General features: G+C 44.0%; 1 protein-coding gene across 1 annotated transcript; it reads right to left on the bottom strand.

Annotated features, from left to right (window-relative positions):
• Positions 1-19,611: 19,611 nt before the first annotated feature.
• On the bottom strand, positions 19,612-31,673 carry b3gat1a (beta-1,3-glucuronyltransferase 1 (glucuronosyltransferase P) a; the record flags this gene model as incomplete). The annotated part of the gene is made up of 4 exons (XM_080542710.1): positions 31,553-31,673; positions 29,600-30,105; positions 21,207-21,503; positions 19,612-19,698 (listed from the first exon to the last, which is right to left on the bottom strand). The coding sequence occupies exons 1-4, from the start codon at positions 31,662-31,664 to the stop codon at positions 19,612-19,614; spliced, it is 1,002 nt and encodes a 333-aa protein (XP_080398836.1). The 5' UTR covers positions 31,665-31,673.
• Between the last annotated feature and the right edge of the window lie 33,119 nt (positions 31,674-64,792).

Here is a 64,792-nt window from a genome sequence, read left to right as displayed (position 1 = left end):
CGCCAACGCTCTGAGGTTTCGGTACGCGAACGCGAACCGGCGTTCGGAACTGCCGGTGTGTAAGCCCTATATGAGATTCAGATAAGGAAACTGTTAAAACGGTGGTGATTGACAATCTGATTTAAGATGGCATCCTTAAGGGATCTGTACCCCTTACGCCTGCGCTAACTCCCGTGGGTAGTACTTTGACATTTGATAAACAAAAGGAGTTGTTGTTGTTGCAGTTTGAGCATGATAAGAATGATGAAGCAGAGAGCTCTCTGAGTGATGTTGACAGCAAGGACTATTCCTTAGTTAAAGCCAAGCTTTAATCCTGTTCACTTGTTATGAGTTGGTCCCGGAAGCTTACGCCAACGTTTTAGAGCTGCAAAACAGGGTGACAAGCGATCCTATATTGATTTTGTCTGTGATTTGACTATCTGTTACCAGCTATGATGAATTGTGTCAGTTGATTGTTTTGGAACAGTTCAGAGAATCTGTTCCTGAGCGCCTCGCAGTATATCTTAGTGAACACAAGGTGCGTACAGTTTCTGAGGCAGCTGTTCTAGCCGATTCATTTGTTGTAACACACAAGGGCAGTTTCGGGGAGCCGCATGCTTGTGACTGGTGCCACAGCGAGAGGCGGAGCTCATCTGGGTTTAGTCCTGTTAACTTTGAGGCAAAGAATGAGACCCTGTTTTTAAAAATCTGCTGGAGGCTCACAAGGAAAGGGAGTCTGTTGCTACTGCCGGGGTGGGGGGGGTCACTGGAAGCATGAGTGTCCTGTCCTTCAGGCTAAAATCTCATTCTAGTCCTGAGGTAAAATCCTTTGCGCTACCAGTTACTGTAAACACTTAGTGTACCCCCAGTTTTTCTTGTGTGCAGCCAGTTGAGAAAAACCTGGTTGATTCAGATTATGCACCGGATGGTTGAGGGTGGGGAAAAAGGTTCCAGTTAGGATATTCCGTGACACTGGTGCGTCCAAGTCTCTTGTCCTGCAGTCTGTCCTGCCATTTTCCTAGTCAGGGGAATTGGACTTAACACTTTGTCGTTCCCATTGCATAAGCTTGACCTCTTTTCAGACCTGGTACAGGGTGAAGTTGTTATGGGGGTGCGGCCTTTGCTGCCTGTTAAGTTTGTGGAAGTTATCTTGAGAAATAATTTAGCCGGTGGACTTGTCTGGCGTTACATATCCACCTTTGGTGGTTTCATCTGTTCAGCAGGGGCTGATTCCAGCAAACGGTGTTTCCCTGAGGTGCTTCCGTCCTGTGCGGTGACACGTGCTATGAGCCGTGCTAAAGTTGCTCCAACACTTGACCCTGTAACTAGGGTCAAGCTAAGTGACCTTTTGTCCAAATTTCCCACTGCAGTTACTCGAAATGACCTGGTGAGGGAGAAGAGAGCTGACCCTGTGTTGAAAGACCTGTTTGAACAACTTCTCTCTGATGATGAGGTGGAGGGTGCTGTTGCTGGGTAGTACCTTCAGGATCAGCTGTTGGTAAGGAAGTGGGTTCCTCAGGGAGATTGTTTTGTTGGTGATCCAATCATTCAGATTGTTGTCCCTCACCCACCGCTGGACTGGCCATACAATCTTTCTGCCCGCTGGCAGATGGGCCGCGCTAGTTTTGGGCCGGTCGGGCCGCGTCCTAACGATTCCCACCGTAGTTGGGGTAGACCACGCCCACACCACGCCCACGCCACGCCAACTTCTGGAATATGTAGGGGTGTTCTCTGTATCTTGTTCTTCACGTAACACGGGGTGCACGATTAGATATAGGTTACCCATCTCTGTATGCAACTCGGCGGCGCTGAGTGTGCCGCGGGCCAACGGTCAATGTTCGCCGCGGGCACGGCCGCAAGCGGCCGGGCGCGGCTCTCATTGCCCTGTGGGCCCTGGAACACGCGCCTATTCTTAGTGTCAGTGATTGTGTTTGTGTTTGAGAAAAAAAAGAAAAAAAAACACCCCTACATATTCCAGAAGTTGGCGTGGTCTACCCCAACTACGGTGGGAATAGTTAGGCCGCCTGACCCCCCCCCCCCCCCCCCCCCCAAAAAAAAAAAAAAAAACACGGCCCAAAATAGCGCGGCATCAACTAGCGCTGAATCAAGCGGCGGCCCCCGTTTATACTAACACATGGGCTGGCCCAATCACATGCTTAGGCCCTGCTGTCCATCGGCCCCCTCCCCCACTCTGATCCCTCGGCCGACAACCCAAGTACAGTGTCATGTCCGTAGATAAGATAGTGAAAGGGGGTGCCCAGAAAATTAGGGAGAAAAAAAGTAAGAAGCTAGCAGAGGATGCCTCAAAATGTCAGAAACTGACAGGTATGTTCTCTGCATCGACTGTGGGGGCTAGGCCAATACAGCTGCGGCTGCCACAGCAAAATCTTTACCGCTAACTAACGTTAGCACTGATGTGCCGTTAGCAATTGAGGAGGAGACAGAGGACACAGCTAGAGAGGTAAGCAATGTTGTTACTTGGTTTTACAAAAGCAAAGTTATGTTAGTTGCTTGCATTGGCCAGATTAAGGGAGCAGCAGCAGAGAATGTCTTATGACTTATGCTAACCCGTACAGGCAGCATGATTGCATTGCGCTTCACCAGGACCTGGCTGGAATTCATGCACACACAGTGATCTCTCTCGTGGTGTAACGTTAGTGCTGCTTGGCTGTGGACTCTATAGCTAACGTTAGATGGGGGTGTTCTGCATTTTGTGACTTTCTATTTTGTTGCTAGCTAGCAAGTTGAGGTATCACTGTCACTGACATAAATGCAATACCAACAATGGGTGTTAATAATATTGTTGCAGCCTCTGAATAATAATCATGCAGCCTCTGTGTACATGTAAATGAGAACTTTGCTGATTTTGACAACCAGTTAGTTTACTTCTCTGTCCATGTCTTGTTGAACCAGGTTGAGCTGCTGCTGCCCTTCCCAGAAAAGCAGAGTGTCACGGAAAGAGAGGAAAAGGAGAGAGAAAAAGATGAAACAGAGGAAACAGAGTGCCACGTTCAGGACTTCAATTACTTTGCCTGTCCTGAGCCTTCCATGCTAGATCACTTTTTAGATTACCACCCTCAGCAGAGAACCAAAAATACAGAGGCACAAAAGTATTTCACATGTGCAGATGGCACCAGTAGGAAGTGGCTCACATACTGCGAAGAACAGCATACATTGTTTTGTTTTGTCTGTATGGCATTTGGCAATAGCACTGACCCCAGAAAATGTATTACTGGAATGACAGGATGGAGACGTGCGCAACAGAATGTGGAGGAGCATGAAAAGAGTGCTACACACCGAAAGTGTGCTGAAGCCTATTTTCTAAGAAGTAGAAAAGGAGATATCCAGAGCAAGTTTGCTGGCAGTCAGATGTCTGCTCATAGGCAGCAAGTAAGAAAGAAACGCCAGGTTTTGGAGTGTGTTGTGGATGTGGTGAAGGTGATAGGCAAGAGGGGCTTGAGCTACAGGCATGTGGAGAACGAGGCAGCATACAAGTGGGACGACAGTACCCTGGATCATTTTTTTTTTTGGAGCTCATCCTTATAATAGGAAAGTGCAATGTTAGCCTCAAAGAGCATCTTGAGGAGTGCATTAAAAAGAGCAAAGAATTGCATGCATCCAGTGGAACAAAAGGTAGAGGGTCCCTCGTCACCTTACTGTCCAAGACCACTGTAAACTCAGTGATAGACAGTATTGGTCATCTCATTCAGGAGACCATCGCAAGTGACATACAAAAAGCTGGAATGTTCACTGTTCAGCTCGACACCACACAGGACATAACCAGCCAGGATCAGTGTGCCGTCGTTATTCGGTACGTGATAGAGGAAGTCCATGAGAGGCTGGTTGCTGTGGTGAAGTGCCATGCATCCACACGGCAATACTTTGTGGAATTGCTCTCTGGGGTCCTGGATGGTCTGAAACTGGACAAGGCCATGTGCATCGGCAACTCAACAGATGGAGCTTCAAATATGCAGGGTCAGTACAGAGGCTTTTCAGCACTTATGGCATCCCAGTCTCCTACTCATGTCCATGTATGGTGCTATGCCCATGTACTGAATTTTTCAAACCCCTGCCCGTGTTCCTGGCAGACACGACTAGAAGTGTTTTGGAAAGTGGATCTCTGTTCAGTCTACTAAACGACGTGGCAGTCTTCATCAAGGACTCATATCAGAGGGTCATACTTGTACCGATAGTGGCCTGTAGGGGCGCTATACCAGCTACTGCATGTTGAATGTACAACGTGACCAATAAAGCAGTTTGATGAATGGCGACCAAGTGTGTGTGTGCACATTGATACATGGTACCAGGAGTGGGGTGACACTAGCCTACAAAGATGAATAACATTCGGTCGCCGGACGAGTTGAAGTTAAGTGGAAATGTCCACGAGAACTGGAAAGCTTTCAAGCAAAGTTTTGAGCTGTACGTGTTGGCAATCGGTCTGGAAGAGGCGAAACATGAACGTCGAAGGGTAGCACTGCTTCTCACAGTGGCAGGCAGAGCCGCGAGGGACGTTTTCAACACGTTTCGGTTTCCTGAGGGCGATGACCAAAAGTATGCAGCAGTGCTAGCAAAGTTTGAGGAATATTGCACACCTAGGAAAAATGAGACGTACGAACGGTATGTTTTTCGCAACAGAGTACAGGCCGAGTCAGAATCCATTGAACAGTTTGTCACGGACTTGCGTCTGAAAAGCCAGTCGTGCAACTTTGGCACATTGTGTGACTCGCTAATAAGGGATCAGGTCGTCATCGGCGTTGTCGACAAGAAGGTGAGAATGCAACTGCTCAGAGAATCCAATTTGAGCCTGGAGAAGGCAGTACAAATCTGCCAGGCGTCAGAGAGCGCCAAGATGCAGCTCAAGTCATTCGAGCCCGAACCAGCATCGGTGGACGCGGTGCATGAGAGAGTGCATGAGAGGGCCGCTAGCAGGTGGAACAGCAAAGGAAAGTCCCGCGCGCCCAGGCCCACAAAGGACACAGACTGTGACAGATGCGGGGGCAGACATGCAGCGAATAACTGCCCGGCTTACGGTGTGGACTGTCGCAAATGCGGTAGGAAGAATCACTACGCCCGATGCTGCCTGTCAAAGAAAGTACAGGTGGTGCAACAAGGCAGCGACACGACCGACACAGACGAGGATGACGAGAAGTGGTTCGTGGGAACTGTGGAGAACGAGGACAATAAGGAGGAGTGGATAGCCAATCTGGAAATCAATGGAACGACAATTCCTCTGAAATTGGACACGGGGGCTCAGGTGAACATACTGACGATGAAAGACTTTAATAAACTGTACAAGAAGCCAAAAGTGCATGTGAAAAAGGTTAATCTGAGAACGTACAATGATGAACCGATTCCTACAAAAGGGGTATGTAGGGTCACACTGTCAAGGAAAGGGCACTCTGTTAATGCTATGTTTGTGTTGGTTGAGGGTGATAGACAGCCCATATTAGGTCTGAAATCCTGTGAGAGATTGGGCCTCATCAAAAGAGTGCATGTAATTGACAGGTCTGTAGTGACACCTAGTGGTGCAGCTGAGGAACAGCATGAGACTGTAGCTGACACAGAAAAAATAAGGAAGCAATATAGAGACGTCTTCGGTGGTATAGGATGCCTACCTGGGCAGTACAGAATCCAGTTAAAAGCAAATGCGGAACCTGTCATCCACCCGGCAAGGAAGGTGCCGGTGACCCTTAAAGCTAGGCTGAAAGCAGAACTACAAGCCCTTATAGAGAAGGGCATAGTGAGGAAAGTAGAGGAACCGACTGAGTGGGTCAGTTCTCTGGTGATAGTTGAGAAAAAGAATGGTGACTTGAGGCTCTGTATAGACCCAAAAGACCTGAATAAGTGGATCAAAAGAGAACACTACAAACTACCAACTAACTCAGACATAACTAATGCTATGGCAGGCGCGCGTTTCTTTTCTAAGTTAGACGCATCATCAGGGTTCTATCAGATCGTTCTAGACGAAGACAGCTCCAAACTGTGTACCTTTAACACACCATTTGGAAGGCATTGCTTTCTCCGCTTACCGTTTGGGATATGCTCAGCTCCAGAGGTGTTCCACAAAACAGTGCAGCAGCTGTTTGATGGTATGGAGGGTGTGGGTGTGTTTATTGACGACATAGTGGTCTGGGGCACAACAAAAGAAGAACACGACGAGAGGCTACGCGGGGTGCTAGAACAAGCACGTAAAGCAGGGCTTAAACTGAACAAGTCGAAATGTGAGTTTGGGGTGACAGAGGTTACTTACCTAGGTGACAAGTTGTCCGCGGAAGGGATACAGCCTGATCCAGAGAAAATAAGGGCAATAGTAGAGATGCCAGCGCCAAAAGATAAAACAGACCTGCAAAGAGCATTAGGGTTAGTCAACTACATGGGGAAGTTCATACCAAATCTGTCTGCAAGCTCAAAGGCCCTCCGTAGTCTACTGGAAAAGCAAAACGAATGGCAGTGGGAACACGAACATGCAAATGAGTGGGAGGTGTTAAAGGCCAACCTGATCAAAGAGCCGGTGTTAAAGTACTATGATGTTGACAAACCGGTCAAAGTCTCTACTGATGCATCCAAAGAGGGTCTCGGAGCGGTGCTGCTCCAACGACACGGCACAGAATGGTTTCCCGTCGCTTACGCATCCCGAACGATGTCATCTGCAGAGCGCAACTATGCGCAAATTGAGAAAGAGACATTAGGCGCGGTTTTCGGATGTGAAAAGTTCCATGAATATATCTACGGCAGGGAAATAATACTAGAGACTGATCACAAGCCGCTTATTGCCATTTCCAGAAAGCCACTTGGAGATGCACCGCCACGCATCCAGCGTCTCATGTTACGGCTACAGAAGTACCACATGACGCTCGAGTTCACTCCAGGAAAGTACTTAATAGTGGCAGACGCTCTCAGCAGAGCGAGTTTGAGTGACACGGGCCCGAGCAGCACCGAGCAGGAGGTGCAAATCCATGTGGACTGTGTGAAGGCCCAGCTGCCTGCATCAAATGAGAAATGGGCCCAGTTCGCGCAGGAAACAGCAAGCGACAGAGAGTTGCAGGAGGTCATAGCGGCCATCCTCTCACCAGGAGATGAGGCCAGGATACTGCCAAGTCCGTATCGTCACACTAGAGATGAACTGACAGTGATCGACGGGGTACTCCTTAAAGGTAACAAAATAGTAGTTCCCGGCTCCATGAGACCAGAGATGGCTAAGTTAGCACATGAGGGCCATTTGGGAATAGAGAAAAGCAAGAGGCGGGCTCGTGAGGTACTGTTTTGGCCATACATGAACAGAGATATTGAGACTGTAGTACAGCGATGTGGGATTTGCCAACAGCATAGATATATGCAGCCTAGAGAGCCGCTTCTGCCTCATAGCAAACCAACCGAGCCATGGGAAAAAGTAGGTGCAGACTTATTTCAGCTGAAAGGGAGAGACTATTTAATCATAGTGGACTACCATTCAAACTATCCAGAGTATGCGCTGTTGTCTGATACCACAGCAAAGCAAGTGATCGCTCATTCTAAGTCTATTTTCGCAAGGCACGGTATTCCAGTGACTTTAGTAAGTGATAATGGGCCGCAGTTTAGCTGCCAGGAGTTCGCAGAGTTCGGAAAACAGTATGGATTCAAGCATGTAACCTCAAGCCCACTGTACCCGCAGTCAAATGGTCTAGCGGAAAAGGGAGTGCAAATCGTGAAACGACTGCTAAGGAAAGCAGCGGAAGCGGGTGAGGACCCGTACCTGGCAGTCCTCAACTACAGAGCATCACCGCTGGAAGGTGGCCTCTCACCAGCAGAGTTGCTGATGAACAGGAGGCTCAAGACAAAGCTGCCGTCAGCAGAGCACCTGCTCCAGCGCGCTGACCACCGCACACAGAGAGAGCACCGGTCCACACAGAGAGAGGACCGGTCCAAACGTGCCTATGACAAAAGAGCACGGCCCTTGGGACCTCTTGAACGAGAGGACCTAGTGAGAGTCAGATGCGAAGGAAGATGGGGACCGGTCGCACAGGTCCTTAAAGAGACTGCTCCAAGATCATACGAGGTACTTACCGAGAATGGCAATACAATCCGCAGGAACCGGAGACACCTGTTGAAGATTCCACGCCCAGAACCACAGCCTGCAGAGAATGGCAATGACAGGGAGACTCCGGGAGAGCAAATAGAAGGGGGGCATACTCAATCAGACACGGACAGCCCTCCTGTCGAGTCACCCTCCCCTGGGGTGGAGCGGGTTCAAAGGCCGAGTAGGTCCATTGTCAAACCTAGGAGACTTGTAGAGGAGTGCTAATAACACGCACAGAAAGGGTGGGTTTATTATTTTTATTTAATTTTTTATTGCGGACTTGGAGTTCTGTTCTCAGGGTCATTACTGTTTGTTTCTGGACTCAGGTTATTTGTGAATTGATGCTGTATGGTTCCATTACAGTTTGTTTTCAATGAAAAAAAAAAAAAAAAGGAAAGAGTTAAGAGAAGTGTAATAATTGTACTGTTTAGAGTACCGTTACATTGTTTATTTGTACAAGCTGGAGAGTACATCTTGAGAATTCTAGTACGTATGCTAAGCTATAGATATAGACTTGTAATATCTGTGAACTGTTATTCTCTGAGATCAACTTCATCTTAATCCTTAGAAAAAGGGAGATGTACCGATAGTGGCCTGTAGGGGCGCTATACCAGCTACTGCATGTTGAATGTACAACGTGACCAATAAAGCAGTTTGATGAATGGCGACCAAGTGTGTGTGTGCACATTGATACAATACTGTGGGACAATGAAGCCCAAGACAAAAGGCACAGACGACTATCTCCAATAGGAGAAACACGGTGGTTGTCCAAGCATGAAGCAGTTGGAAAAGTGTTTGGACACTTTAATAAACCGACAAGCAGCCTCTACCTCGAAACAGTGCTCACACTGACAGCCATAGAACAGCAGGCAAAGGAGAAGCCAACCATCCGTGCCAAAGCAAGAGGATTCAAAGAGGGCCTCCTCAAATACGAAACCGTCTTAACAGCACAGATCTTCCTCAGAATATTTGAGCTGACCACGCCACTCTCCAAGTACCTCCAGACCAGTGGGATGGAAATCCTCTCTGCCCATCGGATGGTGATAGCCACACAAGACAGCCTCAAAAACATCACACGGGATTTCACTACTGTGAAGGCGGCTGCAGACACCTTTGTAAAGTGGGCCAACGAGAACTTGGAAGAGAGAGAGGGAGGAGCAGACATCGAAGTGGAGACTTCACTCCCGAAGAAAAGAATAAGGAAGAGGAAGAACATGCCGGGAGAGAAGGCTCTAGATGAGGTACCTGACAATGCTCTCAGAGCATACGAGGTGAATGTCCACAACCTAATTCTGGACACAGCCAGTGAGGTAATCCAGAGAAGGTTTTTAACAAACGGCACTCTCATTAATGATTTGGCATGCCTGGACCCCAGGAACTTCAACAATTTCAAGACGACGGACCTTCCTCACAATGCTTTCCAGGACCTCAGCAAATGTCTAATCAGATTTGACAGCAGGACTACAGTGGAAAACCTTCAGATGGAAATGAAGAACTTCGCTCTGCAGTGGGACAGGCTTAAGGCATCCCACATGGAGGAATACACTGCCAGAACAGTGGAAGAAGATGGGTCTGCAGGAGAGGATAAGGAGCCAGATATTGTCAGCAAAAGCTGCGCCTCCTGCAGAAACTGCCCACTCTGCTGCTTTCAGGTACTTCGACAGTTCAACATGCTCTCAGATGCCTACCATGTCCTTGGGCTTGCCTACAAGTACCTGCTGACGCTCTCCGTAACCCAGGTGGCCTGCGAGAGAACATTTTCAACACTCAAGTTCATCAAGAACAGGCTGAGGAGCACCCTGTCGGCAGACAAGCTGGAGACGTTCTTGTTGATGGCGACCGAAAAATATGTCCTCATGGGGTTGGACTCTGACACCATCATTGACAGGGTAGCTGAGAAGAGTGACCTCATGAGAAAGATGCTCCTCTAGCTTAAAAAGGTGAGACATATATTTACAAATATCTAAATTCTCATCACTAGGCTAGTCCAGTCTCAGGGATGTGTGTGCCACACACCGCCACCTACTGTGCGGGAGTGTGCCACAGACTTGCCAAACAAATGTGACTGCTCCTGGTGTTTCTGGACACCTCTCGGAAATGAGAAAGACGTCAAATTCGTCTTTAAAGTGTTTTTTTTTTTTTCTTCAAATTTTCGTTTTTTTAGCTAACATTCAACTCGAAGATGTGAAGTACCCACTCGTTATTTTTCCGAACAGTTTTACGTTCATTAAATAAGTGTAATCTATAACACAATGACTTCGTTTCTTGTTGTTTGATGGGGATTCATTATCTTTGATGGGGATTTTCTGTGCTTAGTGATTTCCGGTGTAGCAACTTTCAAATACTCATGTCGTCTTCAATTTGTTTCCGATTTCAATGTATGATGCATCATTTGAAAGCTTACAATCTGTAGTTTAAGCACATGTAAAAAACTGAAAAATGATTTCGCCTACAGGTAGCCCTTTTCATTGGGCTGTGTCACAAATGCTAATCTCTCTCCTTTTCTCTCTCTCTTTCTCTCTATGTCTCATAGGATGCCTTCCCTTGTCATGTTTTAAAGACTGCAGCCTTTCCGTTTGTGTTGGTTGATCTGGAGTTCACAGGCAGCGTTTTGACTTGGTGAGTATACACTATATAGACATGCTGCAAATCTGTTTTTTGATTCCCAGAAGATTCTGATCTGAATCAGTTATGTAATCACTTATCATGTCTTCTCACTCCTTGTCTCTTTATCTCTGACCCTCCCTCTACTCTGTTCCTCTCACTATCTTTCGGATATGGCCATTAATTGTCCAGGTGGAGATTGAAAGGGCTGAGCCTTTCGGAACTGGGTGAGTATCCAATCTTTTCAGCTATAGCCATCTTTTACATGTGTTGCTGTACCATGTCTCACATTTCTCTTGTGTGTGTGTGTGTGTGTGTGTGTGTGTGTGTGTGTGTGTCTTTCTCTCTCTTCCCTATTGCATTGTCTGCATTTTTTTTTACAGTGGTGTTATATTGAGTGATATTTGATATTGTTTGTATTTAAAATGTTAATAAATAATTGTAATTATTCCTATGACTGCAGAGCTTTTTGTTATACAACTACTTAACAGTATTAAAATGTTAATAAATAATTGTAATTATTCCTATGACTGCCGAGCTTTTTGTTATACAACTACTTAACAGTATTGAGTATGGGTATTGTTTGCTCAGCACAGCAGCCATGTCTCATCACCGTGGAGTACGTCAACAGTGAGTGAGTACACTGGTTCACACTTGCATTGGTATACTTGCTGTCCATGTCACTTACTCCGCTCTATAGGGGGTTTTACAAATGGTATATTCAACAGACTGCCAACATGTTGATCGGCGGTGTCGGACCGATTGTGTTGGGCCGGTCTGAGCCACATGGCAGGGCCTAATTTTTGTCCCAGTCCAGCCCTGCCCTCACCCCATACGTGAGATGCTCTTGAAGGCTTCTCATGATGTGGCTGGTCATTTAGGGGTCCAGAAGACCTATGACCGCTTTTTGCATCATTTCTATTGGCCCCGTTTAAAGAAGGATATTTCAGCCTATATTAGAATATGCCATACTTAACAGTTGACAGGAAGGCCTAACCAGGTTATAACGCCTACATTTCTGCCATTAGTACACCTTTTGAGCATTTGATTGTTGACAGTGTTGTCTGTAAAGTTTCTGTCCTAACCTATGTAGTTTCAACTTCTGATAGGAGAAAATAAACTCAACTTTGTCACATTAACCTTCTGAAGCCATACTATGCTCGCCCATTTATGTCAACTGTTGGTCTGATTCAGGATCCTGAATCTAAGCCAGTCCTCTTGGTGGGGTGTGTGGAAGTGTCCGGCTCTCCCCCTGACCCTGTGGTGGCAGCGCAGGAAGCGGAGGAAGGTGTAGCTGGCCCTGATGACTGTTTTGGTAGGAAGACTGTAGGAAGACTGAAGAGTCTCTTGCCAACCTGGATGTGTTGCTACCTCACCTCCCTGTGCCTGAACTTATGGAGTTGGAAAATTTGATCAGTGACTATTCCTCCTTGTTTGCAGACACTCCTTCCCGTATACATCTGTTAGAACATGATATTGATTTTGGGGATGCAGAGCTAATCTGGCAGCACTTCTATCATGCTTTATTTGATGGTGGTGGTGCCTCGTCACAGGCACCTGCTCCTTGAACCAGGTGGTTGTCGTTAGCACAGTTTTGATTGACCCTGGTTGAACTTGTGGTTGTGGTTACCCCATTTAAGATTTTCTTTTTTTGTGTGTTGTCTTTGTCTGGTCATTCAGCCCCTCCCTTCTGTCTCCTTCCCTGGCTCTCTTCACCCTCTTCATTTGCTTCCTAGGCGCCTTGGTTGCTGAGGTGTGTGTGTGGCCTCAGGGGAGGTGCTGATGTTGTGAGTTGGTTGTGGTGTCTTTGGCAGACAAGTTTATTTTGTGTTTTTGTATGTTTTATGTCCTGTATGTTTCGGGTCCATTTTGGTCCCTGATGTTTGTTTGTGTGTGTGTGTGTGTGTGTGTGTGTGTGTGTGTGTGTGTGTGTGTGTGTGTGTGTGTGTGTGTGTGTGTGTGTGTGTGGGGGGGGGGTTACGGCCTCCTCCCTCTCTGCTGTCCTGTTTGTTGTCTGGCAGAATGGCAGAGGGGAGAGGAGGCCTGATTGGTAGATGCGGCGCACCTGTGACCACGCCTGTGCTATTCACACAGTGGCTGTGTTCGGAATTGTATACTAGCATACTGCATACTAGCATACTCAATGAGTATATACTGCATACTGCCTACTAAATTCATAAAAAGTATGTGAAAACCAGCCGACCATTTACACATTACGCATACTGCCTCCCAGAATGCATTTCGCCGAGAGTGGCGAATTTAAACCTCCATTTTAAACCTCCATTAGCTAAAAAATGTAATTTTGGCTTTACAAGTGTTAACATGTCATTTTATGAAGTTTTAATATGTTTTCAGGCGAGAGAGTAACCAGATATATTCCCAAAATGTGTCCAGTTTACCAAAATAACCCGTTTAGAAATCTGATCTGACGATTTTTTGCGTCTTCTGTTCGCTAGCTGCGTTCGTAAATTCGCCCTGAAAATAATGATCAGCACTCATGGAATGCCTCTTGTCCAATCAAATTACCTGGTCCCTTTATGACTTTGCACCCAGTGTGCGCTCCGGCGCTCTCAGAGCGATTTTACGAATGCACCCTACGTTGCTTACCTTCACTCACTCGACAGAAATATCGTAACATAATTACAACACGTTGAAAATGATTTGGGGAGCTTTAGCCAGCTCAAGTAACTAGCTTACTATATTGTTGTCTTAACAGTTGGTAAAATAATTAATTAAATAATTAAAATAAATATATATGAGCAATAACATATCGTGGGCAAGCATTACAACCAACTTGTCCGTCTGAAGCTACAATACTGGGATCATTCGTGATTGGGCTACAAGCAGTCAAATACTAGGTGAACATGTGTGTAAAGGGCTCTGCACACAGCGTGCGATTTCTGTTGCGCGTCAACGTTCCATTTTGAAGTTTGAATGGAAGTCTATGAGAACATCGCATTTACCCACACACGGCCCCGATTTTAATCGCACGGCGAACATTCGATTCCATTCATTTTGAATGGGACAAAGCACACGGCGTGCGAGTTTTGTCGCACTGTCAAATGAATGGAATCGAATGTTCGCCGTGCGATTAAAATCGGGGCCGTGTGTGGGTAAATGCGATGTTCTCATAGACTTCCATTCAAACTTCAAAATGGAACGTTGACGCGCAACAGAAATCGCACGCTGTGTGCAGAGCCCTTAAGACACAAATAAACTTGGATTTCATGCATTTCAAGTGGCATATTTGTAATCATGACGACTAGCCTGGTCTAAGAATGCATTTCACCATGTTAATTCCCAGTATAGTGAAAATACCATCGCTCATCCGTGATCAGACTTAGCTGGGGTGCTGCAGCTGAAGAGTATCAAATAGAGTGCAAGAAAGCAGCATCTGCACTCAAATCTGTGCAAAAAACGATGTTTATTGCAAGCTTTCGGGCCCCAGGCTATCGGACAATGTAAACAAAATCTGTATGACAAGTTTGTATGACGCAGTTTGACAAGGCTGAATGGGATTGACAATTTACAGCCTAAACTTTCTATAACCTCAAAATCAAGTAGCCCATTCGGCGGTAACCCGCCCCATCTGGCAACCCTGGACGCAACCCTTCAACCCTGGACGCGAAATGCATTTTGGGAAATAGGACCCGAGCTAGTGTCCATCGTAACTGACTTAAATTTTCCCGGAAGTAATTGCTCACATACTAAATTTCTCGCATACTCAAATCTCGCATACTGTACAGTGTGAACGCACTACATACTCTAAATCTACGTCATATCTAGTATGAGTAGTTTGCTAGTATGCTATTCCGAACACAGCCACTCTCTCTCTCTCTCTCTCTCTCTCTCTCTCTCTCTCTCTCTCTCTCTCTCTCTCTCTCTCTCTCTCTCTCTCTCTCTCTCTCTCTCTCTCTCTCCTCCCTCCCTCTCTCCCCCCCCCTCCATCTCCATCTCTCCATGCAGGAGCATACTTTTTGACCCTTTTGTTTGTGGCAGACCTTTTTCCTTGTGTTTACACCTTACAACATTCCACATGCTTACTGATCACTCACCCACACCATTGATTATACAATCCGTACTTTATAGTCTTTATAGGGTTCCTGTGGAGGTTTCAACAAGTCAAATTTTAGACTTTTTAAGATCACTTTTAATATAAATGTAGACCTATTTCACGGGCCATACCGGCAAAAAAGAAATATGTATATAATATGTATATATGTGCTGCCTCAACTAGAGGCATGGGTGCAGCCGCTTCCTCCGGTCGATTGGCAGGGTTGGCACACTGTATTTGAAGCTCATGTTGTCAGCTATGTCTCTCTCCAGCACTAAGACCAAACTATAGCACAAACCTATATCACAACCATGGATATTAATGTGTTTCTCCTCTTGCAGTATTAAGAAGACATTTAATGAAATTAATCAATCTGAACGAGAGGTGCAGTTAAGTCTCACAAATACACTTGTCAGGTAGGTCCCTTTTTCAGTTGTTTATTTGTCTTGATAAATGTCATAATTGGTAATGGTTTCTCTCTGAAATGGAGGTAGGTAATGAACAACCTTGAGAGTTACATGCAGAAGTGTGATTCACACAAGAGTGGAAGACGACAGTGAATCAAAGTAGTTAAACAGAGAAATTGGAATTGGACCCGGAAAGCTCTCAGGGCCTTTGACCCATCACATTTGTTACATTTGTTTTGTTTAAAGTTATTTTTTCTGAGTGGGTCAGTCCCACTCATATTTTTCTATTTTTTATTAGACAGATATAGTGAAGACAGACAGGAAAGTAAGGGAGAGAGGACATGTCAGCAGGGCATGGGCCGGATTCAAACCCATGCCGACATGTGCACTGTAGACCACGGTGCTAGACCACTGGACCACCCCAGGCCACTTGTTACATTTGTATTGTACTTTACCACTACCAATGCTAAAAACAGGATAGATCTGTTCCATTTCACTATTATGTTTTGTGAATGATAGAATGCTATTTGCTCATTGCTCGATCTGTGAGAATTGGAAAGTGAAGAAAAATAATGTGACAATGGGCAATACCATCAGAGCACTAGAGCTAACATATCATTTGTGACAGGGTCTGGTGAAAATGTCCTCAAGTAGGGCAAGGTAATTTTGTCTGTTTTTTTTACAGATTATGAAAGTGCAGATTGTAAGCTTTTCAAATGATAGTTGAAGAAGATATGCTTATTTGAATATTGGTAACATCAACATGCTAAAAACACATAACTACACATAATTAGATGTTCACACAGTCCTTGCTTTTGAACACATCCTAAAACGTGTAAGCCATGTAATCACTATCCCAGTCATCTATGAAGCAGGACAGCAGAGGGTACAGTGAATCCAAATCACAAATGCTAAGTATTTAGTGATCCTAAAACTGTTGTTTGTTACATTGAGTCGGCTCTTCAACACTTAAACTTTTGTAATATGAAATTAAAAAATGGAAAAAAAATAAAATAAAAGAAGAAGCTTTTTGGTCATTGACTTGAGAAATGCCGGCATGCGGACCTTTTCACCAGACTGTGAAACATTTGTATTTGATTACACGCACATAAAAAATAATAATAAAAAAAAGTCTAGGAGTAAACTCCATTTAATGTCCAAATGGGAAAATTGCACGTCCACTCTGTATTACACATCTCTTGAGTTTTCTCTACAGTCGGTTTCCATTTCAGGGCTCTTAAGACTGCCCATACATTTCATAATCACGCTAATGGACACAATCAATTTTAAGGGTTATTGAATAAAAAATAAAGGCTCTTGATGGCTATTGAGGTCGGAGCAATACAGAATATTAAATGAACGTGGATCGTCAACAGTGCTAAATTAGATGATGTCTGCTGATGGTGCTAAACTAAATTTGACCCAAGGGGACCTTGTATGTGTAATGTTTAACTGGATCTCAGTGGCTGAGAGCAATGATAAAGGAAGGGAAACATGGACAAATAAATGTTCAATTCTAATTCAATTGGACAAGAGGACATTCATACTTGAAATAAATATATTAATATTGATTTTGAATAAATAGACAGAGCCCACTTGACATTTTGAAGAATATAACAGATCATAAGACATTGATTCATGCCTAATGACTCATACTGGTACATCACTGTGCAACATAGCCCCATGCAGTCAATGTTACATGTCTAATGAAGGGGTTAACATGAAGAATAACAACCACAAAGATTGTTTTTGATCTCAAACACTTTTCCAGTGTTTTTGATCCTCAAAGAAACAGTATCCAATTGACTGAGTAGAATTGATTAGCAATGACACGTCGCGATTTCAACTTGAAAATGAATGTGGTAGAGTAGTAGAAACACATAGAACTGGTACGATACGTTACAACTACAGCATCTTTCACAGAGGAGCCTGCAACCCTACATCTCCATGAAGCACCCTCAGAGCTGTGTGTAGTGGGCTGTTCCATCTGTCTGAAGGCCAATGCACTGAGCATGTATTTATTGAATAGAAGAGAGCTTAATAAGAGTTAGGTAATGAGTTGTGTGATCTCAGGTTCTGTATAACATTATAGGGTTCATTTACAGAGCTTTATATAACTTTATAGAGTACTGCATTATTGTGGGAACTACTGTTAATTCTCTTTTCATAGGTTCCATTCTCCCCCTTATATTAACACTACATCAGAAGGACACTGCAAAAATGTGCAACTGTGCAGTATAATTCTGACATGAAACCGTAGTACTGTATAGGGCCTACAGTAGGTGGATCTGAGCTGGTCACTAACTCATGCGACTTGCCACGAGGTTGGTTAATTCATACATTTGATTTTGTTGTGCTTATCATTACGTTTTGCCTGCTATTGCCAAGAATTGTGTATAGCAAAACTATCTTCAACCCGTAAGAATAAGTTACAGTTTTGTCAGGCCGAGACACTACCATTGAACATGCATGAAGACAGGCGTTCAAGAAAACCTAAGTTTGAGTATACTGTTGTTGTTCAAATCAATGGTATTCTAATGTTCAGGGTACATTTTTCTGTTTGCTTGCCTGCAGTTCACAGATTCTTAAATGAAGGCTGTTTCTCAGAAACATTTAGTATAATGTATGTCTAGCTCTCATTTACTGTAACCCAAGGTAAAGCATATGCTTTATTATATAATATATCAATATATTATATAAACAAAGCTACAATGTAGTGGAACTGATAGATATGGTAAGAGTCCAAGTATACCACAAGCTTGCACCTTGCATAGCTCTCATACTTATCCATGCTTTCGCTTTAGCTTGTGTGACTTAAATTGCTTTATTTTGTCCCCACTCTACTATGTTTACTGTGGTAAAATAAGCCATCTTAAAAGTCACCTGCCAAACTTCTTGTCATTGGGCAAAGGGTTTTTTACACAAACATACTGTAGGTTCAAAATGTAATTGATGATGTGCTGTTATATTCTCTATGTGGTGAAACATGAGTGAACATATGCCATGTTATGTGTCATATAGTGAGGTGTTACTCGAAATTCTGAAGTAAATCTAGTGTTTATTTTTTACATTGATATTAATACAGTAGTTACATTGCTCTTAAATTTGTATCCAAGAGGACATCGCCGTGAATTGTTCCTGTATTAACTTAGTATTTACATGTGTTTCCACTAAGGGAACACAGTCATTGATGATTTTTAAGTGCTTAGTTATGTTTAGGGATTTTGACCTGTAATATCATATAGCTCCTAACCATAAGGAGCCCATCTTAATTGCAGTTGTTTCAAGTGAATGTTTAGTTTACACATTTGATGACATGTCTATGAATGACACAGAGAATACCCAGCAGTCAAATGGAGGTAAAAGTCAGCAGTACTGAACTAGCAAGAAACACCCAAAACGATTAAATTAAATAAAAGCAGACACATTTTGTTATACAAAAAGGACATTCCTTCCCTTTTGAACTTGGGTTTACTGAAGAAGAAATCAATTTAAGAGACTGTAGTTCAGGATGGCCATTTTTGTTCAGTCTGAAGATGTGGAGGCCATCTCAGTATGTCTTTAAAGGTGAAGGCCAGGGGTCGATGTTCAGTCTGGTCTCTCAGTCTTTTGCAGACCCTTTTTAGATCAGGATCTATCCTCCTGCCCTGTGCAGATCCACGTCTATGAAAAGACAACCAATGGCATATGTCATTAGCCTCTTCAGGACAGTAATGTTCCATCGCATTGCACTGGTTCCCTTAGTCATGTGTGTTGTGCTGTCTCTCGTGTTATGACACCACAGACACAGTATCCTACCATGCAGGTGCAGAGAGCATGGTAGCATGGATCCTCATTGATTCCTTGTGGCTGCTCTCACAGTCTGCTTCGTGTTGCTGTTGGCAACACATGAACCTGATAAATATTGCCATTTTGTACTAATCTGTGCTTTAATATGATACATTTGTACTGTTTGAATCCCAATGTTAAAAGTGTTTAGTTTCAGTCATGAGGATGAGCGCTGTTTGCACTGTGGGAGAGACAGTCTTTTTCCTCTCAGGGTCCAAGGCCAACCACCTGGAACAGAGAGCGAGGTCATGCTGAGAAACTGCACACATGTTTGATCAAGTTCATTTGCAGTACAGATTAATCAGTTACAATAAAATCGTTGAATGAATGACCTTTTCAGCACAAAGTCTTTAAAATCATATCTCACATCCAAAAATATGTGTAGCCTATTCAAGACAGCTTTTTGGTAAATACCAGCCTGTTGGATGAATACCATCTTTGTTATATAATTTACAATGAAATTACTTTGTTACAGTTGGTACTGGACACAGTCTTCTAGGTAGCAATTGTTGCTGTCTGGTAGGCCTATTTGTTATAATGACTCCCCGAATAACAATAAGCAATTCTTAGGTAATAGATACAGCTGTAACCATGTCGTTTCTTGTAAATACCAGAGAACTTGGAGACCATAAAATAAAGCATGACTAACTTTCTGTCTTTTACCTTTGTCTGAGGAGACAATGTCAAATCTCCACGTTGGGGTCTGTGAATCCTTTTTTCCCCTCATTAACAAGGACAGGTTTTTCTGTCCTAGTGTGCCAAACGAGAATCTGCAGAGAAACAACAATGAAAAGACATCAGTGACAGCACTCACACACACTTCTCCACCCTCCCTTTAAAGACATCAGTGACAGCACTCACACACACTTCTCCACCCTCCCTTTAAAGACATCAGTGACAGCACTCACACACACTTCTCCACCCTCCCTTTCCGTGTGGGTTGTGGTGATGATCTTCTGAGTATCTACTACCAAATATAGCAACAACAGCAGTACAAAATGGTACAATAGGGCACCTATCTGTAAAGAGCTGCTCAAGTGAGCGTGTCAGTTCTTCTGTTCAACATTATATGGGATTAGCCAGGAATAGCCTGGATCCCGTGTGGGGGGGTGGGGGGGTGGGAGGTCGTCATTTTAATTTTGTTGTGGTTTATTTTTGGTTCTTGTTTTATTTTATTGTGCCGTGTTGTATGTGTCGTTATTGTTTATAATGTACCTGTCTTGTTGTCGAGTTGTTTAAAAAAAAAAAAAGTTGATCACAAAAAAAAACATTATATGGGATTTATGGGGGAAAAGATTTTCTTTGTTCAGACCTGTTGCGTGTTAAAAGTCCATTGATCGAAACAACAACAACAGGGTGTCTTGCATTGAAACCCATTCAATATGTAATCATATTAGCTAAAAAAACGAATTCTCATATCTTGTACACATAGACCTGTGTATGTCGTATGGCTCCAATCGAGCCATATGTATGTGATGTGTTTTGAGATGCGCCCGGAGCCCAATCCCACTTTACCCAGGTGTAGAGGAGGTTAATAGTCACACTTGTGTCTGAAGAGGTAGATTATAAGCATGGAGTATCCTGCCCCCGCCCCTCCTCATGGTTGTCTGTGCTGGAGCCCCCCCCCCCCCCATCTACTCTCCTCCAGGAATCCTGTGCTGGAAGACATATAATCAGAGTGAATAATGTGTGTATATGTGTGTATATGTGTGTATGCTGGTGAGCTCAGGCCTCTGGCTGACTTCTCTGTGCCCAGCGAGAGGCTTAGCAGCTTAGAGACCAGAGCCAGGGAACATACTGGAAACAGAGTAGACATAGACAATCACTCTCTGCCATGAAGCTTTTATAACTCATCTGTGTGTGGAGATGGAGCCTGTCAGTTACCTAATCGATGCACTGAACATTCCAGCATCTGGTGGTACAGTATATCTTTGGAGTGCTGCTGAGGGTGAACTTGCAGAGGCAATTGAACTAAAGTTTGATCCATCAGAGGATCAACAGAGAATCCATTTCATTTTTTTTTCTGACTGAAATTAGAGTTGTTGAGATCACTGCACACAGAACAACATGTGTGTTGATTAAAAGAAGCACACCTGTCGACTGTTGAAATAGGTCTTACTGGTCCACACTCAATAAGTCTTACTGGTCCACACTCAAAAAAGAGAATAACACACAATAACATTCTAATATGCTGACTTGAGCATAATTCTGGTGTTAAATGACAAACTACGCAATGCAAAATGCCTTTGGTAGGAGTGACCAGTCTACTCGGCATTACCTTAGTGCAATTTGCTGCTTTGGGCTCCAGGTCATTGAGGGTGACCAGCTCTCGGAGCAGGCTGCTCTCCTGATAGCCCCCCTTCACTCCCCGCAGTTTGAAGTAGGCCTGGGGCTTGAAGAGGATGAGCCGCAGGTTGATGGCAAACCCTGCCATGTCAATAGCGAAGGGCCTATGAGGGTCAAAAACTGTCTTCCAGCCATATACCTTCCCGGCGGCGTTGACCTTAGGGGACTCATAGCGCAGTCCTCCAACAAAGGCCACAGGCCACACAGACACCTTCCTGGTTGACCTCATCTGGGAGGGAACATAGAGGAGGGGAAGATGGAGAGAGTTAGTCTTTACTGTGTTGTTTGATAAGATGGAGAGAGTTAGTCTTTACTGTGTTGTTTGATAAGATGGAGAGAGTTAGTCTTTACTGTGTTCTTTGATAAGATGGAGAGAGTTAGTCTTTACTGTGTTGTTTGATAAGATGGAGAGAGTTAGTCTTTACTGTTGTTTGATAAGATGGAGAGAGTTAGTCTTTACTGTTGTTTGACAAGGGAAGATGGAGAGAGTTAGTCTTTACTGTTGTTTGACAAGGGAAGATGGAGAGAGTTAGTCTTTACTGTTGTTTGACAAGGGAAGATGGAGAGAGTTAGTCTTTACTGTTGTTTGACAAGGGAAGATGGAGAGAGTTAGTCTTTACTGTTGTTTGATAAGATGGAGAGAGTTAGTCTTTACTGTTGTTTGACAAGGGAAGATGGAGAGAGTTAGTCTTTACTGTTGTTTGATAAGATGGAGAGAGTTAGTCTTTACTGTTGTTTGACAAGGGAAGATGGAGAGAGTTAGTCTTTACTGTTGTTTGATAAGATGGAGAGAGTTAGTCTTTACTGTTGTTTGACAAGGGAAGATTGAGAGAGTTAGTCTTTACTGTTGTTTGACAAGGGAAGATGGAGAGAGTTGGTCTTTACTGTTGTTTGACAAGGGAAGATGGAGAGAGTTAGTCTTTACTGTTCTTTGATAAGATGGAGAGAGTTAGTCTTTACTGTTGTTTGACAAGGGAAGATGGAGAGAGTTAGTCTTTACTGTTGTTTGACAAGGGAAGATGGAGAGAGTTAGTCTTTACTGTTGTTTGACAAGGGAAGATGGAGAGAGTTAGTCTTTACTGTTGTTTGACAAGGGAAGATGGAGAGAGTTAGTCTTTACTGTTGTTTGACAAGGGAAGATGGAGAGAGTTAGTCTTTACTGTTGTTTGATAAGATGGAGAGAGTTAGTCTTTACTGTTGTTTGACAAGGGAAGATGGAGAGAGTTAGTCTTTACTGTTGTTTGACAAGGGAAGATGGAGAGAGTTAGTCTTTACTGTTGTTTGACAAGGGAAGATTGAGAGAGTTAGTCTTTACTGTTGTTTGATAAGATGGAGAAAGTTAGTCTTTACTGTTGTTTGACAAGGGAAGATGGAGAGAGTTAGTCTTTACTGTTGTTTGATAAGATGGAGAGAGTTAGTCTTTACTGTTGTTTGACAAGGGAAGATGGAGAGAGTTAGTCTTTACTGTGTTGTTTGATAAGATGGAGAAAGTTAGTCTTTACTGTTGTTTGACAAGGGAAGATGGAGAGAGTTAGTCTTTACTGTTGTTTGATAAGATGGAGAGAGTTAGTCTTTACTGTTGTTTGACAAGGGAAGATGGAGAGAGTTAGTCTTTACTGTTGTTTGACAAGGGAAGATGGAGAGAGTTAGTCTTTACTGTTGTTTGATAAGATGGAGAGAGTTAGTCTTTACTGTTGTTTGATAAGATGGAGAGAGTTAGTCTTTACTGTTGTTTGACAAGGGAAGATGGAGAGAGTTAGTCTTTACTGTTGTTTGACAAGGGAAGATGGAGAGAGTTAGTCTTTACTGTTGTTTGATAAGATGGAGAGAGTTAGTCTTTACTGTTCTTTGATAAGATGGAGAGAGTTAGTCTTTACTGTGTTGTTTGATAAGATGGAGAGCGTTAGTCTTTACTGTTGTTTGACAAGGGAAGATTGAGAGAGTTAGTCTTTACTGTTGTTTGACAAGGGAAGATGGAGAGAGTTAGTCTTTACTGTTGTTTGATAAGATGGAGAGAGTTAGTCTTTACTGTTGTTTGACAAGGGAAGATGGAGAGAGTTAGTCTTTACTGTTGTTTGACAAGGGAAGATGGAGAGAGTTAGTCTTTACTGTTGTTTGATAAGATGGAGAAAGTTAGTCTTTACTGTTGTTTGACAAGGGAAGATGGAGAGAGTTAGTCTTTACTGTTGTTTGATAAGATGGAGAGAGTTAGTCTTTACTGTTGTTTGATAAGATGGAGAGAGTTAGTCTTTACTGTTGTTTGACAAGGGAAGATGGAGAGAGTTAGTCTTTACTGTGTTGTTTGATAAGATGGAGAGAGTTAGTCTTTACTGTTGTTTGATAAGATGGAGAGAGTTAGTCTTTACTGTTGTTTGACAAGGGAAGATGGAGAGAGTTAGTCTTTACTGTTGTTTGACAAGGGAAGATGGAGAGAGTTAGTCTTTACTGTTGTTTGATAAGATGGAGAGAGTTAGTCTTTACTGTTGTTTGATAAGATGGAGAGAGTTAGTCTTTACTGTTGTTTGACAAGGGAAGATGGAGAGAGTTAGTCTTTACTGTTGTTTGACAAGGGAAGATGGAGAGAGTTAGTCTTTACTGTTGTTTGACAAGGGAAGATGGAGAGAGTTAGTCTTTACTGTTGTTTGATAAGATGGAGAGAGTTAGTCTTTACTGTTGTTTGACAAGGGAAGATGGAGAGAGTTAGTCTTTACTGTTGTTTGATAAGATGGAGAGAGTTAGTCTTTACTGTTGTTTGATAAGATGGAGCGAGTTAGTCTTTACTGTTGTTTGACAAGGGAAGATTGAGAGAGTTAGTCTTTACTGTTGTTTGATAAGATGGAGAGAGTTAGTCTTTACTGTTGTTTGACAAGGGAAGATGGAGAGAGTTAGTCTTTACTGTTGTTTGACAAGGGAAGATGGAGAGAGTTAGTCTTTACTGTTGTTTGATAAGATGGAGAGAGTTAGTCTTTACTGTTGTTTGATAAGATGGAGAGAGTTAGTCTTTACTGTTGTTTGACAAGGGAAGATGGAGAGAGTTAGTCTTTACTGTTGTTTGATAAGATGGAGAGAGTTAGTCTTTACTGTTGTTTGATAAGATGGAGCGAGTTAGTCTTTACTGTTGTTTGACAAGGGAAGATTGAGAGAGTTAGTCTTTACTGTTGTTTGATAAGATGGAGAGAGTTAGTCTTTACTGTTGTTTGACAAGGGAAGATGGAGAGAGTTAGTCTTTACTGTTGTTTGACAAGGGAAGATGGAGAGAGTTAGTCTTTACTGTTGTTTGATAAGATGGAGAGAGTTAGTCTTAACTGTTGTTTGATAAACAAACAAAAAAGACATGCTGCCGGTATTGTAACAGTGTTACAGACAAACAGCTATTACTAATAACTAACACATTGAAAATAATAAGGCCAGCATCAAAAACGAAAATAGTAAACAGTAAAACACAACACATAATACTAAATAATAAAGAAAATAATACTGTAGGGGCAATCAATTAAAGGCTAGTCTATGAAATAGTTTTAAGAAGAGATTTAAAATAGTGTCTAGGGGCAAAGGCACAGTCCACTTTTGTCTTCAGTCTATACTCCGGAATGGACAGAAGGCCACACGTTGAATATTAGATGTATTAAAATATGTTGACATTTTCGTTACATGCAATAGTGAAAATATGAACCAACAAACTACATTGTTTATTATGCTGTATCAGTGGAACCCGGGATGCAATTGAGTAAAACAAGTCTTGTTGTAAAAAAAATAAATAATAGTTTTCGGCATATATACGATGAAGAACCCACTCAATATTATAACCAACAGTTTTGCATTCACTAAAAACCTACAGTTTGTTAGCAAACTTGGGTCGGGGTAGTATTCATATTTTTGAGAGGGCGTGTCCCCTTCGGTACTCCCAACCCAAAACTTCATAAATAGCCATGTGCGCTTGTCTGTTTGTTGACAAGACCGACACTGACATCAAGGACTTTATCCACAGAGAAAGTTTTGTCGATCAACATACTATTCACAGGACTGTGGTCTGTCAATACACCTTCTGCATTGTTTTGGGGCAAGTGAGTTACATGCATTGTTTACTAAGCTGTGTGTATGTAAACGTTTGTATGTGTGTTGCGACACACCGACAGTGAGTTACATGCCATAGCTAAACGGGTTTGCTTGTTAACTATGTAGTGAGTTACATGCCATGGCATAGCCAAACGTGTTAGTTTGTTAACTGGAGAGTTACATGCCATGGCATAGCCAAACGTGTTAGTTTGTTAACTATGTAGAGAGTTACATGCCATGGCATAGCCAAACGTGTTAGTTTGTTAACTATGTAGAGAGTTACATGCCATGGCATAGCCAAACGTGTTAGTTTGTTAACTATGTAGAGAGTTACATGCCATGGCATAGTCAAACGTGTTAGTTTGTTAACTAAGTAGTAAGTTACATGCCATAGCCAAACGTGTTAGTTTGTTAACTGGTATGTACATGGTATGCTGGGTCAGTGTTTACTAGGCTAGCCCCCCTTACTAGGTCCCCTACTTGTGGACCTTTTCATCAGACCATGTCACATTTTCTAATGAGAGGGGGTAGGTGGGGGGACTGTAATGGCAAAGTCATTCATGCTCAGTAAATGCAGCAGAAATAATATTGCTTGTGTACTTTTGTGGAAGTGCTTTTTAAATGAGGGTGTTGCTGGGAGTGTGTGTGGTGGGGTTAGTGGCACTGGAAACAGGCTCCAGTGTCTGAGCCCATGTACTACATTATCAGATTATCAACTATCAGGTCAAGGGATCAGAGAGGAGGCGTGTGAGCAGGATGGACTGGGCCAGGGGTTTACGGGGAACCGTGGGTTTGGAAACATATCTGTGCAGGATAGTCCCATTTAACAAGCTTTGTGTGTGCCTCCAAGACCTGAAGAACATCGGGGTGAGCTGGCAAGAAACAAAGGCCCAGGCCCAAAAGAGAGTGAGATGGAGAGCTCTGGTGGACGCCCTATGCCCCTCAACGGGGTGAAGAGGACTAACTGTGTGTGCCTGTGTGCCTGTGTGTGTTACCCTCTTCCATGGGTAACATGATTTATGTCCATTTGAAAACTGGTAACTAATCCCAAACTCTAATGTGAGAAGACAGACATCCAGGCACATGAATCAATTTGGAACGCATGGAAGGGTGAGATGGGAATTTTCACAGTGCTCCAAATTATCATCAGAAATACAGTAGGGACTATTATAGGATGATTCTATGGCCTGGCATATTGCCTACAGTCTTTCTCGGAAGATAATGCTTGTAACGTTGTAACAGCTTGTAACGTTTTGGTTTAATGTATTTATAATTGTTTACTGTACTGTATATACTGTACCTATTCGACAGTGATGATGATTCTATTTTAAGCGAGCTGATTCACAGCATGGTTTGGAAAGGCAACATGAGCATGTTTTGAGGGGGAAAGCTTAATAATGAATGCACCCCTTCACAGGAATGTAGTTTAACTGTGGGAGATGCATCTTTCATGAGCCATTTGAATTTTCACTATAGAGCAGAGCCTCTCCCCATGTATTTCTACACAGAATTGTCCTCCTGTTTGTTTTGAACTTAAAAGCTGGATGTGAGTATTTATATGTACTGAAAGCAATACCAGGTTGGTCATGTTTTGTATTTCATTCAGCCCTGTGTTTGTAACCATTCTAGTGTAATTAAGCAGCAAGTACGCCTGTTATTGATCACAGTGGGCAAGACTACATGACATTTTAGGTGATATAATTGCACATTTTGGTATTTTGCATTACAAGTCAATCAGAGCAAACATCATTCAAGTAAATTGAAGTCTAGATTACCATACTCAAAAGACAAGTTATCTCCAGTCTAATCATTTGAATTGGATGTCTACCGTGAACCTCTGCATTTGAAGGTATTTTCGCCTCCTGTCCACGTTGTGACTTACAGTACACCTGTTAGCAGGTCGATGAGAGTGGGGGATATTTACTGCTCTGTCAGGTAGGGTTGGAGCACTGAAGTCTTCACTCACTCCATCTATTGGTCAGTGTTGAGACAGCCCAGTCCTAAAGCTTGTTACTCCACCCCATTAAGAGGCCTGGAGCCTGGAGTTGATGGAGGGCTGGGAGTGCAGTGTGCCTGATTCCCAGGGACATGTAATGACAGGCCCATCGATATGGAAGTCAGCATTTACAATGTTCCCTATCACACTAACAAGACCTAAGGTTGATGCTCTAGGGATCCAGCAGCATCCATCCAGGTAATGCGTCCAACATGTCCTCAGTCAAAATGGATGGTGGCCTGAGACTCTGGCTACAGGTCCAAACCTTCTCCTGGCATTATTGAATGTATTGGACTGCTGTTGGTAACACAACTATGCATTACTTTTGCTGTTCTACTATTCCTAGGACAAACCATAGGTGTACCTGATTGTCAAGACTGAGATGAAGCAGATTGCTTTTGCTTCAGCAAGTCCAACTAGTGTTCTTCCTATTACTTATAAGTGGGCTTGCTTCAGCAAGCAACAACTGGTCGCTAAGCAATTTAATATCTGCCATTGCATAAATTAAATAAATGTAGCTTTTTATTCATGCTTGTATGCTTATTCTTGTAAAATGTAAAATAATAATTATCAAAATGACGTGTTTGAAATGGTATACTTTCTGTTACTATTTCCTCATTTCATGAAAGATGTAAAAATTGTGACAGTGGCTGGTGAAAGTCACCAATAAAAATGTGACATACATTTCAACGTTGTTGAAAATCACATCACAGACTCGCTATTCAAGCCAAAATACTGCTACGCAATGGATTCGGTGAGTAATCCCCACTGCTACCTAGTTAACTATAACACTACTTTACATTGTTAGCAGACTCACAAAAAAAGCTGTGTTAGTTGACTAGCGATGTATCATTGATTTTCATCAGCTTGTTAACGCTTTCACCAGCAGCTGTCACATAATACTATGATCCCATCAGTTTCCAGTGATTGCTTAGCTCGCGCTTTTATTTTGATGTTGCGAAAACAAAAACGAAGCCTCATTGTCGTGCAGAGATCAGATGCCGAACTGCCAACATGTTTGCTGTATTTATATGACTTGGCAGTAGGCAGTCATCACTCAATGCTCGTTTCATTCACAGAACAGCATGGGTTGCTTGCACTGTTTGATCGTGTCATGAAAGAAATTTATTGTATTCAGTCTTTTCACACATTCGACCAAACACAGAATATGTTTTTTTTGCTATTTTCAGCTGAATAATTTCGGAGGCCGAACTTTCGATGCATCCCTACTCCAAACAATTAGAAATCAGCCACTCCACTCTATGGAAAATAATCCACAAGTGGACAACATTTAAAACAAGAACACCTAGACAACTACCAGGACTTCTGGAACAATGTGCTTTGGACAGATGAATCCAAAGTTGAATTATTTGGGCACAGTAACAGAGGACATGTTTAGCGCAAACCAAAGACAGCATTTGAGCACAAGTACCTCATACCAAATGTGAAGCATGGTGGTGGAAATGTCATGACTTGGGGCTGCTTTGCTGACCACCACTATGAATTATTAATTGTATCAGAGGGTGCTTGAGGAAAACATGGGATCATCTGTCCAAAAATGTAAGTTGAAGTGGATGTGGACCATGCAACATGACAATGGTACAAAACATTCTAGTAAATCCACCAGGGAATGGCTCAAAAGAAAGAAAAGGAGAGTTCTGGAATGGCCAAATCAAAGGCCGGATCTTAATCCTATTGAGATTATGTGGGTTGATTTGAAACAGGCTGTGCATGCCAGACATCCCTCAAACATCACACAGCTGAAATAATTATTGCATGGAGTGAGAAAAATGTTCTCCTAGACCTAGTCGATGAGAGAGTCAGAGTCTGGTAGACAGTTATAGGAAACGTCTGATTAAGGTTATGTCAGCCAAATGGGGCAATACCAGCTATTAGGGCATATGGTGTCCTACATTTTTCGTCAGTAGGAATTGGCATCTTTGGAAATGTTTTATTAAATAAATGATAATAAAGTTACATTTTCAAACCATTTTGTTTTTGGTTCAAATGCATCACCTTAATCTATAGATATTGTTTGAAGAAAGATATTGATATGTCTGTATGAAATTTCTTAAAAAAAAGAAAACGTAATATTTCATGGGGTGTCCTAATTTTTTCACATTACTTATTGTGCCCTAGGTGCTACACAACATTATAAAAATAGGTACATATAGGATGATGTTATGCTATAACTTATGTACTGCCACTGTAGACCAAGCCGTGTTGCTAGTGATGTAAATGGTCATCTGATGACAGCATGCCCCAGCACGAACCTCCTCAAACAGCTCCAGGCTGTAAGTATTGTCATCATCAGCGAAGTACAAGATTCCTGCCTGGCTGCTGTTGGTGTTGAAGGTCTCTCTGAGCCAGCGCAGGGCCAAATTCCTCTGCATGGTGCCCCGGGGTATCCTGGGATCTCTCGTGTCCCCTCGGAGCTTGTAGTTCCGGGGCGTCTCCACATTGAGGTGGGTGTAGTTGAGACCCGTGTCCCGGAGCAGGCCGGTGACCAGGGGGGTCCTCCTCTGGGAGTCCTCCACCAGGATCCAGTGCAGGTTGGGCACGTGGAGGAAGGTGTTGGCCAGTCGGGTCAGCTCCGCTTTCTGAACTGGCCGGCTGTAGGTGGGAGTGATGATGTGGATAGTGGGCAGCACGTCGGACCAGGGCGGGGGCCGAGTGTAGACGTACTCGGTCCTCACCACCTCCACTATGTCCTTGTCAGAGGAGCAGTACTCCTTGGAGTCACCCTGGCCGGCCGGACTCCTCCCATCTGCTCCATCATCTGCAGGGGGGACAGGAAGACGGGTAAGGCATTAGCACACCCCGGGGCTGCCCAATGTATTCTGTCAGGTGACGCAATCCAAGAGCCAAGTACCTGAGAGTCGGTGCCGATGGACTGCAAGCCTCCCTGGTATGATAAAGATCTCTTTTACTAGGTGGTGACAGGCTGAAAAAAGTGAAAGCAGGGACCGTGAGTGGACAACACAGCTACAATGGACAGGGGTCTCCCTTTGCTGTCCCTATGCTCATTTTAGATGCAACAACAGTTGCAGGAGAACCAGAGTGTATCCCAGTAGTAGTAGTAGTCAGGATAGGTGCCCCCTATAGCCCTGTATGACAGATGGGATATCATTATGGGATCATTAAGGTTGTTAATTTCCCTCATTGTGCCACAGCTAATGGCAATCTCTATCTGTTGAGCTACGGTATAGCGAGGTTTTCAATTCAGACATAAAAAGGATATTTTTTTGCACCACACAGATTAACACAATCTCCTGATGGCCAGATGTTCATCAAAGCTTGCTAGAAAACATTCGGCTAAAATCCGTAGCTCCTTTTATAACAGATGCCTGCAGATTATTGTGTTAGCCTATTTCTCAGTCCCAGCAGTTGGCTACCTTTTATCTCATAGGCAAAAGCAAGGTTGCAAAGAAAAGCTATTGATTTACTGTCACCCTAATTTGGTTTTCTTAACTATGCAGCATACTTGACATTTCACACTGTTGGTTTATGGTCTCTGGAGGTTACGTTTATGCTAAGATTACTCTTCATGTGAGAGTGTGTTAACGATTGAATGAAGGCTTGTGTACATTGTGTGGATGGATCCTACACACATATGCACTATGTCAATTCAATAAAGCTTGTCTGGTCATGTCCAGAGGGTGATCATTTCTGTTCTACTGTTGAACTGCTAAATAGATGTACTTAGTTGCTGGAGACCAAAGCGTAATTTACTGTAGCTCTACTTGTGAGATCAGGCAGCAGCACCTACTCAAACAGAGCTATGGATAGGCCATGCACATTCAAATGACTCTTGACTATAATCACAATCTGGCCGATAACTGGAGATGAATGGTGCTGTGGAAGACCATTGTCATGTACTGTGCCATGTAATATTATGTAGGTTACTGTATGTGTGCTCAGTATTAATTTGGGGTGATCTTGAACCAAACACAAGTAATAACCATGTAGTTACTTATTAGTACTTAATTAGTTAGTTTACCATGTCATTTTCAAGCACCATGTAAATAGTGGCCTGTGAAACAAATCAATCAGTGACTACGCCCAAGTTGAACACTGTAGAAATCGAATAACACTGTTAGTTATGAATACATGTTTATGAATGAAAAGCCTATTACATAGGCCCACATAATGCAATGTAAGATAAAAGCCATTTAATTGTATGATAAAAGCCTTCAACAGAGAATGGAGTACAGTACAGTATATACCTTTGCGGATGGCAAGCAGTGGTGCGATTGCGCTTTGGTGCCAAACTGTGATGAGCAGAGTCCACGGTAACACTATCAACACGATGGCAAGAATGTCTCTTCTCTTCGGCATCTCCAGGATTGGTTGTATGCCTCGTCATTACCTGCAGAATGAGAGGAGGAGCAACAGAATATGTTAGCTATGGCCGTCAGTAAGTTAGTCAGTCACCAATTCATACAAGTTGTGGTTGGGTACAAACGGGTATCTAACACCCCAACGCCTTCAGAACGCAGGAGTCTTTTCGCACAACATAATAGCACATGTCAATGCTATTTATCGTCCTGGCGCATTTATGCTCCATTTATGCACATGCTTTCAGGCAAGAGGCTTAATTTGGCAAGGCAAGGCAAGGCAGGGCAAGTTTATTTGTAGGGCACATTTCATACAACAGGGGCAATTCAAAGTGCTTTACATACATTATTTAAAAATACAGCAAGAGGAGCATAAGAAAATAAAAGCAAATATAAGAAGTAAATAGATAAAACATTTCAAAAGACAATAGTTAATGGCAAAAAGACAGACAAGAGCAGCATATAGTTGTCACAAGCCCAGAGCGCCCTCTCGCGGCTGTAGACGGTAATGTTTACTCCTTGGTTCATGTCAGTCAGTATGAAATTATATATATTTAGATATTATAAGTCGCACCTGACTATAAGTCGCAGGACCAGCCAAACTATGAAAAAAAGTGTGACTTATAGTCCGGAAAATACGGTAATTAGGAGGATTTTGAATTCAATTCTCTGAGAGACTGGTAGCCAGTGCAGGGATCTCAGGATTGGTGTAATGTGTTCAAATGTCTTTGTTTTGTTAGGACTCTAGCAGCGGCGTTTTGGATGAGCTGCAATTTACGAACAGCTCCTTTAGATAGGCCTGTTAGTAGACCATTACAATAATCAAGTCTACTCGAAAACAAATGTATGGATGATTTTTTCAAGGTCTTGCTTGGACATGAAACCTCTCATTCTTGTTATGTTTTTCAGGTGATAGTAGGCTGATTTAGTTATCGAGTTCATGTGGCTGGTGGTTTAGATCGGAGTCTAGAATTACACCAAGATTTCTGACCAGTTTTTTTGTTTGAAGAGAGAGAGAGAATCAAGTTTTGCACTGACTTTCGATCTTTTGTCAGGTGCACCGAATACAATTATCTCTGTTTTGTCCTTGTTTAGTTGGAGGAAGTTTTGTGTCATCCAGGCGTTTATTTGCTCAATGCAATTACAGAGATTGTCAATGGGACTATAGTCGTTCGGTGAGAGGGCTATGTAGATTTGAGTGTCATCCACATAGTTGTGGTAGACAATTTTGTTCTTTTTTATGATGTGTCCCAATGGAAGCATGTAGAGATTGAATAGAAGGGGGCCAAGGATTGACCCTTGGGGAACCCCACGTCATTTTAATTTGGTCAGATACAAAGTTGCCAATGGAGACATAGTAGCTTCTGTCCTGTAGGTAGGATCTAAACCAGTTTAGGGCAGTGCCCGTAACCCTACCCAGGTTTTTAGTCTATCTATTAGAATGTCGTGGTCCACAGTGTCAAAGGCAGCACTAAGATCTAGTAGTACCAAAACTGAGATTTTTCCAGAGTCTGTGTTTACGCGAATGTCAAAGGACCTTAATAAGGGCCGTTTCAGTGCTATGTAGGGGGCAAAAACCTGATTGAAAGTCATCAAAGAGATCATTTAGGGTCAAATAATTGCTAAGTTGTTCGTGGGCAACCATTTCAATAATTTTTCCTGTACAGGGAAGGTTTGATATGGGTCTACTCTGTAGTTGTTTAGTACAAATGGGTCTAGGCCGTTCTTTTTTAGTAGAGGCTTAATAACTGTAGTTTTCAGGGTTTCAGGGAAGATTCCTGATGAAAGGGAGGTGTTAATTATTTGTATTAGTTCACCTGCCATGCAGCTAAATATGTTTTTTAAAAAGCTTGTTGGCAGGACATCAAGGGCACAGGTGGATGGTTTAAGACGTGACATGATTTTATCTAGGGTCTTGTAATTGATGGTGTTAAATTGTGACATGGTTGTTATGTCCGCCCTATTTGGCGTTGTTAATGGGGAAATGTTTTTCATGCCTGACACAGAAGACCTAATGCCTTGTCTAATGGTTTCTATTTTATTGTTAAAAAAGGATGCAAGCTCATTGCATTTACTAGTCGAGTGAAATTCCTGAGCAATGGGTGTTGGGGAATTTGTTAGTCTGTCAACAGTTCTGAAAAGGATGCAGGCATTATTGATGTTATTGTTTATGATCTTAGTTTTGAAGATTCTCCTTATAGATATCATAGTGGACTTGAAGGTTCGTTTTTCTCCATCTCTGCTTTACGACATCCTCTTTTTTGGGTCTTTACGGATGGGGCAGTTCTCCAGGGAGCTTTTTGCTTACCAGAGATGCATTTGGATCTAATGGGTGCAATATCAACAATGGTTTTTGTGATTTTTAAGTTGAAATCGTGTAGAAGGTCATTTACTGAGGTTGGAATAGAAGTTTTGGGGGGGGGGGGGGGGCTAGGGAAAAGGCCTGTGTGAACAGTGCACTGGTCTTTTCATTGATATTGTTTGGAAATAGTTTTAGACATAGTTTGAATAACAGGAAAGATAGATACATCAAATAATATGCAACAATGGTCAGACAGGGCAATGTCAATTACAACAACATTTGAAATGTCTAGGCTTTTGGTGATGATAAGGTCCAGAGTGTGACCTCGATTATGAGTAGGGAGGTTCACATGTTGTTGAAGTTCAAAAACATCCAACAGAACAGAGAGTTCTCTGGCTTTGTTGTCCTCTGAGTTATCTACATGAATATTGAAATCACCAGCAATGATCAGACCATTAAATTCAGTAGTAATGATGGAGAGAAGCTCCGTAAGTTCATTAAAGAAGCTAGTAGAGTATTGGGGTGGTCTGTATAAAATTATAAAAATAAACCGCCCCGCGGTGGTGTAGCGGTCTAAGCACTGGCCGCTAGTGCATGCTGCCCACCGGGGCCGGGGTTCGTATCCCGGCTCGCCAGATCCAGATATGGCCGAGGCACACGGGAAGCGGCATATTGGCCGGCCGCTTCCGAGGGTGGTATAGGAGTATTTCTGGACTAGGATCCGTCGCGCAACACCGCCCCCGTCTGGTGCTGGAGTAACGGTACTGGGCTCGAGGAGCCAGTCAGCCTAGTCTGCCTGGCGGCCTCCTCTGGGACTGCCGGCCACGGGGTCGTGCGGCGGATCCTTCGCAATAGGCAGGGGATAATTGGATGCTAAGTTGGGTTAAATTGGCTACCAAATTGGGTGAAAAGGGGATAAAATCTGAAAAACAAATAAAAAAAAAAAAAATAAAATATAAAAATAATTCGAGTGGAACATTTAAAAACAACTGAAAGATATTCAAATGATTAAAATTCCCCGAAGGATGTCTGTTTGCAGTTAAAACTGTCTCGGAAGAAAGAGGCGATTCCACCATCTTTTTTGTGGGATCTAACGACATCTAAGGTTCTAAAATTGGGGGGTGCTGACTCAATAAGAATTGGTGTCTTGTTATCTTTATCTAACCAAGTCTCAGTGATAAATAAGAAATCTAGTTCATAGGAGCTAATCAAGTCGTTGATTAAGAGAGACTAATTAGCTAAGGATCTGGCATTGAAAAGTGCTAGCTTGAGTGGTTTTGTGTTTGGTCTCTGTGTGGGCTGTGTGTGGCAGGGTACAGAAATTAAAGTTGACGGGTGTATAAAGCATTCAGACTTGCAATTAACTGTTCTGTTACTGATATGAACAGGGATAGCAAGAATTGAGAGTCCCAGCTTTATATCAGGAATGTAAATGGTATCAACTCTATGGAAGCGGGGACTGTTAGAGCATCAACTGTTTATGGGTGTCATCCGGGGGAGGGGGATGGGTGTTGTAGATAGCATCCTGTGGTGTCGGGGTAGGGTGATGGGTATTGTTGATGAGGCTGGCATTGTTGATGAGGCTGGCGTCACAGGGAGTGTGGGGCCAGGTGTTGTAGAATGGAGAGTTGCCTGAGATGGAGCAGCTCTCGGGGTGAGCTCTACTCCTGTCTTCACCATTTTCTCTAACCTATCTGAGAAAGGCAGGAACGGCATGAGTTGGAGGAAGGAGAGCTCAGTGGACTCAGTGGATGAGTGTCTCTGGGAGTTTGGGGAAGAGTGGTTTGGGAGGTCGGGGGCAGGGAGGGAGGGTGGGGGGAGAGAAAAGGGGCTGGACCTTCGCCTTAGTGGGTTCAACGAGTTGGCTAATGATTAGTTTTGCCATGGTGACTGTGGAGTTTAGGCAGTTGCGATGGGGAGATAGATAAGTCATCTGCAGCACGCACTTCAGCCAGCTGTGATGAGTTTGGAGGGCCCTTTACTGTAGGCTGTGATGAGTCGCAGGACTGTGGGGAGAGTTTATCCACTGTGAGCAGTTCAGCTGCCTGTGGTGAGTCTGAAGAATCCTGCACTGTAGGCCTTTCAGTTGGTTCAAGAGCATCGAGGGAAGGGGGAGCAGAGTTTATGAGGTTGAAGAGTATGTTGTTCATTAAATGGTATTCTCCCGATCTGTTTAAGTGGAGGCCATCTCTTTTGAATAGGTCTCTCTGCCTCCAGAATATGTTCCAGTGGTCAATGAATTTCAGCCTTTTAAGTTTGCACACACCAGAGAGCCACGTGTTAAGACTTAGGAGCCGGCTGAATTCAAGGTTACCTCTATCAACAGTGGGTAGTGGTCCACAGATGAATGTCTCAATCTTAAGCTTGTCAAGTCTATTGAAAAGTTCCATGAAATCACGTCTCAAGTCTACTGAGCCCATTTTACGTGAATCGGTTTGTCCCACATGTAATACAAGACGCTTTGTGTCTGGATTTTTAGACAGTGTTTCTTCCAAATCTTTTGTTATTTCTGAGACCGTTAGGTTAGGAAGACAGTGGATATGTAATTTTTTACATCGCCGAGTCTCCAATCAAAAAAGTATCTTTTGGAGGTGAAGTCTGTTTCATCCACTGCATATCACACAGAGAAGTAGAAGAAGGATGGGGGTGACCTTGAGCTTGTGCCTGCGGGCCGGGGAGTCACCGGGGGGGGGGGGGGGGGGGGGGGGAGTCACGTGATTCCCAGGCCTGGGAAGTATTGGCGTGACTCTGATGTTCTTATCTCGGGCCTTGGGAGTCATGCCAGCTCGCTGCTCCGCGGGCCGGTGTCTCAGACTCTGATCTCGGCTCTGTTTAGTCATGCAAGCCCATGGCTCGGGCCTACCTGTTGCTAATGATGCTAATGGTGCTAACGAGGACTTCAGTTGCCTGCTTTTCAGTAGTTTCGGGGGATAATTCATCTGTCCAGTGAATTTTGCAGCTGTCATCTGCCTCATTAGCTTTGGGAAGTGTGAATTTTGATCCTCTTCAAAGGCTTGCGTGGGTGGAGAACCATTAGCGTAGCGATTCTCGAGTGCGGAGAGTAGCCCCTGTTCCAATAAGTCTACTCTCTTTGAAAGATCCACACAACTTTGACAGATAGCAGGCATGGTAGGAATAAAAGCTATATAAAAATGTTTTAAAACTATAAAAAAATAAGCAAGAAAAAAGCAAGAAAGCAATGCTAGGAGAGGAGCGAAGGAGAAACACGTCTAATCTACTCAGAAGCAGGAACCGAAAAAACAATTTGCCAATGTGAATGCATCCGAGGCACCATAAGCCACATAAAAGACTTCCACTGATAAATAAATGGGTCAAGAATAGTAGGCAGGGGAACTCCTCAGTGGAAATTGTCATTGTGCTGGGGATCCAGAGCTGTATACAGGCACAGTTTAGCACAACCAAAGTTTATCCATTTTCTTTGTATTTCATTGCATGGATATGTCTGTAATTACAGTGATGAATGCATGATTTGTGCTGTGGAAAGATGATCTGGATTGAAATGACAATTACAAATTCAATGAATTTGATCTATTGTCATTCACTGATCATATGTGACAGGGTCTGGTGTTTTAATCCGCATGTAGGACAAGGTCATTTATCCGTTTCCAGATTATGAAAGGGTATATTGTAAGCTTTCAAAATATGTGTCATACATTGAAATCAGAAAAAAGTTGAAGAAGATATGCATGTTTTAATGTTGATACCCCCCAAATCAACAAACAGAGAAATTCAGCCTCAAAGTTTTCACAGACACTTTTCACTATAGGTGGTTGACTCCACCCCCCAATACACTACCTGTCATCTATCAGTTGGGTTGTCAGCTAATCCTCAGTAAACAAACTTGCAGGGATGACATGTTTAAATTGACACATAATAATAATAATAATTCAAGATTCATGATTTTTTATTGCCATGTGTGTCAAAAGTTTATTACATCCCGTTTTAAAAGTACAAGAGAGTAACATTCTTAAAGTACAAGAGATTAACATCATTATTCTGGCTTCAGTTTCAGTCGAATGGCAATGGAAAACAATAAGGCAGGATACAATTGAGCAATACAATAATAGAATAGTAAAAAATAATAATGTTGTGTCCGTGTGCATGCATTTATCATTATAGTCCACAATGCATCTAGTTGGACTTTGGTGGAGTCCCTTCCCATCCCATCTGGGCATCAAAGCTGTAATAAAAATAGAAGACATTTAAAATGATAGCCCACTGTTACCAACACACCATTTGTACAAAATACTACTACTATGTTCATAAAATAGAATTGCTAATACAATGACAATGACAAATACCTGAAATGCTGGTGACTCACATCAACGTCTTATCTCTCAGAACCACTCACCTCATCATTTTGTAAGTCAAATTTCAGATTAGAGGTGTGGACACTTCAATACTGTGGGCTTGCATGCTTTCCACTCACATAGACTCTCATGAGTCTATGTGTACTTGTTGAAGTCTACCTATATAGCCTACACATACTGCACAGAACGAAGTAGGCTAGTGAAATTATTACAATCCACAGTATTATTCTACATCAAATCTACAAATCAGCAACATTCTCCAGTATATATCATCCATACATCAATCTGCTAAATATGAGTGATACGCAGTTTGTGAATTAATCCTTATTTTTGATTCCACACAACATTACCGTTCATTACTAAATGTACCTTTTCTATAATCTATTCTCTCTAACAAAACTAGCTAGCTAGCTAACAAGCTAACACATGTTTGGTTAGCATAGTAAACATACACACACACACACACACACACACACACACACACACACACACACACACACACACACAGTAACATGTGTACGTTCTGTGGTGACCTGCACGCAGCCCCGGGTATACCTGGCCTTCAGCACCCTGGACAGCGGCCGCATAGATTAAGGAACAGCGTCAGGGGCGGATTTAGGATCGTAGGAGATCCGGGGCTTAGCCCAGAGGGAGAATAATGTGCGAGCGGAAAATTTTGCCTTCAACCTTCAACTTACCACCACCTTAAAGCAGACAAAAGGCACTGGAGAACACATATACATTCACACCCTTTAATGAAGCAAACTAATTGTGGTGGTTCTGGGCACAGAGGGAGGTCAGCACACGTAGCTCCCCCTGTCAGTCACCATAATTTATATTTGTATAGAATTACATAATTGATGGGCTGAGGCTAGTTATGTTACAGTATGTATCAATTCAATTCAATTCAATTCAATGATACTTTATTTATCCCCGTGGGGAAATTCATTCTGCCACGCCACTCCACTAAAAACAACACATAACAACACAACATAAAGGACAGACAACAACACTGGGCTAGCCATATACGGTATATAAAAAAACTGCGAGATCACGATAAAAAAGTGGATAAAAGAGATGGCTATAGTTATTATATCAGGGCAGACTCTGTGCTCACCACTTATATTGTATTTAGAGTCTTGTCCTGTGTTATATGACGATATATTACATGTATTGTTGGCCTGTGTATAGTACTGTGAAATCAAATCCCCCCTGGGACATTAAACAAACTTAGTTAGTTAGCGTTATATCTTAGGATAGATTTGAGTCATGTTCTGTATACATACATACTACCATAAGGGCATACTTAATGTGGTTACTCCATGTTTACTAGCTGTAACATTAACGTTACATCATTCTTTTTCACTTGTTACTCAGTCAACCAGAGTGCAGATATCAAAGACTATCAGCCTGTTATTCACTTTATTTGTATAAGTATTATCCTTTGTTTGATTTCTTACCATGTACCGTAACAGTACCTTGCTATGTTTCATTTTCATTATAACATAACGTTATGTTATGATAGCCAGCTAGCATTAGCAAACCGGAAAAGTAGTGTCAGTGAGTCAGTCACCTTTCTAATAAGATTCACAAACCTGAAACATCATCTATGTCATTACTGCTGGTGATGTCATTGTTGTCAGCTGCTGATACTGCTGTTGCAACAAGGCGCTTGTTTTGTTGAAAACAACTTTGGGATATCCATCCTTACAATTTTGCAAGTCAGGCACTGATTGAGATCACTTCTTCTTCAGGGCAGGGTAGGCTACCCAGTACGCAGGCTAATGTCGCGCAGCTGCTGCCTCTCTGTTGGACTCCGGTACTGCACGTTACTCACGAGAATTATATATATATTTTTTTTTTCTTTAAGTAAAACATTCGGGGCTTTTCAGAAAACATCCGGGGCTTGAGCCCCAGTAGCCACCCCCTAGCGCCGCCCCTCAACAGCGTCATTAACGGAGTCTACGCCCAACACACCCGGCTGGTGCACATCACTCCATCAGGTCGAGGGCTCGTTACGATAGTTATGGAGATAGACTCCAGTTCTATGAGTGGAGCGGAGCCCCATAGGGTAGCTCTGCTCCTATTGGTTTACCCGCTACCTAAAGTAGCCAATGACTGAATTTTTCAATGCCTGCGCCCGCCTGGGGTGCTATATAAAGGGGCGTACTTCGCTCCATCATTCTCCCAAACATACAAAACAGCCGGGTTTGAACGAGTCGAAGTGGGCCAGCAGCCCTATGGGGCTCCGCTCCACTCATAGAACTGGAGTCTATCTCCATAACTATCGTTCTATATCGTGGAGCTCCGCCCCATAGGGGAGCTCTGCTCCTATTGGTTTAGGCGGAGCGAGCGAGGCCAAATGTACCCCCACTGAGACTATTAATCCGAAAACAATCTCAGCGGCACCCGGAGCTGACCACTGATGTTGGTTCAAGACAACCTTAAAAAGTTGGCCCAACCCACACCGAGTCTGCTCCACTGATCTAGCCCTTACGTGAGCACGCAGGGTCGTAGATCTAACGGAACATGTCCTGGAGGAGGGTCCCCTCCCCAGGCACATCCGTAATCATCCTGACAGCACTTGAATAGCCTCCCCAACCAGGGTAATCCAAGTGCCATCCCCACTACATCAGTCCTCAGCAAACTGAGGACAGAATGAGAAAAGGATGACGAAGAAATATCACTTACCTAACCCTTACGTTGGGTTGTTGATCTAACAGAACATGTCCTGGAGGAGGGTCCCCTCCCCAGGCACATCCGTATTCATCCTGACAGCACTTGAATAGAATCCCCATCAGAATCAGAATCAGAATCAGAATCAGAATCAGAAGACTTTTATTGCCATGACATGTAAACATGTTAGGAATTTGGTTTGGTACCATGGAGCACGGTTTACAGAAGGACAGGTGCAAGACAGGACAAGACAGTGCAAACCAACATCAAAGTGCAAAGAGTCATAATTAATATAAATATAAAGTGCAGAGATCAAGTGTTCAAGTGTTCATATCCAGACAGTGCAAGCTCTCTGGGTGGGGGTGGAGGGAGGGTAGATAGATAGGGGTCAGGTCAGGGGGGGGGGGGGGCAGCGGCATTTAGGAGCCGGATGGCTGTGGGGAAAAAGCTGTTGGTATGTCGGACCTTCACAGTATTTATGGACCGCACCCTCCTGCCTGAGGGGAGCAGGGCGAAGAGACCGTGTCCTGGGTGTGCGGGGTCAGCCATGATCTTCCTGGCCCTCCCCAAAGCCCTACTTTTAAACAGGGCCTCAAGGGGGGGCAAAGGGCAGCCAATCACCCTCTCCGCCGAGCGTATCACCCGCTGCAGCTTGGCCTTGTCCTTGGCCGCTGCAGCGGGGAACCAGATGATGATGGCGGAGGTGACGATGGACTCAATGATGGCTGTGTAGAAATTCACCAGCGTGGTCTTAGGAAGGTGGAATTTCCTGAGCTGCCTCAGGAAAAACAGTCTCTTCTGGGCCTTTTTTGTGAGGGCGTTGATGTGGGGCCCCCACTTCAAGTCCCGAGAGACTGTCACCCCAAGGAAGCGGCATGACTCCACTGTGGTGACTGGAGTGCCTCCCAGTATGATTGGAGAGGGAGGGGGTGGGTTCCTCCTGAAGTCCACTATCAGCTCCACTGTCTTAAGAGCATTTAGCTCCAGGTTGTTCCGGGTGCACCAGGAGACCACCAAGTCAATCTCGCTCCTGTAAGCAGATTCATCCCCCTTGGAGATGAGCCCTACCAGGGTGGTATCGTCCGCGAACTTGAGGAGCTTGACCGACTGGTGCCCTTCCCACAACATCAGTCATCAGCAAACTGAGGACAGAATGAGAAAGGATTGAGGAAGAATATCACTGACCTAACCCTTACGTGAGCACGTAGGGTTGTTGATCTAACGGAACATGTCCTGGAGGAGGGTCCCTTCCCCAGGCACATCCATATTCATCCTGACAGCACTTGAATAGAATCCCCATGACCAGGGTAATCCAAGTGCCTTCCCCACTACATCAGTCATCAGCAAAACTGAGGACAGAATGAGAAAAGGATGATGAAGAAATATCTTTCAAGTAATACCGTATAAAAAGTGATGGCGACGACCAAGACGCCGCCACACATATCTCCTCCACTCCCACTCCCCTGAGAATGGCCACTGATGTGGCCATGCCCCTTGTGGAATGAGCCCGAATGCCAGTCGGCACGGGCTGCCCCTTCGATTCGAGGCTAATAGCCTCGCAAAACCAAAGGGACAGCCTCTGCTTCGAGAGTGGTGTCCCGGCTTTCTGTCCACCATAGCAGATCAGAAGCCGGGGAGAAGATCTCAGTCCTGCCGTGCGCTTCACATATTGTGCCAACGCGCGCACCGGGCAATACAATGTAAAACGCCTCTCCCTCTCTCCGTCGTGAGGAGGAGGAAAAAAAGGCGCTCAGAGCACAGCTCTGAACCCTAAAAACACGATTAACCGTAGGGATAAAAACCGGGTTAGGGCGTAATACAGCTTTTGTTTCGTCATCAGATATGATCAAACAATCTGCCCGTGACGAGAGAGCGCACAAATCACTCACTCGCTCAGCCGTAGTCAAGGCGAGGAGTAGACTCGTCTTGAGAGACAATAAAACGCAACGACACAGTGACAATGGGTTCGAATGGGGGCACGCACAGCGCCTCTAGCACAATCGACAGGTCCCATTTTGGCATTAGAGTCCTATGAGGGCGTCTAAGCCTACACACTCCAGTCAAAAACGCTTAACCAGCGAATGACTGAAAAACCAGTGTCGTTGTCGCAAAACCCTCATGACAAGCTGAGATGGCAGCCGCGTAAACTTTAATAGTTCCCGCCGCCAATCCCCTGTCAACAGCGACTGTAAGAAGCACAAGAACGTTTCGACCCGACAACAGACAGGGTCAACGTCCTGTCCCTCACGCCACTGTGTAAAACTCGCCAGCGCGCCGCATATCCCTTTGCAGTGGATTGCGCGCGCGCACTCTGAATGGTCTGAATGACCGCGTCTGTCAGACCCCTGCGTTCTAACAATCCCCCTCATAGGCGGCCCCTTCACCAAGCCTCCGGCTTGAGAGAGTGCATCTTGTCGATGAGGTATGGGCCATGGGCCCTCTACCAACATCTCCATCAGTTCCGGAAACCACGGGGCTCCGGGACGGTCCGGGGCTACAAGAATTAACTCTAGCCTCTCTGACCTCACTCGTGCCAACAGTGGGAGGATAGATGTCAGGGGTGGGAACGCGTATAACAGGACCCTCGGCCATGGGTGGTGTGCGAATGTATTGACTCCCAATGGCGGGTTGTCCTGTTCGCGCAGGGAGAACCAAAGGTGACACTGCGCATTCGTCCGTGACGCAAACAGAACCACTTCTGCTTGCCCGAACCGTGCCCAAATCAGCGACACAATGGAGGGTGCTAACCTCCAGTCGTCGTCCCTCGGGCCTCCCCGTGATAACAGATCTGCTCCTTCGTTGAGCAGACCTGGAATGTGGAGAGCTTTCAGCGAACTCAGGCGACTCCGCGCGCGATGACGCGCGGGTCTCTCCAGTAGCTCAGGTCGGTTTTGACCGATCTCTGTATTACAATCAACTTGCGACGGCGTCTTACTGGAACCAGTCGTAGTCGTGCGAACCGCCTCTGCAGTCTGCGCATGTGTAACAGGCCTAAGGGGACCACTACATGGGCTGCAGACATCAGTCCTAGTAAGGACATCCTTGACAGAGCGGTGATCGTATTTGTCACTCGACACACCCGGAGAGCTGACGTCAGTGTCGCTCTCCGTGGTGCCGATAAACTGGCCTTCATCTCGGCAGTATCCAACTGAATGCCTTGATAGGAAAACTGTTGAGCCGGCCACGGAGCACTCTCTGTCCAGTTTACAGCTAACCCCAGCTGAGTGAGGTGCTGCACCAGTGAGGTTGCGTCCCGAATGGCTCGATTTGGGCATTGGGCCAAGACCAGTAGGTCGTCGAGATATGCTAATATGCGTATCTCGTTTCGCCTCAGTGGTTCGAGTGCTGTCTGCACGCATTCGGAGAAAATTCGAGGAGCAAGCGCGTACCCGAAGGGCAGGCGCGTGTACTCGTAAACCTTCCCTTGGAAAGTAAAACGTAGGAATTTCCTGTGCCACTCTGTGATTGGCACACGAAATACGCGACCCTCAGGTATCTACGAAAGGGCCGTTTCGCCACTCTCTCGTTGAGGACCCTTAAATCTAGTCTGGGTCTCATGTCTCCCGAATTCTTTGGGACAAGGAAATACGGGGAGTACCACCTCATGTCCCACTGGTCCCTCGGAACCAATGTCACTGCGCCCTTTGTTAGGAGATTCGTAATCTCCTCCTGGAGCGCACGTGTCTTTATCGGGCAGGACAAAAAACAGTCTCTCTCATGCCCCTGAAGGGCGGAGGAGGCTGAATGAACTGTAGTGCATATCCCCTCCTCAATGTCCTGTCTAGCCAGCCCGACAGAATACCTGTCCCTTCTAGCCATTCTGCATAACGCAACAAAAGCGGCTGGACCGTCTGTTGTGGTGCAGTCGACAGAAAAAACTTGAATTTCTGTATGATCCCAGCCGCCGCTGCACACCGAGGAGGTGGCACAGCCCAAGGTGGGGTCATTTCGAAAGGGATGGGCTGCCGTCTGTAAAGAGTGTTTGTTATGTGTAACAATGCTCTTTATTGACGCAGGTTTATTATGCCTGATAATCAAAGAACCGGCCGCACGCTCACGAGCTGGGCCAGGTCCTGATAGACATGGAGGGGTTTTTGATGTACATAACGACCCCTCTATACGGCTACAGACAGGGGTGTTTAACCTCTATTGTGTCGTGATAGGGGTAAATCTGTTAGGCAGAGAGCTGGTCACACGCTAGTAAGCTGGTCCAGTCTCCGCTTTGTTTCTAACCGGTAGCGATTGGACCACGCCCTGACAAGGCAGGTGGGTCACCGCTCTGGTAGATAACAGTCCCTCTATACGGCGACATACAGGGGTGTTTAACCCGCTTCGTGTCGTGATAGGGGTAAGCCTGTTAGGCAGAGAGCTGGCCACACGCCGGTAAGCTGGGCCAGTCTCTACTGTTAGGCAGAAAGCTGGCCACACGCCGGTAAGCTGGGCCAGTCTCCGTCTTGTTTCTAATCGGTAGCGATCCGACCACACTCTGACAAGGTAGGTGGGTCTCCGCTCTGGTAGATTACATGGAAAAAAGCCACCTTTACTGAAAAAGTAATGTGGGGATTTACCCTCTTTTGCCTCTTTATGAGGTAGGAACAACTGGTGGGGGTCATCACCGACCCTCCCGCCAGTGAAAAACGGTGGCGGGGTCATTACCGATCCCCCGCCAGTCACGCATTCCTCTTGCGTTTACCCCCACGCCATGCTGTGGGGGGGTTACGCTGCCGTGGGGGGCCGAAGCGGGCACCCTCGGTGGTCGGCGGCGGAGGCTGGAAAGGCTGAGTGGGGTATGGCGCCGTCGGTAGAGGTGGAGCCCACGCTGCATTACGCCGCACCCTCCGTTTCGCAGTCGCCGTCATTGACGGTCTTGTCGCCCCTGCGGAAGAAGAAGAAGAGGTGGAAGGTCGCTGAAGAGGGAGGTGTCTGGCCAGGTGCTTTTTAGCCTCCTCCATCGCGGCCAGGCGCTTTGTCATGGTATCCATGGCGGGACCGAATAGCCCTTGTCGCTCTATTGGAGCATTCAGCAGGGCCATCCTGTCCGCCCCGGTCATGGTGGTAAGAGACAGCCACATTTGCCGCTGCTGTATCACCGCATTTGCCATCAGGCGACCTCCACAGGTCGCGACGCCCTGGGCCAGGTGCATCGTCGCTGCACTGAGCTTGCTCAGGAGCTCCGTCTCCGCCGCAGACAGACCGTCGGGTCGGTCTGCGGTGAGTTTCGCAATGGCAGCGGTAAACATGGCGATGTTATTTGCCGCAGCTGCCGCCTGGGCACCGAGAGCGTAGCTCTTGTCCACCAGGGCGGCGTTAAATTTGTCACGCTGGTTGGGCAGCGTGGGTTTCTTGGGCACTGACCAAGCGCTGGACCCCGGCACCAAGTAGGCCGCCAGCGCTGGTTCGAGCGGTGGGGAGCCGTTGGTCATCCCCTCCGCGAGTCCCTCCACTCTAGTAAAGGGCAGGAACGCCTTCACCGGCGCCCTGCTTGTGAGTGGTTCCCTCCACGTGTCCTCCACAAACTTATCCAAGCCTGGGAGGACAGCGTTAGGAGGTTGGTCCTGTCGTTTCGCCCTCCTCCCGTAAAACAATTCCTTCTCCCAGAAGGACTCCGTCGTTGGGGGAGGGGAGGCAGGACGGGGGATCCCCAACACATCCGCCGCAGCTTCCAGGAGGCCCTGGAAGTCGTGGAGGAGTGATGGGGGGGCGATGGCTGGGAGCTTGTGAGCCTCTACCTGCCGCTCGCCCTCCTCAGAGCTCTCTGACCCTGACATCGACACCGACCACACAGCTGGTTGAGGGCGGCTTGATGCCAGGGCTGGCTGAGCGGGCGGGCCCATCCCTACTCGGGGAGTCGCCCGCCCAGAACGCCGCTCTGGGGCCTGTCCGGACGTATCATCGGCAGAGTTATCCGAGTCGGATAGCATCTCCGAGATAGCGCCCGTCAGGGGAACGCTCTCCTTGAACCAGGCCACCCTCCTACTCCTGTCCTCGACGGAAAGGAGAGAGCAGGGGAGGCAGCTGGGGGAGGCGACCAACGCCGCCTCGGCATGTTCGGGGCCGAGGCAGACGTGGCAGTAGTCGTGTCCGTCCTCCGCTGCTAGGAATCTGCAGCGGCAGGAGTCCCGGAGAAACTTCTTTATCGGCGGCGGACGATCCATCTCGAAGGGAAAGGCTGGCGGGTCCTCCAGTCTAGTAGTCGTCCTTCTCAGTCTTCAGATTTCAACCCGTGCTGAACTTTTTGGGAGAATGATGGAGCGAAGTACGCCCCTTTATATAGCACCCCGGGCCAGGCGGGCGCAGGCATTGAAAAATTCAGTCATTGGCTACTTTAGGTAGCGGGTAAACCAATAGGAGCAGAGCTCCCCTATGGGGCGGAGCTCCACGATATAGAACGGGAATGCGGAGCACCTGCGACGCGAACGGGTGGAGGAATGAAAAGTGGAGGCGGAGGCGTCAGAAAGGGAGAGAGAGGCTACGCGACGACACGCGTATGGGTGAGGGCCGTGGTACGGCTGATAATATCAATACCTGGTGGAACTAATTGTATGTCTTCTTCCCCCCAGTAAAGAGAGAGCCGGGAGTAGGGAGAGCGCGAGCCCGCCTGCCGATAGCGGAGCGACCAGCCCCTCTGCCCAAATACCCCCCGGAGCTCGGAGACGGGACACCGGAGTGTTTTCCCGAGAGGAACTAAGTCCACCCTGTTGCCTTCCCCTAGAGGCACCTTAAGGTTTTGAAACTTTAGCGCTGTGTTGTCCTGTCTGGGTGGTGTGTTTACCGGGTCTACGTGGTGGTCACCACAGTTCTACACAACAAACAAAACCACTCAGTCACCAAGTCAGCTCTCTAACAAAGCTAGCTAGCTAACACCTGTGTGGCTAGCCTAGTAGTACACTCTCACAGCTTAGTCAATCACTACACTAGTTAACAAACTAACACGTTTGGCTATCGCATGTAACTCTCACTTACCCCAAAACAAAGCAGAGAGTATGTCGTCTGACCATAGTCCCGTGAATAGTATGTTGATGGACAAAACTTTCTTTGTGGACACAGTCATTGATGGCAGCGTCCATCTTGTAAACACACACACACACACACACACACACACACACGCACACACACACGGCTATTTGTGGGGGTGGCTGAAACAAAGGGGATACGCCCCCACACTAATACGAATACTACCCCCCACCCAAGTTTACTAACAAATTCTCGGTATTTAGTGAATGTAAACCTGTTGGTTATTATATTAAGTACACTTACATTTAACTAGACCATGTTACATATAGATGGCTGCCCGAGCCTAAGGGACCCATGGACAGCATGTGGTCTGATGTACAACATGTGGTTTGATGTACAACATGTGGTCTGATGTACAACATGTGGTCTGATGTACAACATGTGGTCTGATGTACAACATGAATGAATGAATGAATGAATGGTCTTTATTGTCATTGATATAGTACAAGTACCAAACAACGACATTTGGGAGGGGGGGGGCTCCCCTGGTGCTAGAAAAAAAAAAAAAAAAAAAACAAGAAGGGAAAAGAGCTGGTTTACATAAATAAAGGCTATGTACACTATCCACTATACTATACTATACAAATAAAACACTGTGCTGTACTCTATGCTATGCTATACCTATTCTAACATTTCCTATTCTCTGAACCTTATGTACCCTAGGGTTGTCATATTGCACATAGTGTTATTGCACATTCATTTAAAGTGTCGCAGTTTGCAGGTTTGAAATGTACACAGTTGTGTTTCAGTATTACACTTGATTTCAATCTAGTAGCTGCCATCAATTTGTCTAGATTGTCCAGGGCCTAGAACCTAGGTCTTTGCTGTGTTCAGGGCCTGAATGGCCCTGGGGTAGAAGCTGAGCTTCAGTCTGTTTGTCTGATGTACAACATGTGGTCTGATGTACAACATGTGGTCTGATGTACAACATGTGGTCTGATGTACAACATGTGGGGCCTCATTTATAAAAAAGTACTTGAACGTCATCTTTGACTTTCACGTAAGCACATTTTTCTAAACGGACGTAAGCATTATTTATAAAACGGGCTGAGATGGTTTACAGTTGCGTACGTGCTTCCTTCTATAAATACCAACGCAGGTAAAATGAACGCAGGTGAATGAGGTTTGTATTAACGCCCTGTGATTACGGCTCAATTATAGCGGCTGAATTAAGACAAGTGCTATAATATAGGGTAGGTGTTCGTCTGGAAGTGGGCAGAGAAGGCTGGCTTCTCGGTAAGTTGCATTTGTAACGTTTGATCATGACAACTAACCAGGCACATGCTTATACTCTACTCAAGTTGTAAAAGAAAATCAGGGGAGGTGGTGGATTTTATCATATGAGGACAATTTTAGCATCCCCTCAGCGTCAGTGACTTCAGTGTCAGTAACTTGGTAAAAATGTCATTGCATGTGTGCGTGCCCCCTCGCACCTTGAAATAGCAGTAATACCAAGTTCATTGATAAAATGACATAAAGTATGGAAAGAGGGGGGCGATTTTGACTGTTTTTATTTCTGGGGGGATGCCATCCCCCCTCAACTCGAGTGCTGCTTATACTGTAATAATATAATGGTCTTATTCTTATCAGGTGGTCTTATTCTTATATGGCTGCTCACTCCCTTTGCGAACTCCCAGACACCGGAGAAAATCCAGTATAATTACCGCGGGCAAGGTCCGTTGTGGAACGCACTAGGCATGTTGAAGGGGAGATAGACAGCTCCGGAGGGATATAAAGGAAGACTGAAATACAATCATAAACATCAGTTCCTTTTAAATCTTGAATTAAACTCATTTTCTCGGCTGATAACAACATCGTTAATTTTATTACGAGCCACTTGCATGAATTACAGTAGGCAGTGCGGCTCACATGCCTGTAATAACTCCGCATAACCAGTAGGTAATGTGCATACGCAAGTTGAATACTCGACGTAGAGCTACGATCGTTTCCACGGTCAAATTGACTCACGTTGAAATTGTATAAATCACTACGTTGACGTGGTTTTCTACGTACGACACGGGTAAGTTCACAATTTGATCTAAGCACGTTCTATAAATGAGGCCCGTGGTCTGATGTACAACATGTGGTCTGATGTACAACATGTGGTCTGATGTAGTGTGATAAACATGTTGATGAAAGTTGTTTTAAATCCTCACCTACGGTTATAACTGGATCATGGCACCACTGGTGATGCGTAGGGGGGAGGGGCACACAGTATAGGACAAGCAATGTGGCGGTATCCTCCACAACATGTCAGCAAGCCATGCCTCCTCCTAACACAAATAGGAAACACCACCTCAAGACCTGGAAGACAACAAACAAGGTAATGACAATCTCAGTCACATTATGTTAGGCCTCTCATACCATATCTGTCTGTATGTTCTGTCACCACTGGACATTATACGGTCTAATTATATTATAGAAATACAAGGCCATTGTATTGAAAAAGGCTGTTTTGCTTATCAATATATGTCTGCCATTACTGGATATCTGTCACTATTAGCTACAGGCATACTTATTTGACACAGAAGTGATGTGGACTGTTGAATGATCTGAAAAAGTAGAAAACAATTTACAGACCATGTGTCGTCTTTTTACATAGTGATTGATAGAACAGGTCCAGGAAAAAATCTCTGGATCATTAAGGTCATCTTTGTGGTAGTGAGCTTGATACCACACAGGGAATTGTTTACAGTCAGGAAAACGATTTTAAAGCTTCTGATACTGTTCCAATGGCATGTGACTGTACCCAAAATATTACTGCATAACTGAACAAAGAGAGTAAAAAGGATCTTGTGTTACATATACAGTATATTGACTCATAATATGCTAATGATGCTTACTCTATACATGATCATCCATGTTTGTTTCCATTTTTCATCATTCAATGCATGGTGGGTGTCACATAAACATCTGTCTGACCAAAACTATCTTAGAGGTGAGTAGATGATTCAATCATATGTCGGGAAACCCATAGTAAAACTTTCTGGAAGACTTGAAAAATGAATGATGGGAGAGACCCATCTTGTCATTTTGTTTTATCTTTGGTTGGGAAGGAAAAAATGGCCACTAAAGTACTGTCTCTAACCAGCTGTTTCAGAACAACCTCCTCGACCCTCACCAATCCGGCTTTACTCTACTGAGACTGCTCTCCTTGCTGTCACAAAGGCCCTTCACTCTGCTCGAGCCACCTCCCTCCTCTGTTTTCATTCTTCTGGACCTGTCTGCTGCATTTGACACAGAAAATCACCCTTCTATCAATCCTCTCAGAACTGGCTCTGCACTCTCCCATTTGCATCCTACTTGGCCAATCGCTCTTACCAGATGACATGGAGCGGGTCGCTGTCCTCTCCATGCACCCTCCCCACTGGGATCCCCCAGGGCTCTGTCCAAGGGGCCTTACTGTTCTCCCTTTATACAAAATCTCTTGGCTCTGTAATTTAGCTGCTCTTTCAACTGCTACTGCTACTGCAAGTTGCTTTGAAATTAAAACATAAGGTAGAAAATAACATTAGCCACCATTACAAAGTGGGGAAAATACAAAAAGATGTACCGAAGGGAGAGTGACTCAACTCTCAGAAATTGGATTGCACCTGTTTTGGGAGATGTCTCAAAGGCCTGTTGCAAAATATGTAATAGCAAAATCAGAGCGCAATTGAATGATCTGAAAGACCAGGCTGCCACAAAGAAACACAAGTCCCTTGCTTGTCACATTTCAATTAACGCAGTGGATGATTTGTGTTTTCTGGAATTAGCACTGTGTCATCAGACTTCTCACTCGGCCCGTGTCAAATGCTCATGTAGAGAGAGCATTTACTAGGGTCACAATTCTCAAAGATGACACAAGAAACCAAATGGGATTACTTCTGTCTAGCATTATGGATGTGGGTACTGGCCTGACCCGAAATAGTTGGACATCGGCAACTTTCAAACCTCCCCACCAGTTGTTGGGGAGATTTTATTCATCAATATATTAGCCAGTCGAGCTGGCGTTGACTGTATATAGTTCTCCAGTTGATGTTCGTCAATTGATGTTCTTCAATTCTTCAAGTTCAAGATCAAGTTGCCTACGTAAAGGTAAGGTCATTTTATACATGCCTACTTTGAGTGTTGTGTATGTTTTATGTCAGCTCATGTAGCAGACAGACATTTTCTGTGTCTGTGTCCCTGCACACAGACCTTGTGCGTATATGTGGGTGAGAGAGAGTGAAGTTCCTTTTCTACGACCTCATTTAATAGTTATTAATTAAGTCAGATTCAGGCATTTATTGTGTTCACGTATCTGTCTGTATTTTGTGTGCCATGTACCGTATTGACCCGAATATAAGACAGGTTATTATTTTTATTAAATTTTTCGGAAATACGTCTGAAAAAGTCACTTCGTCTTATATTCGCGCCCCAGAGTTTTACACGTCAATATTCATTCCCAACAACGTATGCCGCCAAAGGACTGTTCCCCACGCGAGCCACCGTGTTTCTCCCTCTCCCTCTCACACACACCCGCAGTGACAGGTGCCTGGAGAGATGGAGAGACACTCGGACCAGCTTGAACAAAGTGGCTCTAAAGTTGATCAAGTTAACAAACAACAGAGGAGTTACGATGCCAATTTTAAGACCATGGTGATCAATGAAACAGAGGCATCAAACTGTTTTTAATCCCAGTCTATGGCTGTGACAGGTTGTTTTAAGTTCTGTCTGAGATGTGGATACTGGAACAAGAGTGTACAGTAGCTACACTCACGTCATTTGCTTAGAGTCTAGTGCTGTTGGAGATGAAGGATTGTGCTGTTATGAAACAATTAGCATTCCGTCTCATCTAAAGGCATGGGAATGAATGCAACAAATGATGCTCCGCTGAGCCAGGATATCTGCATAGGCTGCAGCTCAAATATTGGTCGACTGCAGATGCGACTATATAATTTTAGACGCTTTGAGATGGAAGATCAAATGAACTGAAAATATGTTTTTGTTTTGTTCAGAGAGAACAGCAGGGGCCCAATCTTTTCATTGAGGCATAGTATAAATGCAAATTGCCTCTGACCCGGTAATTCAGTGGGGAATGTATTTGCTTGATGTGCACAAGATTTCAAAACAATCATTTCCCCCAATGACCTAGCGTGTACAATTTTGCAGATATGTCACAAATTGAAGAACACGTCTGAGGATTCAGGTGGAAGGATGAAAATCTGAAATGCTATTTTGCATGGCCTGGAACGGATGGATAGTATACAGTATCTAACTGCAGTGACATAAAGACTTGGGGGGTGCCACAGAGGAACACCTTCCCCTCCTCAACACAACGCATTATGAAAAAAAAAAAAAAACTCTACTCTCTTCTCTAACATTTGAGTAAAAAAACAAACATAGGTTGTCATTGGCTTGGCCCCAAATGCGTCGTGCGAGTGTGGCGCAGAGGACCAAACCGCAGACCATGTTATCCTGGATTGCCCGGTGTACCACCCACCCAACGGGATGCATGGTCTGTCGGTATTAGATGACGAGACGATGACGTGGCTTCTGGAGGGGTGTCCAGAAATATAGCCCGGGTGAGCCCCTCAACCAGGTCTCGGGGTGGTAAAAGGGTAGCCCCTCGGCCCCGAGCCTGGTGGAGTGGAGAGGAAAAACAACTACCCATACGCCGAAGAAGAAGAAGAATTGGAAGATGTTGATCATGAAGTGATGATACTCTCTGCCAAAATGTAATTCGCTGTTCAGATTATTGTAACATGAAAACGACACTGGCTGCGCACATACAGCAATGTCATGCAAGTGCTGCAAAATTATTTCACACTTCCTGTTGATTCAGTCAATTATCATCCACACTGCTTGCTTGCATCTGTGAGCACCCCTACATCTCAAAACGTTATTTTGCATGTCCCGCCTCTCCCAACTGTTCATTGGTTTCCACAACAGATTCACAATCATACTTCCTTTTAATAATAATAAACCAATGTGGGTGGGTTGTAAAAGTACAATGGATGAGGAGTCACTAATTATAGAGGTAAAGAAACACACAAGTATCCAGCTAGAAAGGCGAGAGCATGGTGGGAGAGTGCCACGCCCGTGGGAATTCAAGGTATATTGTACAACAGTTCCCCCAGTATAAATTAGCCTTGTTCACTTGTTTTAATAGGTGACTGTGGCTGTGCATACATTTGTATGAAAATCCACAATGTTGTCCCCATGGTGTGCAATGGGATCTGTATTGCCTATGTGTAAGATATAAGGAATACAGAGCAGTATTTGACCTGCAGACAGTCATAATCAATGCCTGACTGTGGGGCTGACAGCATTTATCAACAACGTCTAACCAGGCGTGAAGGTAGCACCTGCTGCTGGTTAAGTAGCATCCTGTCAACACAGGGTTAAAGAACTGTTGTTCTGACTGAACAAACACTAAATGATGTCACCTTTGACCACACCTCTGCTGTCTAAAACATCAGGAAGGCAAAGAGGTGTGCAAGCCAGATACATATTTATAAATGCTTTTTTATATATTTCAGAACAAATATAAATAGCTGCTAAAATGTACCCCATATAGCCAACATTTCAATGTTTAATTCAGAGATTAGGTCTACACAATTCCAACTCTATACAATAATAATCAGAACAGTGTCATCATCTGTTTCAACCCTTTCCCACTAAACTATTCACCACCTGCCTCTGTTAGTTATGACAGTCTGTGACATGATGGATCACTTTCCTGTGCCCCTACAGCTCAATTTCAAACTGGAATTTAAAGCCTTCACTCATCCCTCTGACTCACTCTTACGAGTCTGCAAGGATTCGGAAGTGAAGACATCATGGCATAAACCTCACTTCTTTACCTATCGGAGGGCTAGGTAGAGCCCTTGCCACATTGCTATCACTTCCTTTGCCCCCTCAGATTCACAAGGATGAGTCTTCAAAGGCACAAGGGCAGGGGCATGTTTCCAAGTTGGAAATCGAGCCAATCTCAGATTATTTTATTTATTTATTTTTCTGATTTTATCCCTTTTTCACCCAATTTGGTAGCCAACCCAACCTAGCATCCAATTATCCCCTGCCTATTGCAAAGGATCCGCCGCACGACCCTGTGGCCGGCAGTCCCAGAAGAGGCCGCCAGGCAGACTAGCTGACTGGCTCCTCGAGCCCAGCACCTGTTATTCCGGCACCCCGGGGGCGCTGTTGCGCGACGGATCCTTGTCCGGAAATACTCCTATACCGCCCTCGGGAGCGGCCGCCCAATATGCCGCTCCCCGTGTGTGCCCCAGCCATATCCGGATCTGGCGAGCTGGGATACGATCCCAGTCCCCGGTGGGCAGCTTGCACTGGTGGCCAGTGCTTAGACCGCTACACCACCGCGGGGCCAATCTCTGACTGTTGAGATCGATTGGCCCCCATCTCCTCATATTTCCCAGAGACCAATAATGATAAAAAAAGAAAAGAAAAGGTATCATTTTGATGTACTCTCTAGTCAGAAGAAGAGAGACACAGAGGAGACATTATATCATTGTAGGGGGGTAGTGGTGGTCTAGTGGATAGTGAGTTGGACTTGTGATCGGAAGGTTGTGAGTTCAAATCCCGCCTGAAACCACACCACCACTAGTGTGCCCTTGAGTAAGGCACTTAGCCCTCAGTTACTCCAGGGGGAATGTCCCTGTAATTCGTAATTGTAAGTCGCTTTGGATTAAAAGCGTCTGCTAAATGGCAAAATTATTAAATTAAAATTATTATCATTGTCTGTCTATTCACTCACTCATACCAACTTGACTGGGCTCGCAACAGTTATCGGTGATGTCTAGGGAAGAGAAGGGAGAGGTTGCGATAGGTCATTATCCATCTTCCTGTCAGTCCAAAAAACAACTCATGCCTGGGGTGTCATTAAATGTGAATTCTGAATTTGTGAGGTATTGATTCAAACAGCCTTAATTGCTTTACCAGGAATGGGCTGTCTGGTAGGGTTTTACATAAGATTTAGTAATTGTGTTCCTTATTATGCTTGTATTGAATTTCATTGTAATAGTGACTCTTTCTTCCCATTATGTCACTTTGAGTATGTGTATGCGTGTGTGTGTGTGTGTGTGTGTGTGTGTGTGTGTGTGTGTGTGTGTGTGTGTGTGTGTGTGTGTGTGTGGTGCAGATTTGTAGGCACACATACAGTCTCCCTATTTCAGGACACCAAAAGTAAAGGGACAGATTCATATAATGTTTTGAAGTCTTTCTGCCTAAAATCATCAGGAAAATGGAATGCATGTTCTAATTTTCTATTGGATTTAAATCTGAAAATTCTGGACTACTTGACCTCCTCCTCTCCTTCGATCTTGCCCTGTCCCACTCTCCTCCGACTCATGGCGGGCAATCAGCTCGACCTTGTCTTCAGCAGATCCTCCCATACCTCCAGCCTTACTATTACCGCTCTTCCAGTTTCTGATCCTTCTCCCTTCCCCTCAAATCCACTCCCTACCTGTCAGTCTCTACCAAACTGTATCTTCTCGTACCTTCTCCTCCACCCCTCTATCTTCCTCTGTCTTATACTCCCTACCCTCTGTTGAATCCTCCACCCTCGTGTCCACTCTCTCCTCATCCTTCGACTCTTCGGCCAGCACAATCCTCTCCACGCCCTCCTTGGCTCTCTGAAACCCTGCAAGCTTGTAGAATACGGCTCCAGGCAACTGAGTCCAGAAATCTCAGACGGACCCGGACGAATTCGGACCAGCCCAATAATGGCCAAGTCATATTAGTCACACTAATTAGTATCTGGCCCAGAATATCACCCTATTTCAACAAAAATACATTTCACAGAAAAAAATGTTGCCCTGAAATAACTAAATGGTTGTAATCGAGGTTTAAATAACTATTTTCTGACCAGCACTTATTGTGTAACATCGGAAACATAATTTCCGCTGATTTACAAGCTGTTTGAAAATGTGTTAACAAAACTCATTTTGAGAATTTGTTCAGCTTGAAAGAGAGCAAGTCATATCATCACTAGTCCAATCTGTCCCAGAATCACTTCACCTTATTTCAACGAAGAAAAATAAAATCTTAGTAAAAAAGACACATTTTGATAATTTGTTCAGTTTGAGAGAGATCAGCATGGACAAATTCGGGCCAGCCTGATAACGGCCAGCTCAAGTCATATCATGACTAGTTAGTATCTGGCCCAGAATAGCACCCTATTTCAACTAACATAGTTCAACATCTCAGCTAGTCTTGATCATAGGTATTATCCATGGTCTTGATGAGCTGTTGTTGTTACAAATAATGTTCACTTCATAAAACATTCCCTCTGTATGGTCATTCAACATGGTGTCAGATGTTAACGCGGACATAACAGTCTATAGTTTTTTTTGTCTCATGTTTTGAAAACGGACAAGGAAATCAACTCACAGATTGAGTGAGGACAACTAGCCACCACCAACTAGCTATCACCCTGACTATCCATGTTAAGGATAACTAGTGGTGCGCAACGTGCAGTGAAGCTGTGGTACGGCTGGTGATATTCTGCTGATGGTAGTCACTGGCACATTCACGCCTACCTAGATTCTTCAGCCTAATAATGACTTCCTTGACTTTCATTAACACTTCTTTAGTCCTCATGTTGACAGTTGTCAATACTAGACTCCAAAGGCAACAACAGACTGGTGAAAGCAATATGTGTCACGTTCTAATGCTTTGGTCCGCATATTGGGATCCGATGTAATTATCAGACTTTTCTTTCGAAAAATGTTAATACATTTCTGCATTGTTGAAAATCAATGACACATTGCTAATCAACTAACACAGCTTGTTTTGTGAGCCTGCTAACAATGTAAAGTAGTGTTATAGTTAACTAGGTAGCAGTGGGGATTATTCACCGAATCCATTGCCTTGGCTTGGCTAGTAAGTAAGTAAAGCTTTATTTATATAGCACCTTTCATACAAGAAATGCAGCTCAAAGTGCTTTACAACAGGGATAAAAAAAGTTAATCTAGAAAGTTAATCTAAAAACAGATTAATCTAAAAACATATACAATATACAATATAATAACATATACATTCATTTAAAATGAATTAAAAGCAGGGGAAAACAGTAAAAAGAAACGGCAAATATAAATTAAATAATCACAAAAAAAGGGAAACAATGTACAACCTCTGGCTTAACACTTAGTAATCGCTATCCATCTTCTCATCAGCAGAATACCTTTCCCTATCTATTTCATCTCCCTTCCTTACACAGTCTTTCTGTACGCGTCAAACATCAACTAGCGAGTTTGGGTTGTGATTCTCAACAACATTAAAACGTAGTTCCGTGTTTCAAAAGAAAAGTCAGGAAATGTTGATTGGTTGCCAATATGAGCACCATATATGCACCACCAATAGTGCAATATTGTAATACAACTGTGAACATTCTAAACCTGCTAACTGCGACACTTTAATGAATGTGCAACAAATATTATGTGCAATATGACAACCCATGTGTACATAAGGTTCAGATATAGGGAAAAGTTAGGATATTTATAGCATAGCATAGTGTACAGCACAGTGTTTTATTGTATAGTATAGTAGTATAGTATAGTAGATAGTGTACATAGCCTTTATTTATGTAAACCAGCTCTTTTCTCTTTTTTGTTTTATCCTTGGCTCTTCTTTTTAGTATTTTTTTCCAAGCACCAGGGGAGCCCCCCCTCCTAAATTTCGTTGTATGGTACCTGTACTGTATTAATGACAATAAAGACCATTCATTCATCATTCATTCAAAGCATTAGAACGTGTCACATTATGTACATAAATAATAATAAAAGCTGTAAATAATCACTTTAACCTCATTGTAATTGGATTTAAATTCCAAACTTTTGTAGTATAGAGCCAAAAGAAGAAACAATGTTTCACTGTCCCATTATTTATGCAGGGCACTGCATATCTCAGATTCCTGTGTTATATTTATAGGCTTTTCTTTCTCTAGAGGCAGCAAAATTGTGAAGGAGAATGAGAGAAAACAACTTGGGTCCAATTTATGAGTACCCTTGGAGCACAATAAAAATCCACCACAGACAGGTTGAATGGCTATGATTCACTGAGGGTGAATGAGTCAAACAGGACTTTGTTTAAAGGGTAAATTACAGCCTCCACCACCCTTAATAATAAACAATTCTGGCGAGATGTTAAGCTGATGTCTTGGGAATGTGAATATCAGAACAAGGTAATTAAAGTCCTCCAGGTAAAAAAGAAAACACTATTTTACACAAGTTCTCCCTCTCCATTATTGCTCTTTGCAATGTATACCCTTGCTTCTGGAATACCCACATTATTAACCACACAATAATGGCAATTAAATCATCTGTTATAGGAGATAACCCCATACTGTACTATGATAATATCACAGTGCTGAGTGTACCTTTAAGTTGGTTTATAAGAATGTATTAATCTACAATACAGTATAAACTTAGAATGTAGGCGAGTTGACATGTAAATAAAGATGATGCAGTACATGTCTAAATAGGCTTAATGCGTGTAGGCACTCAAGACTGCCTCATTTCCACATTGAGGCAGCCGTGTAGATTTACGCTCCTCCCTTTGCTTAACACAAGGCCAGCAGTCTGTCCACTTTAATGCTGCTTAATAACATCATCAGTTCAAGAGAGCAGTGGGGAGTGCACTTCCCCCGGTTGATTTAGATGGGAATGTCTGTTTTATTTTCAGGAAAAGTTAAGTAAGCCATTTGCACTGTGCGTTGCCCTTGATTGATGCAGAGGGTCCAGAACAGAGTGGGCTACCTCAGCAGTGAGGAGAGATTTAGGAGGCTCAGCCCCAGGCAGGTTGTTCTCTGCTGATAACCACGGGGCTACCCTGTCTACCGCTTCCACTCTCATGTACAGCTCATTCAGACCACACTCTTAACACTGGAAGAAGACTTTTATTCAGAACATTTTAAATAAATGTCAACGTTGTTGAAAATCAACGACACACCGGCTAGTCAAGCCAAAACATTGCAATGCAATGGAATGTATTGAAATGTATTTACAGTTTTCAGAATAAAAGTCTGAACATTTGACTTGTTCTCACCAGCTGCTGCTACAATTGAGGTCACTGTCAAATACCAATATTGTATATAGTATATATATATATATATATATATATATATATATAACAGTATTGTCTTCATGAAGCAGCACGCTGACACATGTCTAGTTTATAACAGTATTGTCTTCATGAAGCAGCACGCTGACACATGTCTAGTTTATAACAGTATTGTCTTCATGAAGCAGCACGCTGACACATGTCTAGTTTATAACAGTATTGTCTTCATGAAGCAGCACGCTGACACATGTCTAGTTTACACTGCAGCACTGGACACACTTGATAGCTTGTTTAGCAATAATGTGCATGGCATCTCGTGAATGTAACTTACAATGTAAATTCAATGTAACAGTGTATCAGTGTCAGCTGATCTTTTTGTGGAAATTAGACGTTTGTTACCATAATATTAACTTAAATAGTAATTATTTAAACGCAAAATGTTGCCGTGTCCGGCAGTGGCGGATACAGAAAGTGGCTGATGGGTAGGCCTGGAAAAATCTGGGTAGGCCTGAGTGAAACTCATCACCGCACGTTTTAGACCTATGTATGGATTGATTGATTGAATTGATTGATTGAAAACTTTATTAGAAGATTTGCAGAAGTAGGTACATGAAAGTACATATTACATACAAGGTCAACTAAAAGGATAAAAACCCAAGAAAGCCACTGGCTTATTTCAATTGGGGTCCTTGATTTTCAATTCATCGTTAAGATAATGGATAGATAGATGGATGGAACACAACCGGGCTCGCGATCATAGGCGCCGATTTATGTTTCTGCCCGTGGGTGCTCGAAACATTTGGGTACGACCAACACGCATGCACACACACGCACACGCACGCACGCACACACGCAAAATATTCGCAGGGACTGGAGGAGATCACTATGCAGACCATGAAACGAACGGAAAATAAATAAAGTACTTGTCTACCCAGAGATTGCAACGGACAGCCAAACAATTTATTATAATACACACACGCAAGGCATTCAAGCGCACGCAATAGTCAATGAATTAACCAATAACCAGTGGCGGCGCTAGGGGGTGGCTACTGGGGCTCAAGCCCCGGATGTTTTCTGAAAAGCCCCGAATGTTTTACTTTCAAAAAAAAAAAAAAAAAATCGTGAGTAACGTGCAGTACCGGAGTCCAACAGAGAGGCAGCAGCTGCGCGACATTAGCCTGCGTACTGCGTAGCCTGCCCTGCCCTGAAGAAGAAGTGATCTCAATCAGTGCCTCTCAATCAGTGCCTGACTTTGTAAGCATGGATATCCCAAAGTTTTTTTCAAAAAAACAATCGCCAAGAACTGTTGCAGCAGCCGTATCAGCAGCTGACAACAATGACGTCACCAGCAGTGATGACATAGATGATGTTTCAGGTTTGTGAATCTTATTAGAAAGGTGACTGACTCACTGACACTACTTTTCCGGTTTGCTAATGCTAGCTGGCTATCATAACATAACGTTATGTTATAATGAAAATGAAACATAGCAAGGTACTGTTACGGTACATGGTAAGAAATCAAACAAAGGATAATACTTATACAAATAAAGTGAATAACAGGCTGATAGTCTTTGATATCTGCTCTGGTTGACTGAGTAACAAGTGAAAAATAATGATGTAACGTTAATGTTACAGCTAGTAAACATGGAGTAACCACATTAAGTATGCCCTTATTACATTATATATCATGATATGGTCAGTCTTAATACCCCTTTTGTTTTATATGTTCTTCTTTCAATGGATGTGAGGCATGTTCCCTGGATCAGTGATCTGAAATCACTTCAACCAGCTGCTGACTGTATTTGAGTGAGTTAAGGCATTAGTGTGGGGGACATGGCGCGTTCTGGCCTGCAGGGGGAGCTACGTGTGCTGACCTCCCTCTGTGCCCAGAACCACCACAATTAGTTTGCTTCATTAAAGGGTGTGAATGTATATGTGTTCTCCAGTGCCAGTCTCTTTTGTCCGCTTTAAGGTGGTGGTAAGTTGAAGGTTGAAGGCAATTTTTTCTGGCAATTTTTTTGAAGGCAAATTTTTTTTTTTTGGAAGGCAAATTTTTATTTTTATTTTTTTTTAAGGCAAAAAAATTTTTAGGGCAAATTTTTCACATTATATTATCCCTCTGGGCTAAGCCCCGGATCTCCTACAATCCTAAATCCGCCCCTGCCAATAACCATCAACTACGGAGGACCAAGTATAGACATTGTAATAAGAAATGCCTGTATTATCATTTGCAAGCTTTTAACTGTGGGTGTTGACAGTCCAGTGCAAACCGAAAGCTCAAGTTGAATCATATATGTACCTGGCTCGGACCATTTGTGGTGATCCATCATTATTACAAAACCTAACGCTGCTTATTAGGGGATTTACGTAAACTGGTGTATACACATATATTGTTGTGTAAAGTTGTGTGCTTCTATTGTATTATATTATTATATCCAGTGAAGGCATACACAATGTTGTTCCACACAAATGTTTCCCTCTTCGTTTTAATCTTGGAAAGTCTCATAAAAAATATACTTCACCGAACTATTACAGCGCTGTCTCGGACTCTCCGCACGTCGGCGTGTGGCGTCATCATCTGTTATTGCGAATAAATAAGATTTCTAGACAAGGCCTGGTCCAAACTTTCATTATTTTCACTGACTTCCAGACGTGGCTTTTTAAGAAAGCGGGACAATGTTAGCTGTTTAGCCATCGTAGCGCGCACACGGAACAACTGGTCAAGGTCAACTCGTAAGAGAGGAAGTTGAATATTATTAGTATTAATACATACTTTTAATCATTTCCAAGACAAAACTATTCACATTACAGTTAGTTAGTGAAAATTAAACTTTAGAAATATTTTATTATTAAAAAATATGTATTTTTATGAATCTGACTGGGTGGGCCAGCTGTCAATCTGGGCGGGCCTAGGCCCACCCAGGCCCACCCATAGATCCGCGCCTGGTGTCCGGTCAGCTGATGCTAACCTCCTTGTCCCCATCACCAGGACTAAATACAGGACCTGGGGGGATGGACCTTTTCCACTGCAGCCCCCACTCTTTGGAACACTCTCCTAAACCACATCAAATAATCCAGCATGCTCTTCTCCTTCAAACAAACCCCTCTTTTTAAACATATTATTCTTATTATGATTGTTATTATTATTATTATTATTATTATTATTATTATTATTATTATTATTATTATTATTTATAATAGTCATATATGTGTATTCAATGCTGAACTGACCACAGCGATGTATGGTGTGCAGTGGCGGACTGGCAAAATGCCAAGAGGGCCGCGAGACTCTGGGCCGCTCAGAATGTATTATCTATTTATTTATTTAAAATATATATATATATATATATATATATTTGTAATTTTGTCTCTGGTGATTTTCATTGAAAATAACTTATTTCAGCAGACCGCGGCCCAAAACGTTTTATATCGGCCCGGGTCGTTCACGCAGTTCTGCGCGGATGCCCGGGCCAGGGCCTAACGTGACGTGACGTTACACGCATTTTCCCATGATCAACTCGTTGCTACGCAAGGCTAGATAACTCGACATAGAAATAGAATAGAAGAAGAACAATAAACTGACAGGAAAATTGCATCTAGCTAAAATAAAATGAATCTGGGCACTAAACGATCAAAGGGTGGGGCAGAGAAAAAGAGGGACAAATCGAAGAAAGCTCTATTGGCAGAGGGGGGGAAATTGACAAAAATAAACGATCTGTTTGTGAAGCAAGCAGCAGGTGCTAGCGTAATTCCTTCAACTAGCACTAGCACTAGCACTAGCGTTGAACTTGTGGAGGGAGACGACGAGGGAGAGAAACATGGAGACAAGCAAGAGGAAGTGGCAGAGGAATCGGACATGGACACGGGACTTGTGGCAGAAACAGTTCATCATGAAAGGCAAAAGGCGTTGGAAATTACCGGTACATTATCAGAGGGAACGGCGGCCGTGGGAGCAATGAGCGGAGCCGATAGGATGGCTACAGAGGAGCAGTATGATTTTTTCAAGCGACCAAATTTCGACACACTTGGACAGTTTTTCAAGTTTCACCCACATCAATCGGCTGAAGGAACAGCCAAGAAAGCGTTTAACCGCAAAGATGGATCACAACGGAAATGGGTCAGCTATCGTGATGAGGACCATTCTTTATTTTGTGCAGTGTGCCTGGCATTTTCTAAAAAGACTGAGACTGAGACACATCCCTTCATTGATGGATATAACGACTGGAGGCACGTACACCAGAGGCTAAACGAGCATGAGAACACTGTCATTCATATGGAATGTGTAAAGGCATAGTTTTCGTGGATAAGTCAAGCAGATATCGCACATTTGCTGCAGTCAAATCAAATGTCAGCCCGCCGAGAACAAGTGCGTAAGAGGAGGCAAGTTCTAGAGCGTGTGGTTAATGTGGTAAAAATGCTAGGCAAATGGTTATCGGGGACATAGATCTGAGGCCGCATACTCATTAGCTGACATGTCGGTTGATCATGGGAACTTTCTGGAGACACTGTTGCTTCTCAGTAAATATGACAGTTGCTTACAGCAGCATGTGCAAGAGTGCATTGAGAAAAGCAAGTCTGGCCAGGGAAGAGGCTCACTAGTGACATTAATGTCCAAAACAACTGTCAATATGGTTGTGGAGTCTATCCGGCAACTAATAAAAGAGAGTGTTGCTACTGAAGTCATCCAGGCTGGAATGTATTCAGTACAAATCGATACGACACAAGATATCTCAGCAAAAGATCAGTGCAGTGTTGTAGTCCGCT

This window comes from Nansenia antarctica (assembly GCF_963989245.1).
Source record: "Nansenia antarctica genome assembly, chromosome: 12".
Taxonomy (NCBI): domain Eukaryota; kingdom Metazoa; phylum Chordata; class Actinopteri; order Argentiniformes; family Microstomatidae; genus Nansenia; species Nansenia antarctica.
The sequence above is the reverse complement of the archived record's forward strand: the minus strand, read 5'-3'. Positions and strand labels throughout refer to the sequence as shown.